Source organism: Mytilus trossulus, chromosome 5 (assembly GCF_036588685.1).
Source record: "Mytilus trossulus isolate FHL-02 chromosome 5, PNRI_Mtr1.1.1.hap1, whole genome shotgun sequence".
Classification (NCBI taxonomy): Eukaryota; Metazoa; Mollusca; class Bivalvia; order Mytilida; family Mytilidae; genus Mytilus; species Mytilus trossulus.
In genome coordinates this window covers 72770349-72842437 of record NC_086377.1, presented here as the reverse complement: position 1 = coordinate 72842437, position 72089 = coordinate 72770349, and the positions used below count along the sequence as shown (strand labels likewise).

At 33.7% G+C, this 72089-nt stretch overlaps 2 protein-coding genes across 2 annotated transcripts in view; both read right to left on the bottom strand.

Moving 5' to 3' along the window:
* LOC134719150 (uncharacterized) overlaps window positions 1–11030 on the bottom strand; it is an 18383-nt gene extending 7353 nt beyond the window's left edge. Inside the window, exons 1-4 of the mRNA XM_063582130.1 lie at window positions 10777–11030; window positions 9382–9828; window positions 7692–7831; window positions 1–1155 (exon numbers count right to left, since the gene is read on the bottom strand). The exon at window positions 1–1155 is cut by the window's left edge and continues 39 nt beyond it. Coding sequence (XP_063438200.1) covers window positions 1–1155; window positions 7692–7831; window positions 9382–9828; window positions 10777–11005 — 1971 coding nt within the window. The 5' untranslated portion in view covers window positions 11006–11030. The remainder of the gene's footprint in view (window positions 1156–7691; window positions 7832–9381; window positions 9829–10776) is intronic.
* Window positions 11031–33443: 22413 nt separating this feature from the next.
* On the bottom strand, window positions 33444–56082 carry LOC134718281 (poly [ADP-ribose] polymerase tankyrase-like). The gene is made up of 7 exons (XM_063580774.1): window positions 56074–56082; window positions 55648–55671; window positions 54855–54941; window positions 50077–50175; window positions 49183–49284; window positions 48328–48429; window positions 33444–33545 (listed from the first exon to the last, which is right to left on the bottom strand). Exons 1-7 carry the CDS (start codon window positions 56080–56082, stop codon window positions 33444–33446), a joined length of 525 nt encoding a protein of 174 aa, XP_063436844.1.
* Between the last annotated feature and the right edge of the window lie 16007 nt (window positions 56083–72089).

The following is a 72089-nucleotide window of genomic DNA, read 5'->3' as shown; positions in this document are numbered from 1 at the left end:
AACAATCCTATGTTCTTCGCAATAATAATTTTCCCCATCATTTACTTGATCAAATTCAAGGAATCCTGTGTCAGAGGAGAAACTGGTGGTCTCACACTTCCATTTTTTCTCGAAAGATACCGTTTTCAACTTGTATCGCGTGTTGACAATTCTATTGATTTGTCTTTCCACAACTTTTAAAACAGCTTGGTTAACCTCTGTATCTACTTCATTCCATTGCCATACTTGCAGCTGAATCATATGGCTACTCTTTGCTAATACAAATTTTGCACAGCCAGTTCTGTCAATATTGAATACACAACAATCCTTGAAGAGACCTATCTCGCCCTTTACCACAGCTAGAGGATATTCTCGTAGACAAGAGACAATCAGATTGCTGATTAGATACGGCGGTAAAAAACTAAAGACAAAACACAAACATGTAGATTTGCTAGCATTTGGAACGTTAAAGAATACATCAATATCATTAATTTTTAATGTTTGAAGCATGCATGGAACATAAAAAAAACTATGCTCCCTTTGTACATTTCCACTTTCCGTCAGTAGCAATGGATAGATGATAATGTCAAACTTTTCAATTACTTCCAGTATATGCTCTTTATGAATTCTCATGTCTGCTGATTGTTTCTTGAATATTTCTTCCAATAGCTTAGGATCCATCTTTCCTGTTTTCTTGAAGTTGTCCCATTGTAAGTGTGGTAATTTAGATTGAAACTGCTGGGCTGTAACAATGCATTTAAAGGCATTTGCTAACCATTGGGGATCAAGTATGATGTATGACGGAATGTCTTCAAAAAATATCACGTTACCAATTTCATGTTGATACCTGAGAAAGAGATGAAGCTCCTTGTTATCAGTTATCGGAAGTGGTATTTTCTCACCTAGTTCTTTTAATCTTTCAAAGGAAATTATTTGTTTTCCGATCGTAAGTTCAGAGTTGATGGCTTTTTCCATCTGAATAAATTTAACAGGATATTCTCGATTCCAATTTGCAGTACTCTTTGCTGTGGCAAATATATCATTCCTCAATTTTTCAAAAGCATCTTCTACATCCTCTGTGTTGGAGATCAGGTGAATTGATCTCAGGTGAAGCTTGGAATCTTTAAATATTTTATCAGTGTAGGATTCGAGACGTTTTCTGCATTGTTCTTCGTCCTTTCGCAAAAACAAAAACAGTGATATTGTATTATTTCATTATCATTTAACTTAAACAGTCTTAGATACATGATTTCTTATAAGATGTTTTTGGCTGTCAGAAACTATTACTATTCTCATATCTGTACTTGTCTGTTTTTTATACTCTGGCTTTCGTGCATTGTTATGATATAAGTTAGGCTGTTAGTTTTTGCACTGTATTGTTTCATATGTTTCCAATCAGGATTTTTTTCCCTTTTTATTTTAATTTCTATATCCAAAAAGAATCGAACACCGGGGCAAAATGTTTGTTACTCTTTTTAAGAACGGAAGTTGACAAAATTAAGAATAAGTAATAAAACACTTCTTATTGAAATTAGCAGACACAAACACATGCTAAGAGAAAAAAGTGTATATAGTAAAATTCAAATTGATGGTGAACATAAATCTGTCTAGTGACTTGAATAATCATAATTTTGACAAATAAGGAAATGTTCATAAACCTGTCAATACCAAAGGAAACTAAAATCGTGACATCCGTAAAAAATGTCTTTAAAATTAGGCAATGTTAGAGTAGAGACTAAAACTACTAATACAGAGTTGATACATTTTTTTTTCATATTAAATGTCAAATTATTTGCCTTATTATTGACGTGTTAATCACTAGTGTTCTTTACTATGTGTCAATTTATAGGCAACAGAAACTTTCGAGTTAAAATGAAATATTGGGATCACAGTTCTCTGCTGTAAAGATTTTTAAAGATAATATCGATTGATTGAAACGTTTCAGGACGCTACTACATAACAGAAGACATAAATATGCATAGACTATGACTCATCGAAGTTTAGATATGACCCCAACATCGTTCTGACAAAAGGACCAAAATATCATCCACGGTCGAAAATAAATGGTGAACAGTGTCCTCAGGCTATTACATATGCTCTTTAATAAAATTGAGAAAGGGAATGGTGAATATGTCAAAGCGACAACCACCCGACCATAGAGCAAACAACAGCCGAAGGCAACCAATGGGTCTTCAATGTAGCGAGAATTCCCGCACCCGTAGGTGTCCTTCAGCTGGCCCCTAAAATATGCATAATAGTACAGTGATAATGGACGTCATACTAAACTCCGAATTATACACAAGAAACTAAAATTTAAAATCATACAAGACTAACAAACGCCAGAGGCTCCTGACTTGGGACAGGCGCAAAATTGCGGCGAGGTTAAACATGTTTATGAGATCTCAACCCTCCCCCTATACCTCTAGCCAATGTAGAAAAGTAAAACAATAACAATACGCACATTAAAATTCAGTTCAAGAGAAGTCCGAGTCTGATGTCAAAAGATGTAACAAAAGAAAATAAATAAAATGACAATAATACATAAATAACAACAGACTACTAGCAGTTAACTGACATGCCAGCTCCAGACCTCAATTAAACTGATTGAAAGATTATGTCTTCATCATATGAATATCAGGTACAATCCCTCCCGTTAGGGGTTTAGTATCATACTATCATAAAATATATGAGAAGAACATAACCGGTGTCATGCCAACAACTGTTTTTTTAGAAATAAATGTGTTTAGTTCCGATGCAAAGACCCTATCAGTGAATCAATGTTAAAGCCAAAATATGCAATCTTTAATGACCTGACAACAGTATCGTAACTATATCCCCTTTTAATAAGTCTATTTAAAGGTTTTGTTAGTTTCTGAGGAGAATACTGACATTTTTGTGCTTTATAAAGAATATTTCCATAAAATTTTGGATGTGAAATACCTGAACGTATAAGATGTCTGCATGTTGAGTTATATTTACGAATTATTTCCTTATACCGGTGATAAAATTTAGTAAATGTTTTGACCAGTTTGTGATATCGAAAACCCTGGTGTAATAATTTTTCAGTAATACATAAATTTCTCTCGCTAAAATCTAATACATTGTTACATACACGAGCGAATCGTACAAGTTGAGATATATAAACACCATAAGATGGTGACAAGGGAACGTCACCATCTAAAAATGGATAATTAACAATAGGAAATGAAAAATCATCTCTTTTATCATAAATTTTTGTATTAAGCTTCCCGTTTATGATATAGATATCAAGATCGAGGAAAGGGCAGTGGTCATTGTTATCATTAGCTTTATTTAAAGTAAGTTCTACAGGATAAATTTCTTTAGTATACATACTGAAGTCGTCATTATTTAGAGCCAATATATCATCCAAATATCTAAAAGTATTGTTAAATTTTTGTATCAAATGTTGTTTTGATGGGTCTTTGCTAATTTTAGTCATAAATTGTAACTCATAACAATACAAAAACAGGTCCGCAATAAGTGGTGCACAGTTAGTCCCCATTGGAATTCCAATAACTTGACGATATACGGAATCTCCAAAGCGAACAAAAATGTTATCAAGTAAAAATTCAAGTGCATAAATAGTATCAAAGCATGTCCAATTGACATAGTTCTTTTGTTTATTGCTACTAAAAAATGATCTAAAAGAGTTTGAACATATGTACTCGCATTCCGACTTTTTAAATGCCCAGTTAATTAGGGATGTGAATTTTTTCTTAATAAGAATATGAGGCAAAGTGGTATATAGGGTAGAAAAATCAAAACTTTGAACAGATTCAAAATCACCAATATATGCATGCAATTTATCAAGTACTTCCAACGAGTTTTTGACACTCCAAAAGTAATTAATTCCACTATTTTCAAAGGCCTTATTTGAACAATTTATTATCAGGTTTTTTATTGTACCAAGTGTACTAGTAAGTAAAACAGACAATTTAGTAGTTGAACAATGGCTGGAAGATGAAATAAATCTATATTTGTAAGGTTTTTTGTGCAGCTTCGGAAGCCAGTACATAGTTGGGACTTTCATTGTGTTTGGTTCTGCTTGTAAAGAAGTAGCTAAAAGTTTATGTTTGTTACAGATGTCGTTTTCTGAAAATGAAGTCAGTTGGAATGTTGGTGAATTCGTGATTTCCTTTTGCAGAACCTCTATATAAAATTTACGTCAAACAATAATGATATTATTAGCAGCTTTATCAGCCGGGACAAAAACAAATTCCTTGGCTAGTTCTGTTAGTTTATTTTTGATACGCGAAATAGGGTTTTTATAGTTTATGTTGAGGGTAAAATGTTCTTTAAAATGTTGTATTCGAATATCAACTATCTTCATTACTGAATTAAAAAAAGAGTCCAAAGATTTTTTGTCAGCTTTTTCCCGTTTTACCCATTTCAAACAGTAGGCGCGGAGTGAGTCGTTGATGATATTACGACACTCATTCCAGTTAACAGTTGACGGGGGACGATATTTAGGTCCTTTACTGAGGAATGATTTTAACTCTCGGTCGCGAACGATGTTAAGGTCTCCTGTTATAACATGGGAAATTGGTCCATAGGTGTATTCTGAATTACTGCAATTACACGACATAGGTGTATTTTCAGTGATATTTACATCTTTACACAATTGGCTATAATTAAACACATATTTTCGGGTAGATTTCTTGTAAATATAACAAATGAGAGGGAGTTCAGTATTATCAAAATATCCAGGAATTTTGTCTTTAACGGAATGGTCGTTAAAAATACCGGCAATATTTACAAAATCAAAACCTTTATTGACATACTTTATTTTAATAAAATGTTTTTTATGATCTTCAGGGCGATCAATTTTTGGAAACAGTTTAGAATAACAATATTTAATCCTATTTTAAAAATTGTTGTAAACGGAAGAAATCTGACAAAAAGTCACTTGATTTAAATAAACATGATAAATGTATGAATATTGGTTATATTCGCAAATCACCTGTCGAATTTTTTTTTGAAAATAAATAAAAGAGTAATACGTCCCTTTTCTTGGACTAAAAACAAAATTTAAGTTCTATCAAAGCGTTTTGTATTCGTATTAGTCGACAAAGCAGCAAGCAATGTGGTGGTGGTATGAGGTAAATACTACACAGAAGTCGTTAAGAATAAAAGTTTGCCTTCAATTTCATTCAGGGCCGTACACTCCAAATAGAGTCATATACTTAATAACTATGTCACTACCACAGCACAGCTTAAGGTCTCCTCGAGACATTTGAAGGTTCCCACTATGTATTGGTTCCCTAAACTACAAAAAAAAACCGGTAAAATATCGTTTCATTTCGGCCTCTACTATGTTCTGTGCTTTTAACGAGTTCCTTAACTATTATCAAAGAATATTTCGTTAATTTTTGTAATATCATATGAAATCAGTGGAATTGACCATTTTAGAGTGTAAAAGATTCTTCAGATGTTTTAGATAAATTACGTGCTTTTGGTGGTCCTATTGATTTAGTTGCCAGTTTTGACTTTTTCACTCATTATACTACACTTCCACACAATCTTATCAAACAAAAGTTTTCCTATCTATTGAACTGGTCCTTTGATAAATATTGTTGCAAATGTATTTGCTGCAACTCACATAAAACCCTTTTCTCTAATGAGAAAGGTTAACATGCTAGATATACTTACTCTAGTTGTGATGAGATTATAAAAGCACTAAATTTTCTCCTTTTACACATTTATGTACTCTAAACAAAAATTTACTACAAAAGGGATGATTTTTCTTTCCCTATTATTACTTTTTTCCTTTTTGGACTGTAATGTTCAATGTGCACCGTCTTATGTTCGTGCGTGTAGTGATGTTTAAAAGAGGGACGAAAGATACGAAACGGGACAGTTAAACTCATAAATCTAAAACAAACTGACAACACAATGGCTAAAAATGAAAAAAAGACAAACAAACAACAGCACACATGACACAACATAGAAAACTAAAGAATAAACAACACGAGCCCCACCAAAAAACTAGGGGTGATCTCAGGAGCTCCAGAAGGGTTAACAGATCCTTCTCCACATGTGGCACCCGTCGTGTTGCTTATGTGATAACAGATGCGGTAAATAGTCTAATCCGGTAGGTCACATTCATGAAAGGGAAGGGGATTGTTGTTACGACATGAGGAACATATTCGATATCATTTGTGAAACGGTTATTCCGTAATGGTCAACCAACTCGTGATGGCGTCCGTAAAAATTATGAAGGGATGATTTTAAATAAGCGTAATCTAGTAAATTATCATTCAGTAATGTGTAATCACTAGTTACTTGAATCATTTCATGAATAGAAAGATTTGGTATCCAAGTTTGGCAGTGCATGTAGAAAAAAAGTTACTTCAAACGGAATAGCACATCCTAAATTTTACTGTGATGTTGTGCACTGAGCCCGGAAACTTAGATACGATATGGTAAACTTATGGTTCTCGTTGGTTCATGGGTTGTCATATTTGGTTTTAGTATATTGTTTGTTAGTTTTCTCAATAGAATCGCTTTTAATTTTTGATGTGGGGGCCTATTTTAGCCGATTATACGATATGGGTTTTTCACATTGTTGAAGGCTGTATGGTTTCCTATAATTGCTTACATCCAATTCATTTGAACTTTGGTTAATAGTTGTCTCAGTGGCAATCATACCACATCTCCTTAATTTTTTCAGATCAAATGATGTCATGACCAATTGTTTAGAAGCTTGTATAAGGATAACATAATCATAGATTTGCGGCGGTTTACATTATCAAAATAAACCGATTAACACATGATTAATTAGAACTTATTATTTTCACAAAACATGTAATAAATTGTGCATTTCATGTAGATATCAGAGTGTGTGAGAGTATTTTTAATCTATGCTCATTTTACTTATATGTTGAAACCACAACGTCTGTCGTTGATTCAAGCATGTCTGTCAATTAGTATTTAATAAATTGTATCGCTATAAATAAGGCAATAAGTTTTTCCGTTGTTTCAAATTTTTCATTTCGCGGACTATACGGTGTGTATTATTCTCGTTGTTGTACCTACATTGTATGAGTGCTTATCATTTTTATCTGGTCGGTAGTTGTCTCATTGTCATACCACATCTTCTTATTTGCATACACTGTTATAGTAATAACATCTTCGAGTTTTATCAAAGAAAACCCCAGTACTTCTAGCATCATCTCATTCAAACTTCATTCAAAAAATGTCCTTGAGATGTAAAATCATCAATCATTTTGTGTCAATTAGAAAGATCAAGCACAACTGTGAAAACAAAAACGACAATCAGCATTGACGAGCATGACAGTCAGGATAGAAAAAGATATACATTGTTATCAATATGACAAAGGTACATATTCGTACAGTAAAATGAAACAGATATTAAACAATCTAGACTGAAACAATTTCCATAGTTTCTATTTAAACTGCGCTTTAATGTAACATTGAATCAGCGATTCATAAACAACCCGTTAGATGTGTAAGACGTCGTGGTAAATTTGATCTAATTATATCTTATAGATCCGATACATTGGTGAAGTATTTCCAATGTCCATAGTCTAAACTTAACTATAATACCGTTTTTATAAGAACACAAGTTAACATTACCTAAATATTTTCAAAGGCGTAAATTCAGTCGTCAAGTTTTTATAAACAGAGACTAAATTAACATGTCTACTACATTGTTACTTTGATATAAATACCTGAAATTTGTCTTTGTGTGTACCAATTGCAATAACTGGTGGATCTAGAAGGTTGTGAGCTCCTTCGAGCAATACATCTTCAGTTTTGTCGTTTATGCTTCCATAACAATGTATTGTATCCATCCAGAAATTGAATGTGCCTGTGATTAAAGACAAATTAATATCTAAATATTTCGGTGGATGACTGCACTTGAAATGTGTCTTAAGAATATAATTATTCCGTTCAATAAAAAAATATATAATGATTTATCCTGCAGACCGTTATAATATTGCAATTAAAAAAGATAACTATTTAAATCAGTGTTTAAAAAGTGGCGAAAGTTACACACAGGCGAATCAACATTCATCAGTCAAAAAGAAAGCGATAATGATCGGGCATATAAAAAAAAACCAAAGAATAGACAAACAAAAGTATGCACAACATTATATAGAACACAATCAACAGAACAAAATGAACCTTGCATAAATCAGGGTTGAATCGAGGTGCTCAAGAAGGGTACGCAGATCCTATATCACATTCAGCCCCCGTCTTATTGTTTGTGGAAAGTACAAATTCGGCGATAAGTCTCACTTGTAGGTCAGAGTCGACGTAAATAGAACGATATTGTGGTAACAACAAATGGAACATGCCTACGGAAATCTGTGGTAATAAAGCCAATTTAATGATGGAGTCTGTAAATTTTCCATGTACTGAAAGCAAAATGCTATACATTAATAAAACGCATTGCGGGGCGCAGCTTGATACGAGCGAAGAGGTCGAACCCTAAACAGTTTGGGCGAAAATCGACACTTCATTCATGCAAGCTTGATACAGATCTGAATTTGGATTCTGATTAAATATTTGACACATATATATAAAGCTTTCTAAAAATTAATTTTTACAAAATTATAAACAAACCTACCATGAAGTTCTGCATAGTTAGATTCAGCATATAAAAAAAACACCATTGAATTCAAATTTTGTTAAAATCAAACTAAATTTAATTTTGACCCATAGGACCTCAATGTGGATCAATTTAAACACGGGGCAAAAAATCCGAAATTTAAAAATACGGTTACATTTAGCATAATAAAGAACCCACAGTGTTCTAAACTTTGAATTAAATCCCAAAAATGGACAGGATTGCAGTTGAACATATCCGTCGGCATCTTTAAAACATATATTCAATGACGTTAAACCAACTATTGATGGCGTCTGTAAATTTTTAAAAGGGATAATTTCAACTGCACCTCTTTGACACTTGGCTTTATAGCTTTTTTGTGAGCAGCAACCTTCTTACAAGGATATCATGATAGGAAATACAAGTCCTAGAATATCGTATCAATGTGGAGATATATACTTCATGGGAAGACACTGCTAGAATGTTGCTACATAGAAAATGAAAGAACAATTGGGAAGCTGAAGTCATCTCTTTTGTCACGAACTTTTGTTTTCATCCGATCCTCCTTGTCAATTTCTAGATACAAGTCAAGATAGTAAATGGCTATATTAAATGAAACACGCAAAGTAGTGTTGTTTAGAGCAAATAATAATAATCATTTAACACAAAAGCCAGTATTAAAATTTGCTGTCTTAAATGTTTAGTTTCATTGTTTTTATATGAGCTGAACATCAAGAATAGTTTGTATCTATGTTTAATATAATTATATCTTTTAATTTGATAAGGAAACACAAATTGACTTTACAAACCGTAAGATACTTTGTCATCTATGTCATGTAAATTTGCTACGACAAGAAAAATTGCTTCTGAATTCAAAAACGTTTGATGTGTGTTGTAATACTCAATATCACCAGCAAAATCCCACACTGTTAAATTTGCATAGCCGTCTTCGTCTTGTAAGTCTACAGCAGATCCGATTATACTTAACAGCTCATCCTTTGCCAGTTTAGACAACGGCGATTCTGTAATCTCCGGATAAGCAAACTGATAATTCATTTTGGTACGTTTGGGTTGAGGTTCATCATCATGTTCAATATTTTTGGTGATTGTGCCCTTATTATCATCTGTTGATATCTGATCTGATGAAGATATCTCCAATATGTCATGCTTTGGTTTTTCTTTATCTTGATGCAACTCTTTGACAATTGACTGCAATATTCTATTGTTGATACTTGTTTCTTTCACTAACCTTGTATCTACAAAAAAAATAGTAAAAAGTGTTCATAGTACAGAAGAAATCTATGGAAGTTAGGATTAAACTTCACCGATTTCATATGTTATACAATTAAAAAAAACAATAAAGAAAATCACGTCCACCCCTTTCTCAGAAACTGAACACAAAACAATAATCTGTTAAGGCAACAGGTCATTATCAAGAAAAAAGTAAATTAACAAAAATACTGAACTATTATCAATAACATTTTATTTTCATATAAAACCTTTACAGTAACAACTATCGCAGTAATTGAAATAATGAAATTACAGTAGAAGTAAAGTATTTGTTAAAGGATTAAATTGCCAAAGGGTTTATACAACACTCAATCCAGACATCCATCTGATTAGACATTTTCATTTAGTTTTTTTGCATTGATTGGATTGCATTCTTGAGAACAATGTTTAACAAGACATTGAATATCATATAAACATGAAATGCAGGCACTAAAAATTTATTAAAAACAATTCCTATAAATCACACATATTTTTAAGTCTCAAGAATAAAAGAGTACACTGCAAAACAGTATAATTATATACAAAAATAACATTTTTTACATATAATAAAACAGATGCGAGGATAAGTTTACATAAGCATATAGTCATTTTTGCGAATAAAAATATTTTGTGATAATGCAGTAGAGATCATTAGTCTGTATTTTAGTTTAAATTACATCCAACATGCCTATCTTTAATTCCATTGATTAAATATTAAATATTAAATAGGTCTGTGACATACGGTTCATACTAGGATCTAGCAAAAATGTGTTTCCAAGAATTGAAAAATAAAAAAGAGTAAATACAAAAAAACAGCATACACAGATTTAAAAAAAAAATTAAAATTATGTTTACTATGTTTTAGTTTTTCTATGATAACTTTGCAATAAATAAAACAAGTAAAACGAGAGTGAGAGAAAAAATGGCATATTTACCTAACACTTTATTCCATTCCCAGTTACTTAGATTTATTCGACATCTCCGCCGATGAATTTCTATACCATTTGTGCTTTTTACGCTTTGTAACTCCTCCCCGAACAATCTTCGTACTAAGGAAGTCTTTCCAACAGATTTTTTTCCAACAATTATTAAATTTATATCCCGTCTTCTTTCTGAACCCGATTCAAGGGCGTTCAGATAAATGGCAATAGACTCATGATCCATCTTTTTTATTTGTTCTGGTATTTTGCTGTCTGAAATGTAAATAAATAAATGTTTATCCTAAAAAGTCATTAGTAAGAGGTCATACTCGTCTACCGATTTATACATATTAGGTCCGAGACATACAGTTCATAGTAGTCTCAATCGATTTATGAATTTCGAACAGCGGTATCCTACTGTTGCCTTTATGATTATGTTGACGTCACATGCCTTGTGACAGCAACAAGTCTGATGATTTTGACGTCACATGCCTTGTGAGAGGAACTGGTAAGAATGATTATCAAAAATACATTCAACACGTTGAGGAAAGTATAAATTAGATGAGAATGATTTTAAAGTTAATGTGATCATCCTGATCTGTAATCAATCAATCTTCATCAATAGCCTACTTCACTTTTCCCATCAATTTGTTGGTTTTTTCCATCATTTTTCATTATAACATTATAAGCAGATATCAAGGTTTCTGTATATTAGAAACAGGTAATTATAAATCATTTCAGCCAGTATCTGAATAATTAACATAAGATGATTACCTTCAACTACTGGTGCTGCAGGTTCCCGTAATTGGGTGTCAGGAGTAACTTCTGGGGATGTCTTTGACATGGCAGTCTATAAAAGAAAAATATGCCATAAACTATCCTTCCCCATGTGAAAACTTGTCAAATAGTTTTAATACATATATATGTTAATAGCCTTTCTATCTGCCAGTAGATTTAAAGGACAATTACTCTATATTTTACAGGAGTTGAAATGCGCAATGCAATCACAACTTATTTTAATTAGACACAGACAATTATCTTGAATGATCGTAATTCTTTACTTACTTCCAACTTTGATTCTGTTGTTTGCATCTATTTGTTATAATAGGTACAGTCATTGTATTGAACAAAATTATTCCTCTTCGCCGCATTATTCAAAGATAATGCATAGTGATGCACGTTGACTAAATATGAAAGTGCATATGTAGTTGTCTCCCTTACTAGTATTATCAGTATCAGAATGTTCATTGTTATTTCCCTTGTTTAAAACTATCATTTTCATGTTTCTTTATTTAATGATTTATATGATGCTTATTCAGTACATATTTGTGAAATCGAATAGATATTAGTATTTTGAATTCATTGGTTAAAGGTATTCATTTAAATTCTACATTTTTTTATTTGCATTGTCACAAATCATTTGACAGACTTAAGGCCTATACATTTTATAAGACTGGTTTGCTGTAATTGCATTGAATTGTCTGATGGCTGAAGTATACAGTCCAACCAAAGAAAGCTGTACTGAATGAAAATCTTCCTTTAATTTATTGGTTTTCAATTACTTAGATACGAGAACCCCGCTCCCAATTTTTTTGAAATTTTGATCAATCTTGAAGAAAATAATATGACACCCCCCCCCCCCCCCCCCCCCCACCCCCAAAAAAAAAAAAACGAAAAAACAAATTCCCCTACCTCAATTTGTTTTTAATTTGAAATTAAACCAGGTGCTTCGCAGGGGCAGCTTTATACGGCCGCAGAGGTCGAACCCTGAACAGTTGGGGCAAGTATGGACACAACATTTAAGCTTGATACAGCATCTATATACATGGTTAGATTCAGCATATCATAGAACCCTAAAAATTCAATTTTTGATGAAATCAAATAATGTTCATTTTAGACCCTTTAGACCTCAATGTGGACCAATTTGATAACCGGGTCCAAATACTAAAAATCTAAATACATGGTTAGATTAAGCATATTGATGAACCCATATATTGAATTTTTGTGGTCATAAACCTTGTGTTTAAATTTAATAGATTTCTATTTACTTAAACTAAAGTTATAGTGCGAAAAACAAACGACAACGACGACGACGACGACGACAATGACAACGACGACGACGCTGACGCCAACGTGATAACTTTCAATTTTTGCGGTCGTATAAAAAGGACCAAAAATTAGGAATCTAAATACACGGTAAGATTTGGCATATCAAAGAACCCCCAAATATATATATAACACATAAACAAACGACAACCACTGAATTATAGGCTCCTCACTTTGTACAGACACATACAAACATAATGTCTCAAGGTTAAACATGTTAGCGGGATCCAAACCCTCCCTCTTACCTGGGACAGTACAACTTAAGAAAGAACTATAAAAATCAGTTGAAAAAGGCTTAACTTAAGGCTTTAGATCAGTTTTCTGCGTACATCAAAAGTCGCCTTATTTTAGTAAAGATTTCTAATTAGAAAAAGATACCGTACCAATAAAGAGATATTTGGTTTTTAAGTCATTGGATTTTTTACAAAATAGAAAATCATTTATTTCTTGATTTCGTTTAATTTTGATAATTAAAATCACCGTCAATAAGCAACACAATTAAAACTGTAGTTGTTTGTTGTCTGTACGACATAGTAAGAGCACATTATTATTCAAGAACGTGTACCAGAGTCCATAGGGAGTGCAGAAGGGGTACGTCTTGTTTAATACGCAACTTTTATATAAAATATAGTGAGTTATGCCACTTCCAAATAACCCGGCTCCAACCATTCAGTTTCACTAATTTATGGGTTTTTTTTGTTATCTTTTGAGTTATGGTAATACATAGAAATAAAAAAAATATATAAAGTTTACCAATCATTCACTTTTACGTTTTGTGTATATTTCATAATAATATATTTACATGTAATATTTCTCACAAACTTTAATTGTTTTCGGAAAAATAATCTGAAGCACGACTGTAACTTGCATCCTCTTGATGCATCAAGTGCACCCATTATAAAAATGTTCCGGATCCACCAATAAACCCGTAGAGAGTATTATTTAAGTAATTTAAAATTAGCGAAAATTTATTTGAAGACTTTTGTTTTCAATTAAAAGGTGGCCCCCCAATGTTGAAACTAAAATGTACTGGTATTCGGTAAAATATTGATAGTTGTTCTTTAAGTATATAACAGTTTTGCTCTTTGTTTTTCTTTCTCTAAAAACATAATGAATGGGTAACTAATCTGTTTAACGTTGGCATCAGACTTGGGGTCAATTACATTGGAATGTAATTAATTAAATTACACATTACATTGCAAAAATGGTCAATTACACTAATTACACATTACACAGTTTTTGAAATGTAATTAATTAAATTACAATTACTTTACTAAAGTAATTAATTAAATTACACATTACATTTCATCATAATATTTGTTAACATAGTTTAAGCGTTGCATTTGATAATCATGAGTAATTTTAATGTTTTGTCATTTAGTCTGCATCTCTCTGGTCTGTACACTTAGACAGCCATTCTCAAAAATAATTCTATAGGAGGTATTGAGGCATATATTGCTTGATTAGAACATGGAGGTATTATACCTCCATAACCAGTAGTTGTGTTGATAGAAGAGGAAATTAGTTCCTATTAACTTGCCAATACATTAAGGGGTATTTTAACATCTCAGAAATGAAGTTATTTAAATAAAACATAGCATGAATAAAGAAATTATAAATAAATTAAAAAAAAAATCACTTAATAATTATTTAAAGGTATGCTTGTCACAACATTGAAAATATTTTTTATTACAAACAATGAATATAATGTCTATATCTTAGCAAATATTTTGCTCATTAGATAAAATACATGTAATAGTGGCATTGCCCCTGGACATTTTAATCTGATTAATTGCTGTTTGTTTTTACAGCTGTTAATTTTTATTTCTATAATCGTTTTGTGTATAATAATTTGAAAAAATGATTGTGTGCAGTAAATTTAAATTCTAAATGAACTTTCATCAAGATTTTTCACACATTTTTTTGTTTTTGTTTAACATGGTGATTTATTACTTTTCAATCTATTTAGTTAAAGATCTTTCTGAAAAACATATGTATTTTTTTCAAATCATAAGACTATTCAGAAAAAAATTCTGTTGGTCAAATAAGTAATATAAAAACGTTAGAATAAAAATGAAACATATCTCAAGTGCCGTGTGCGGGAAACCTCATGTTGAAAGAATTATGCAAAGTGTGTCTTCGAGCTTCTCATCAAAAAGTTTTATGTCAATAAAAATACATTTTTTTCTCCAGTGCCTTTTACTATCCATATCCGTTTTTGTCTTTAAACAGACGATGAAATCAAGCATTCACCAATCTTAAAAGAAATCAATGTATTGACTAAACATCGGATGACTACAATGCTCATGAATATTAATAAGTAAGTTGCGTCTCCATAGTGATGACGCTGTTCGCTTCATTTCTTTGGTCGTCAATCGCTCTTGTATTTTAATCTTTTTATTGATAAACTATGCAGAATTAGATAAAAAATGATAATTTATTGAAAATAAAAATAAAATGTCACATTATTTTACAAGCCATAACTTGTATTGTATGAAAATCCTACTTGTCGATCTCGCAACGGAGGCGTGGCTTGTTTTCCTTATTTGGAAAACCGATTCAACAGGAAGCTTGAAACCCACATGTTTTGAACGGACGGAATGTTTTTGTTGCAAGAGGCGAATAATGGCCCATGTACCCAAGGATTTCAGCTTACAAGCCGAATAGTACGCCATAACTTGACTATGAGTAAGTATTCTGTCGTCTTTTTGCTGTTTTCTGTAGCCGATTATCTTCATTTTGACAAAAATCTACTCTTGAGGTTGAAATTCTTCCCCTTTTTTTCATCTGTTTTAGAAATTATCCCTGAACCATGTGAACCAAGGAATTGCATAGTGTACTATGCCTGAACTGTCTTAATTGCAAGTCCTTTCATGGTCCACAGTGTTTATGTGCCATCTATGTGAAGTTTTAGAATACCCATGAGCTGTCCAGGAAGTTTGTTATGCTATATATATATAGTTTCACTTGTTGATGTACAAAAACTTAAGGTCTAGTCTATTCCATGGTTGGCCAGCTGACAGTCAATCTGTTTGAATTCATGAATCATGGATATAATTTGTTTTGAGAGCGAGTGATATAAGACAGGAGATTGGCAATTATAATAACAAGCTGCTGGTCTAAAAAAAATTAATCTGTAGAAGAAGACACTAGACTAAATTTTCAACAAAGACCCCACCTCAATATTATTAATAGGAACTGTAGTGAGCACCTTTAATATCACAGAGTTAGCTATGTCATGTATGTGCATGATCATACATGCACAAACTACACTATCCTCAATTACAAAGCTGCATCATGAATGCAAGGTCAGTTTTTTTACGTTCTAAAACAACAAAAATTCTAGATTTTTATTCACATGAAGACTTGAAAGACTTAATTGTAACTGTATAGTATACTGATTGATGTTTTATTCTTAGGCTGCCGCAGGCAAGATTCTTATTTTCTAAAGAAAATTTTGCATAGTACGTATACTAATTTGTCTGTAGTGTACAAGCAAATGTAGTACTTACTGAATAGAAATTCTGACAGACCTAAATGAAGTTTTAAAAAACCTGGGCTATTTGTCCTGTACCTAAGTGTAAATTTTATATATACAATATATACCCTTATTTTATTCTGTATGCTTCACGTTTAAGTTCTTTAATATGTATATGAATAAAAGGAGATGTAGGGCATACTCGTAGCCAGGGGGTTCGGATGACCCCCCCCCCCCCCCCCCCCCCTTTGAAAACAAATAAGCACTGTTAAAGTCAATGTTCTATTCGAATTGCGACTGTTGAAGTCGAGTTTGTGAGTCCAACGAGTCCAACGAACACCCCCCCCCCCCCCCCCCCTTTGGAAAACAAGAAATATCCAACTTAAAACTAAAATGAGAAATATTCGATTTAAAACGAGAGTTCATATATATATATTCAATTTAAAACGAGAGTTCATCTAAAAGTGACTTCAGGAACTTTTGCAATAATTCGCAAAGTGCTTTAGATGAACTCTCGTTTTAAATTGAATATATATATATGAACTCTCGTTTTAAATCGAATATTTCTCATTTTAGTTTTAAGTTGAATATTTCTTGTTTTAAATGTTTCTTTATTCTTAAATATAATGTTTCTTTATTTCAAATACCCAAAGAGATTAATTATAGATTTACTATTTTACAACTTAATCCGATGGCTGTCAAAAGTGCGAAACTTACACTCAACTTCAAAAGAAGCAATTATCGCTATTTTGCTAAGTTGAGCCGGAGGACAATAATCCTATTATTATTAAATAACATTGGACAATTATATTTACAAAATGTATATTTTATGAGAACCTTTTATAATGTTTTAATACCCTTTTCTTTGACTTAATTTATGTTTTGTATATATATTTTTATAAATTTATGTTTTGTATATATATTTTTATAAATTTTCTGTTTACAAAACTTTGAATTATTCGAAAAACTAAGGATTTTCTTACCCCAGGAGTAGATTACCTTAGCCGTATTTGGCACAACGTTTTGGAATTTTGGGTCCTCAATGCTCTTCAACTTTGTATTTGTTTGGCTTTTTAACTATTTTGATCTGAGCGTCACTGATGAGTCTTATGTAGACGAAACGCGCGTCTGGCGTATAAAATTATAATCCTGGTACTTTTGATAACTATTTACACCACTGGGTCGATGCCACTGCTGGTGGACGTTTCGTCCCCGAGGGTATCACCAGCCCAGTAGTCAGCACTTCGGTGTTGACATGAATATTAATTATATGGTCATTTTTATAAATTTTCTGTTTACAAAACTTTGAATTATTCGAAAAACTAAGGATTTTCTTACCCCAGGAGTAGATTACCTTAGCCGTATTTGGCACAACGTTTTGGAATTTTGGGTCCTCAATGCTCTTCAACTTTGTATTTGTTTGGCTTTTTAACTATTTTGATCTGAGCGTCACTGATGAGTCTTATGTAGACGAAACGCGCGTCTGGCGTATAAAATTATAATCCTGGTACTTTTGATAACTATTTACACCACTGGGTCGATGCCACTGCTGGTGGACGTTTCGTCCCCGAGGGTATCACCAGCCCAGTAGTCAGCACTTCGGTGTTGACATGAATATCAATTATATGGTCATTTTTATAAATTTTCTGTTTACAAAACTTTGAATTATTCGAAAAACTAAGGATTTTCTTACCCCAGGAGTAGATTACCTTAGCCGTATTTGGCACAACGTTTTGGAATTTTGGGTCCTCAATGCTCTTCAACTTTGTATTTGTTTGGCTTTTTAACTATTTTGATCTGAGCGTCACTGATGAGTCTTATGTAGACGAAACGCGCGTCTGGCGTATAAAATTATAATCCTGGTACTTTTGATAACTATTGTAAACTGTTGCTGGGGCAGTCTTCCCCTAGCTTTCGAACTGTAAACTTGTGTTAATAAATTTGTATATATTTTTATACGGTCTTGCGTTTAAAGCAGCCATAGTAGTGTCGATTATAGACCTACAGACTTTAATGTAACCCGACCCGAAGTTCACGGACTGATGCCGGAATTCACGGGGTTATATTTATACCTTTAAAATTCAATGAAAATCGTGAATTGCTACACCCGAAAAAATAACCCGCTATACGGTATATTAATATAACCAATGCAATTTCAAGAGTATATTTGTTTTAATAAAATTGAGAATGGAAATGGGGAATATGTCAAAGAGACAACCACCCAACCAAAGAGCATACAACATTCAATCATAAAAATCATGCATATCAGTCATGATAATATTACGCATAATAGCGTTTGCAGGTACCTAGATACATGGGTCGTCTTATTGGCTATAATGCACGCAAATGCATTACAAGAATTGTATGCATGCTCCTTATTAACATAATATTACGGACGTACTTATACAGGCATTTTCTTTTTGAAAACTATCACCAGTTGTGTTTATACCTTTTAGTTTATAACATACATAGACAATTTATACTGTCATCTCATGACTGTACATAATTCAACTAGAGTCTCTCAAGGTTAAAATCATTATTAATAGTATTAAATACTAGTATTAGATATTATGATAACAAAAAGCCCATACCGCATAGGCCCCGAAATGACAATGTAAAACAATTCAAACGAGAAAACTAACGGCCTTAACTATAAAAAAAAAAATGAACGAAAAACAAATAGGTAACATATAAACAAACGACAACCACGGCATTCCAGGCTCCTGACAGGCACATACATACATACTGTGTGTGGCGGGATTAAACATGTTAGCGAAATTCCAAACCTCCCTCTAACCCGGGACAGTGGTACAAATGCATAACAGTACAATATAAGAACGAACTATACAAATCAGTTGAAAATGGCTTAACTCATAAAATGGACAAAAATACAAGTGGATGTGGTCGGGTACTTGTGTAAATTTTATATATCTTTTAATGTACGAACGCAGTTTGCAATTATGTTTTTCCGTATTTCAAGCATTTGCATAGTTATATATAATGTCATAATCTATGTTATAGTGTCGGACTAACGGGGTGTCGGACTAATGGGGTGTCAGACTATTGGGGTGTCGGACCAATGGGGTGTCGGACTAACGGGGTGTCGGAATATCGGGGCGACCCTGAATAAACCAAGGATTTGTATAGTGCTACTATACAACTCCTTGGAAAGCTTAGAATTTTTTACTTAAAACGAGGAAAACTACATCATATTTGAAACAACTTTTCTAAAAGAGGGGTCCGCACTTTCTGAATAATAACAGAATAATATAAAAGTAAATGATATGTGTGGTTGATTAAAGTCCAGAAATATTACAAAATTTGTAGACATGTTTTGACCATTTAATACCAGATAGCTATATAGTTCTTTCAGAAAATATGAGGCGTTTTGTACTAAAAAGTGTTTTTTTTTACAAAAAATATATAATAACTTAAATGACCCCTCATAAAAGGGATATTCTATAACATTGTGGGGTGGTTCCCAACCTGATTATGACTTGGATGGAGATTTGTCTCTTTGGCACACATACATATACCACATCTAATTATTCAATTATTTCTTGGTGTACAGGGGAAAAACACTTCATAAATTAAAGAAATGTCAGGGTACAAACTTGTGATAAATCAAGCTTTAATATCATGAATATTGTCAAAATCTAATATTTTTGTTTACAAAAAAAAATTATAATCGTTCGCCTTTATTTTTATACGACCCCAAAAAATTTTTGGGATCGTATAATGGTATGATGTCGTTGTCCGAAGACACATTGGTTTCCGGATAATAACTTTAGTTTAAGTGAATAGATCGTCATGAAATTTTTTCAGAAGGTTTATTACCACAAAAGGAAGGTTGGGATTGATTTTGGGGATGATGGTCCCAAACGATTAGGACTTAGGGGCCCAAAAGAAGCATTTTTCTAGTTTCAGGATAATAACTTGTGTAGAAGTATTTCAATTGCACTGAAATCATACTGCAATGTTTAAAACCACAAGTAGAAGGTTTGGATTCATTTTAGGGGTTATGGGGCCAAAGTTTAGGAATAAAGGGCCAAAAAGGGGTAAAAACAAGCATTTTTCTAGTTTCAAGACAATAACTTATGTGTAATTGTATGGATCTCTCTGAAATTGTACCACAATGTACCATATAACAAAGGGGAGGCTGGGATTAAGTTTTAGGTTAATTGTCCAAAATATGTAGGAGTTAGGGGCCAAAAAGAAGCATGTTTCTAGTTTCCAAACAATCATGACAATAACTTGTGTTTAAGTGTATGGTTCTCTCTGAAATTGTACTACAAGGTTCAATACTGCAATGGAAAGCATAGGATTGAGTTTACGGGTTATTGCTCCAGGGGGGTTTCAAAAAGATGAGGGGGGGGGGGGGGGGGGTTTGTTTACAATTTTTTGAAGGGCTTCCTTTTTTTCAAAATTTTTCAAAATTTTTGAAAAGTTTCAAGAAGAAATCTTTGACCACATTAATTTTGTGACAAAAACCTATATTATGTCAAAAATTCGATCACAATCCAATTTCAGACAGAATCAACTTCAAGCTTGAATATTGTGACCAAAATTGCCCTATCTGTTCAGGGTTCAACCACTGGGGTCGTATAAAGCTGCGCCCTGCGGAGCACCTGGTTCATGCTTCATCTAAATCAAAGAGCTGAATAGCTCTGAGGGGAAAGACGGCCCTTGTTTCTATTTCATTTGGGGGGGTATCTTTTGATAGTCTTCATATAAAGAATGGAATGGAAAAAAAGAACAGCTAGAACATGTGGAAGGTTGACACTATTGGAATCAATTGTTGTTTATTCTGTCATTTAACAACAACTACAATTATTTTTGAAATCTTAATAGTGTACAACTGAACTGCAGGCTAGGGCCATTTTCCACTTTTTGTGACAGTACTCTTAAGATTTTTAATTTTTTTCTTAAGAAAGTTAGGACTGAAAAATCTATTCAGTTTTAAATTTCCATTGATAAAGTTCCCAGTTACATCTCTCATCACAAGGATACAGGTACTAATAAAAATAACAATATGATTGATGTAAACTGTGTGAAGCTTGTTTCCAAATCCTACATTTTGAAATATTTGTAAAATTTCATGAATACATAGGTTTAAACTACAAAATGCAACATTTGTAATTTGTTTTGTTACTATTACAATGATTATGTTGGTACACAAAATTTAGTTTAATGGAAGACTACTTATATATACTAAAGGTCACATTTTAAGTGTTTATTTTAGTGGATAATTAGCTCTTAAATTGAGGTGCTCCTGAATTGGAGGAAGATTCTCAAAACAGAGTTTTACAGAAAAAAATGGAAAAGATCGTTTCTCTCCCCAATCTCATGTAGGCCCTCGGACTTTTGGTTACTTTGAAAGTTGTTGACCTACAAATTAAAGTATTGCATGCACGTGATTGCATGTTGATGTTTGAATCATCTACAGCAACCATGATTATGTTTAAATTTAACAAATACTATTTTTAATAAGTGCACAATCTTTGAGAATGATTTAAATAACCAGTGAAGAATATCCCTGCTCATGTGTAGTGTGGCATTCCAACAATGACGTCACTTTAAAATATAATGTAGGTTGGATATATTTAGAATATCTCGTCACACTGATTTTTCCGGATTGTAAAAGAAACGTAAATAGTGTAAAGGAGAGCTCAATATACGATTATTTCGAGAGAAACAGAAGGGAAATGTGTAAAAAAGTGTTTAAAGTCAATTTATTCATTTGAGTCTTCCCATCTCATCATTCTCAGTAAGATTTGTTGGGGGGTTTTCCACACTATAAAAACAAAATGAATGATGTGAGGGAATGTCACTCTGGTCAACCCCATTGGGGATTGACGGCTTCAAGCCGTCTTCCCCAAAAAATTGAAAATTGAATATTTTTTAATAGCTCGCCCCAATTTTTGGAGTCCAAAAATCCGTAAAACAAGAAACTAAATCATGAATTGGTGTGGCCTAAAAAGGAAAATTAATATTATAATTATTCTGGGCCCACCTTTTCTGGAGGAAATTTATTTGTTGACCCTTCTTAGGTAGTCAGTGCAGTGGGCCCCAACTTATGAAAATTTGATGATCCACCACTGAAATAGCATCACATTCAAGAAATACATGTATAGCATCACATGAAAACACTGAAAGACCCTGCGGAATGTAAACACTGGGTTAGTGTTACTGTTTAATGCTAATTTGGTATAGGCTTGGTATTAGAACATTCACTGTTCTGAAATGTACCTGTATAATCATTTTAAAAAATAAGACATAAAATAGAGTTGTCGTTTCGGAATCTTATGCATTCTGGCTTATATTTTCAAAAGCGTTCACCAAAAAGTTGTGATTGGCTTAACACGTACTAAATATTTGAATTCCATCCAATGATGTGGCGTCATTTTGGTGTACGAACAATGAGATTACCATTTACCCATGGTCCTATATATAGATTATGGAAAAGGCGAATTACCTACCTGAACCTTTTTGTTTCAAATTGGAGGCTGGAAACAAGCATATAATTTAAATTCGTTTTGGTTTGAATTAAATGAAATTAACTAATATAAAAAAGAAGATATGGTATAAATGCAAATGAGACAACTCTCCACAAGAGAATAAAATGACACACAAATTAACAACTATAGGTCACGGTACGGGACTTCAACAATTAGCAAAGACCATGCCGCATAGTCAGCTATAAAAGACACCGAAATTACAATGTAAAACAATTCAACATGTTCAAACGAAACAGGCACAAATATTTACATACATACATAATGTAGCAGAGTTATTTTAATTTTGCAAAAACTTGTTATTTTGATAGTTAGTGACTATTTTACAAAAATGTTAGGTGTTAAGTTTTTAACACATCTCTTTTCACAGAATTTTTGCATGTAAGTTTGGATTACAATATAATACCTTCATGTTTATATATGAAAAATATTTTTATCAGGAATACCGTTATACTGCTTACTAGATGTTTTTTTTTGTGTACACAATTGTCAAACTTTTTTTATTACAGGTTCAAGATGACAATGATGAGAACAAAAGTGTAAAAGATAAGCCTCACATGAAAATTGCAATACGTGACTGCAGGATGTATGAACCGAAAACATGGACAACATGTGTTCAGGGCAACATAACTTTTTGAAATGGAGTAAAGATAACTTTCCAACCAGACGTTCCACAGTGTGATCATGGTGATGTCAAACAGCATGTTAAAAATGATTAAAAACAATATAGTAAGACTCAGCTTAAAGGTGAAAGGAGGATCCAGTTTTTGACACCCACTTTTTCTTGCCTGTTTTTTCTGGACAGAAAGAAAACCCTCCATTTAAATAGAATGCAGAAAGTGACTGTTAAATTGTAAAATTAACGGAACCTACAGATGGAAACATGTGTAAAGAAAAAACCTCATGTAATCTATAAAGTAATTCAACATCTTGTAGCAGCCTCGTAGAGATCGTTCCACAGCAGTTAAGGATGACCAAAGGTGAACAGAACAGTTCTAGTTTTCAACATGAACACAGACATGTCACACAGAGATTAATCTAAACAAGTACAATTTGATTAAAAAGAATTTGTGCTCATATACATGTACGTTGTACAATTTTGTACCTGTATAGTGGAAAATTGCATGTGCAATTTATTACGAACAGAAGACCAAGATAAAAGGGCTAAATGTTATTCTCTTATGGTTGGGGCCTGTTATCTAACTCCCATGTGAAAAGATATTTTTGTATCACACCGTACAGAGTGTGATATGAAAAAGTGATATCAAAATTACGTTAATTTGATTGGCTTATCTCGTAAATTTCCAATATTTTCATTGGCCATTGATCAGGTCATTATTCACTGGAAAAGGTCATGACGGGACTACTTTTTTTCTTGACAACTGATTGTTTACTTCCGGTTTTTGTAATTTTGTCTGCTTTATCTAATATAAATCTTATCATGGACAAATAAATAAAGAAAGGAACCCGTGTACGGTTATGTAACGGACCAAAGGGCATTATAACTGGCTCAACTTTCAATTTCAATTTCCCTCTGTATGCGACAGTAAAACTACCGATGGACGTCCGCAAAGCTTCAAATACAATACAGTTATTTGTATTCTAATGCAAAACAAGTTCATAATTAAATTTCAATCATAATTTCAGTGTAAAATCTTCATTAAAGAAAATTCCGCGAAAAGATGTTATCTTCTTTGGTCCCTACACTACGTGATGTCATAGGTATGCTTCCGGCGTCAAACATAAACACCGGGCATTTTCTGGCTTCTGTGCCGCTTCAGAATGTAATAAAATTTGATAAAAAGAAGATTTTAAGGCGCAACAAGTGAGTTATTTGTTAATTATTGTAGAAATAAGGTGTCAATACACTTGTTACAAATTAGATAACAGGCCCAACCATAAGAGACAGATCAGTACCCGTTGCAAAGAAAAACGGCCGTAGCAAAACAACTCGCAACAAATAGGCCACGCACATACAACTTTTTGCCATAAGAGAAATTGGTTTAACAACTTGTGAGAATTAGATATCGCTTGATATCATCTCTCAATTTCAATAATAATAGGCTCGTTTATTATTATTGAAATTAAATAACTCGAGTTGATATCAATCGATATCTAATTCTCACTCGTTATGAAACCTTTAATAGATATCTGTAAATTTACATAATGTTCATAAGAACAGCAGTATCAACATTTGAACAGTAACATCATCTATTAATTTTTTGTCAAGCGTGTGTATCAAAACATTAATTTGATTAAATATTTCTATTTATGCACTGTACTTACATTACAATTTCATGAGTAATAAGGCCTGGCCAGTGAGTTTGATTTCAGATTTTTATGAAAGTTCTTGGATGTTTCATCATGTTCATCACAACTATTTATAGGTTACTGTACAGCTTTCAACAATGAGTAAAAGTCTTTATCATTTGCATTTATACATACAATTACATTTGTACATGAATTATGCTACCTTTTAAATACACATATTAACAAATAATGACAGACAGCAACCAAAAAAGAACAACATAAGCTTTAGCTTAAGCATGTTGAGAGACTGGCACATAAAATGTGACATAGTAAATATAAAAAAGAAGATGTGGTATGATAGCCAATGAATCAATAGTCATGTGATCGTAAACATGTTTTTGAGAGTTTTTCTGTGACATTAACATATATCAGATTAAGAAAGGGCATTAAATATCATGTACATGTATGGGTACATACAAAATTAAATTGTTTTATCGTCCCATTCAAGAATATATATGGTTTAGGGGTGGGGATCTGGACCGTTTCCAAGATGTATGTACTGCATGTATCTATCACTTACAGTTTTCAAGTTATATTCATTTGAATATTTTAGAAAATAAAATCCCATAGGGTTCTATAGTAAAACCCTCCCTCCTTTCTACCCCCTAAAATACCCCTTAATAGACCCCAATGCACAAACGAAACATTGAAGGCTCACCTAGACATGTTAGTCCAATATATTGTAAAATCCTAAGTAAATCTGACAAGCCGTTTAGGAGAACCGCTGCGGACAAGTTCATTTTTAAAGTGGCGAAAGAAGAAAAAGAGGAAGAAGAGGAAGAGGAAGAATAATAAAAATAATAAGAACTGACCAAAAACAATAAGTCTCCAAACTTTGTTTGGGAGACTTAATAAGACACAGATGAGAATTCTATCAATGTCTTCGCTTATATATTTTTCTTCAATAAAGTTCCATTTTTCCTATTATAAACCACTCAAACTATACATGTACAGTACTGAAAAGACCAGGTAAATATCGCAATAAAAAACTGAAATGAAACATGCACATTTATGAGGAATTATTAGAAATCTCAATAAATAAACATTTTTTTAGTAAAATTGAGAATGGAATTTGGGGAATGTATGACAGAGTTAAAATGACTTTCAGATGTGTTTAGGTTTTTAATGCTAATGTTTGAGACTCAAAGAATTTATCATTAATTATGTTTTATATTATATATTCTACCTGGACAATAAGTTAATATATATCTAATTGATAATGGACATTTTATAATCAAAGTGACAATAATGCCTCAGGGCTTAATCCTTTAAATTTATCCTTCTTAAATTAGAGACATTGCTAAAAGAGTTGTTTTAATTATTTATCTTTCTTTATCTGGATAATAACTAGTTTATATTTGTCAACACATTATGTAATAATTGATCTTAGCTTATTGTTTAATTCTCATATATAGATATTGTACTATTTTGTGAAAGAGATAAGTTTGGAAGTCACAGCATTAGTGACAAGTTCCAGTCTTGGAAATAAATCATATACTAAGTTGAATTAATCTTCTGTGTACTACTGCTAGTTTATGGTGCTTGGTTATTTAGGTTTAACATTTAGTTGTGACCGAATCCTCATATCAGTCTCCTAGTTTTAGACTGTGGATTTCTTGGTTACAAATGTGCATGTCAATGAGGCAACCCAACCAAAGAGCAGATAACAGCTAAGGCATACATTCTTGAATAAATGGTCCGAGACCACCGTTGTCGTCCCTTGATTTTCGTTGTTCACAAATATAGTCCCTAGTGTTGACAGTGGGTTACTTGCCATTAATTTTTATACCCCTTCCAAATTTATTTCTCCATGTTCACTGCCTCAAATTGCAAGAAGGGGGATGAAATTACACTGTAAAAAAATTTGGGTCCAGAATTTTAAAGGAAAGTAGTGATTTGGTCCAGCTGAAAAAGGTTGAAAATGAGCACTTCGGAAGCTGTCAAAAGATTTCAAGACGCCCTAAACATAAAATTGTCCATATTTTGAGTTAGAGACGATGGAAGTTTTCTATAAATTTGATATAATTTGTCCCAAAAGTAGTACAACACACTGTAAAAGTTTCTTTGAGAAAGCGCAGGTGGGATTTTTTTTATTTTCATTTATGTTCTAAAAGAAATGCACTACGAATTAATTGTGTTCTCGGACCTAAGAGGTGAAATCTGTAAATATAGAATTTGTACTCTGGCAACTTCCCTAAATGATTTGATGGTGTCAACTTGTCAAATAGCATGAAACTAAAGGATTTAAACTTTTATTTTATAGAATTTCTGCAAAAATGACCAATTTTGGCATTTTATGGTCAAAATAGGCATTTTATAACTTTTTCAATATTGATGCATAAATGGCATCCTGACTTTCTATCCGACAGGTTTTTATGGGTCAATATTTGTGTTTCTATGCCTTTACCTGCTTCTTTTACTTATTTATGAACTCTGAATCTACAGAAAAGAAGTTTATCTCAGATAAAATGTGCAAAATGTGTTGTATAAATGACCCTTGTCTAACGCCTTGTTTGGATGAAGGCAATAGTGGGGAGCTTGGTATATAAAATTTGATTTCCATATTACAGACCTCACTAAATTTGTATCAAATGCACTTTACAATGTCTATTGTACCTGTTCCATTTCACATAATAAATTTCTTTTCTTCTGTAGGATAGCAAGTGGTTTAAATATAAGCCTGTTGAGAATAAATTGCATGCAAGTTTTTCCCTAAAAAGGCAAAAATCTTTGTTTCAGCCCATACTGCTTGTAAGAAAAGTTAATTGCAAGAGTCTTTTTGTGCTCAGATTTGTTGTATCATGTCACATGAGTATAGAAATGATAAAAAAGACACAAATTTTTATTTCTTATAGCCTCAATATGCATTTTTTAATGTAAATATGTAGCACGGCCTTAATTGACCCTAAATTTTTTCCAGTCTTACTTGGCCTAAGACCCTTTTAATCTAATATGATATGTTATTTGTAACTTTTCTTTCCATTTAAAGTACTTTAAATACATATGTAAGGATTATTTATAACTAAAAAGCTTCACAAATTAAAAATTGCTGGAAAATATTACATCTTCATGTAAGGCTCCCCTTCATTGAAAAACCTGAATTTTTAGGCACAGGCTCATATAAATTTGACTTTTGAATAATTATGCCAAGTCTGATAAATCAAATGAGTACTCTATTGCTTTTAGTACATGATAAGTTATATGTTAAGGCATTTAAAAAGTATTTTTTTGCAATATTTTAATTTTTAAAGCCCCAAATGTTGATAGTTGAAATTTTTCAATTTTAACGTCAAAATTTTACACGTAAAGATGAGTATAGAACTTAACTTAATGTCTATAATGTACATCCTATTGTCATGAAACTTTGTAAGCAGTGTTATAATACATTAAGCTTTGTTCATACCAAGTTTTTTTAAGATTTGTCAACTCTTTCTACCCTATTAGGTCCGAGACCACCATTGTCGTCCCTTGATTTTCGTTGTTCACAAATATAGTCCCTAGTGTTGACAGTGGGTTACTTGCCATTAATTTTTATACCCCTTCCAAATTTATTTCTCCATGTTCACTGCCTCAAATTGCAAGAAGGGGGATGAAATTACACTGTAAAAAAATTTGGGTCCAGAATTTTAAAGGAAAGTAGTGATTTGGTCCAGCTGAAAAAGGTTGAAAATGAGCACTTCGGAAGCTGTCAAAAGATTTCAAGACGCCCTAAACATAAAATTGTCCATATTTTGAGTTAGAGACATGAAGTTTTCTATAAATTTGATATAATTTGTCCCAAAAGTAGTACAACACACTGTAAACGTTTCTTTGAGAAAGCGCAGGTGGGATTTTTTTTATTTTCATTTATGTTCTAAAAGAAATGCACTACGAATTAATTGTGTTCTCGGACCAAATGCAGTAATAAATAATCATATACTGGAAATAGTATAATAGATGCATGCAACACTTTCAGTATTTACAGTTTTTTTTTTAAATTGCTGGGTATCCTGATTTTACATGTTTTATAAACTGATTTTATTTTAAATAATGAATCATTTTTCAAAAATATAAAGTTGAAAATCAACATATATATATATGAGAAATCTAATTTGGTTAGTGTTGGTTATATAATTTCTAAGTTTATCCAGATTTTTTAAAGAGGGGCGTGGGTCAACAGGAAACATGTAAGCAATACATGGTCACACAAAGACTTTAATGCAATTTGTCTGTTTTTATATCAAATAAGGAGATGTAGTATGATTGCCATTGAGACAACTATCCACCAATTGCAAGTTCTAATGAAATAGCTTTATAATTAAGTAATTACACTATAGGCAAATACCTCCTTTGACAATGAGAAAATTCATACTGAATAGTGGGCTAAATATGGCTTGGACATAAAAAAAAATCAATTGAGAAACTTGACAGCCTAATGAATAAAAAACAGACATGTCTACAGACATGAACCAAATTAAAGCAAGCCACTGTCCCTTTAAAACTGTAAAACACCAACACAAAATATTTTGTTTGGTCACAAAATGAAATGTGATGTTTGATATATACACAAAATACATGATAGATGAAATGTAATTGTATGCGAGTACTGACTGGGACATCAATTTTGGAAATGAATATCCTTGCCTAGTAAGAATTGGAAAAACACAAAATGGAGGGGAAAAGTGAAAATAATTTTTCACACAGCAACAGCAACAGTGAGCAACCCCCACCAAAAAAATATGTCTGTGTAGAAACAAATGATAGAAAACTTTGAAGTTGCCTCAACCTGAATAGAAATTATCTTCCATTTAAAATTAAGTTGGTTCTCTATACTTTTCATGACTTCTGATTGAATTTGTATTACTGATTTTCAAACATATTTTATATTTTATATTTCTGAATATGTCAGAACTGCTAGTTTTCTTTTACAAATGTATATAATATTTAATGCATACTATTAGCATAAATTTACCAATCCACATTTAATAGAAAGGATTTAAATATGTTGAGATCAAGGATTTATTTAGCAAAATATCAGTGATTTATATCATGTATATAGCAAGATCTAGCTATACCCAAAATAAACAGTCTGACATAGTCATTAATCACCTGGGGCTGGAGGAAAATAAATGGTTGACTAACAGGACCAAGGACAACTCATAACATACATTGGCGGATCAGGGGAGGGGGGTTGGAACACCCCCCCCCCCCAACACTTTGTTTGGATGATCAACGCATTTGAATGGGAGCATATGGTTGGAATCCCCCCTTTTACTCTGGGTTGGGACCCCCCTTTTTTAAATGGCTGGATCCACCCCTGACATATATATCTAGAACTCAGACAACCAATATATACACTATAAGACTACTTTTCAAAGTTTAAGGGACCACATTTGCATAGAGATTGGTATAACAAAGTATGTATGAAGGTGGAACTGCTCATATTTTGTCAGTCTCTTTTTCCGGGAAAATTCGATTTTCTACATACAGTTGAAACCTGAAGAAGTACGACAAATACGCACAACTTGTTTTACTATCGTCGGTTATTACAAAGGTCAAATGATTTCAACCGATATTGTCAATAAGATCAATTTATGTTGAGGTTTAATATGGGGACGAAGTCCCCAATAACAGTAGAAAATTCAATAAAAAAACAAAATCGGGAAAATTTCCCGAATGTTTCATTGTACATGTACTAATGAACTCAAAATCGTTCATTTTTTTTTATGTCGTGTTTTGAAATCCCGGACCTGCGCAGAAATGTACAATGTACTTCCTTTTTCAGGTCTTGTTTGTATGAAACTTTGAGTAAAATATATATTTATCAGTCTAGTATAAAATAGGAAGGAACGCGCAATACCAATTTCATTTTTAATAATTCCTTGATATGAAAAAACGTTACCTGATGATAGCGTTTCTTTGTTTACATTGCATATGACGTCATAATTTAAATAACGTCACAACTAAAATCCCTAGCAACAGAACCAAAATCGGAAACCCCCTACAGAAAAACAAGTTGAGGGCCAGTTGATGGCCATGTGGCGGACAGTTGAGGGCTAGCTGTTTTAAGCAAAATAGTTGAGGGCTAGCTGTTTTAAGCAAAATAGTTGAGGGCTAGGTGTTGAGCATCTTAGCTCAACTCAAACCTGGCCAAGCACTGTATGTTGGATAGATGTCGCTCAACTGGCCCTCAACTGAATCTGGCCATTAAGTTGAGGAAAAGTTGAGCAATTGATCTTTGGTTTTCATATAGTTGAGCAAAAGTTGAGCTTTCAGACTTTGAAATTTTTGTAGTTGAGCAAAAGTTGAGCATTCAGACTTTGAAATTTTGTAGTTAAGGAAAAGTTGAGCATTCAGAATTTGAAATTTTTGTAGTTGAGGAAAAGTTGAGCGTTCAGACTTTGAAATTTTTGTAGTTGAGGAAAAGTTGAGCGTTCAGACTTTGATTTTTTTTTTATAGTTGAGCAAAAGTTATATATTAAACTAAAGTCATATGAAACCTCAAAAAAAAATGATGCATATGTTTTTTTATAACTATAACATTAATGTATAAGTATAGTTTTCATTCTAAAACATATGTACTGTCATATACTTTTTTCTGAAGAAATTTCTTTAACTTGTCCACATTTAGAAGAAGATTACTTTTTTTAATTGCTTGATTCCAGGATGCAATTCACCGACATATTTTCCGTATGCAAGTAACCTTAGCGTGACCTTTCTCGTAAAAAAACATCGATCGCAATACGCATCGATATGTCATTTAAATAAACTATATTCTGATTGTATATGTTGTACACGTGCTCAATATTCATGCTTCTTTGCTGATTGCTTACAATAAGGTGACAATCTGTAAACTACGGTTTCATAATACGACAAATATATGTATAACAGTTATATGTAATTTTTATATATTTGTATATCATTCATTCTATTCTACTAGTATTCTAATGATAGTGCAGTGGAAGTGCATAGTGGTCATTCTTTTGAAATAATTAGTTTTTCTAATAGATTGGATTTCAGTAGGTAGATTTGAGTAGGCATTCAAATTTTCCCGCAATTTTTGGAAACCTTCTTGAGATATTCTTCCGCAAGGTTAACACAAATTAATGGTATCCTTGACAAAATCAGAAAATCCACGAGCTACTATGCGAGAATCTGTATCTCTAATGATTAAAAAATAAATAAATGTTGTTAAGCGAAATCTCCTTCGGTAACCTTCCACATTCCGAAAACTTGTCAAAATTATTAACACCTGTAGGCAAAGTTGATTCATTCGGTGAACTGGTAAAGGTTATGACCCTTAAACGTCTCTTACAAAGATGAAAAGTGCATGAAATATTATATTGGAATAAACCCCTTAAAAAGCATCTAACTATCCGAAAATCACGAGTTATATCCACAATTTTGCACACTTCTTTCCACTGTATACCGTGGGCATTGTATGGCAACGGCTGTCCTCAATATAGGGTGGACACCACGTCCACAGCTGTCCTCGGTATAGGGTGGGCACTACGCCCACGGATGTCCACGGCATAGGGTGAGCACTAGCCCACGGTGGACAGAGAGTGGACGGCATTGGTTTGTCCACCGTGGGCGAGTGGAAATGACAAAGTCCACCTGGACTGTAGTGTATATACCTAGGATATACCAAGCTGATGATTCATTCGGTGAACTGGTAAAGGTTATGACCCTTAAAAATCTCTTACAAAGATGAAAAGTGCATGACATATTGCAAACTACTATACAAAAAGATTATATTGGAATAAACCCCTTAAAAAGCATCGAACGTATCCGAAAATCACGAGTTATATCCACAATTTTGCACACTTCTTTCCACTGTATACCCTGGGCATTGTATGGCAACGGCTGTCCTCAATATAGGGTGGACACCACGCCCACAGCTGTCCTTGGTATAGGGTGGGCACTACGCCCACGGATGTCCACGGCATAGGGTGGGCACCACGCCCACGGTGGACAGAGAGTGGACGGCATTGGTTTGTCCACCGTGGGCGAGTGGAAATGACAAAGTCCACCTGGACTGTAGTGTATATACCTAGGATATACCAAGCTGATGACACAAAAAATAAGAGACATCCAACAGATGAGAACACAGATTTTAAACATTTGTCTTTCACATATGCCAACATGTATATTAGGCAACAAGCTTGGAATTGTCAACTTACATTGTTAACTGACAAAAATTACTACAATGACATTGAAAACTACAGGCAACTGTTTCATTGTAATTTCTTTGTACCAAGTCTGTTTTGTCTCTCATAATCTGTAAATATCTTTTAAAGTAAGACAATATTATTTACCTTAAGGAAGTCCATCACTTCTTTCTTCTCTTCAGAACAATGTCTTGATATTGTTACCAGATCATAAGGAGTCTTACCCTGAAATACAATCAAATAATCTTTCATTAATTATACACATATATATCTTTTATTTCAAAAACTGTAAAACATTAAATAATAGGTAACTGTTGAATAAATTTTACCTATACAACATGTACAATGTAAAACGATAAATAATAGGTAATTGTTGCATTAATGTTACCTATATAATTAAAAACAATAAATAATAGGTAAATTATTGCACTAATGTTACCTTTATAACATGTATATAATGCAATAAATAATAGGTAACTGTTGCATCAATTTTATATATACAATGCAGAATAGTCTTATTTATCCTTGACATAAAAACCAGTGAACCTAAACCAACAACAAATATGAAGTAACATTATAAAGAAATCAATGAATAATATTTGAGATTTTACTGTTAAGATGGTTAAAGAAATTATTGCAGTATGTAAAATATTACATTAAAACCAAACAAACTACAAGAAATAAAGCTATCTTTATGATAATTCAACAATCTGTCTGGAAACTACAGTTAATGTTGTCTGTGTCATTAACTTGTAATAAGTAACAACAGAGTGTTATGGATTTTACTAACTCTACATATTTGGAACATATGAAAAATCTCATATTACTGGTACAACTGTTATATTAAAATACATTCTGCAAAATACAGCTGGGATTGTTTCTTTATTCATACATATCTCTGATTATTTCTTGAATAAATAATCATGTTTATGTGCGACTCCTAGTATATTCTTGCTTGCTCTATATTCACAAGTTTAATAGCACATGAGTAAAAGGCTGACATGTAGTACAGTGGAGTTTTATTATTCATATTTTGTGTTCAATTCAGAGTAATATTATTCTAGTACTTGCTTTATTGACAGCTTCTATGACACACGAGTAAAATGCTGACTATGTTACTCTGGAGTGTACTTTTTCGTGATTTTTGTTTGATTCACATGGATGATGACAGTCCATATCATTATTCTAGTACGTGCTTTATTGACAACAACTATGACACATGAGTAAAATGCTGACATATGTTACTGTGGTGTTATTATTCTTGATTTTTGTTTGATTCACATTGACAATGACAGTAATATTATTCTAGTAAGTGCTTTATTGACAACAACTATGACACCTGCATAAAATGCTGACATATGTTACTCTGGAGTGTCATTAGTCATGATTTTTGTTCGATTCACATTGACAATGACAGTAATATTATTCTAGTAAGTGCTTTATTGACAACAACTATGACACCTGCATAAAATGCTGACATATGTTACTCTGGATTGTCATTAGTCATGATTTTTGTTCGATTCACATGGATGATGACAGTCCATATTATTATTCTAGTACGTGCTTTATTGACAACAACTATGACACCTGCATAAAATGCTGACATATGTTTCTCTGGAGTGTCATTAATCATGATTTTTGTTCGATTCACATGGATGATGACAGTCCATATTATTATTCTAGTACGTGCTTTATTGACAACAACTATGACACATGAGTAAAAAGCTTACATATGTTACTGTGGAGTGTCATTATTCGTGGTATGTGTTCAATTCACATGGACAATGAGAGTATTATTATTCTATAAAGTGCTTCATTGACAACCAATATGACACACAAGTAAAAGGCTAACATATGTTACTGCGAAGTGTCACTTTTCTTGTTTGTGCTCTTTTCAATATCATAATATTAATGACACATGAAGAAAACTGTAATATATGTTGCTGTGGAGTATCATTTTTCTTGTTTGTGCTCTATTTACAAGCAAAATGACACCTGCATTATAAAAGGCTGAAATATGTGGGTAACACTGTTCTTGTTTTATACTTTTTATATTGGCTAATTGATTAATTAGTGAATGCTTGGTATCAAGTGTGTTGGTAAAGTATGATAACAGGGATCTCCATGGATGAAAATTGAACGATGGAGGAACTTTCACCATTACAAACCATGTCTACGCTGTACAGTGTAGCACAATCGGAAGTATTTTATCCCTCCATACAAGGAATGGTGAACATGCTAAATCATTGCTTATTTAAATTATATTTATTTGAATTTTCATTATAGAATTAGAAGTATCAATATTTTCATTTATTGCCGTTTTTAACCATTTAAATGCCAAGTCTTCATGGTCCCCCCTTTGTCGAGAATGACCAAAAGCTGTCATGAAGGTCCCCATGTAGATTTCTTGTATTTTTGGTAATTGTTATGGGGGTTAAAAATCATATGATGCGGAGCTTATTTTTCATGGACACTGTCAAATTCAGAACCCATTACCGGTATGGCTGATTTGCAGCAACAACAAAACGATTTGTTATGTAAAAGGTTAAAGAGATTTGTAAAGCAAACATTGTCAAACGAAAAGGTTTTTAATGACTTTATCTGGCAAATTGATGCTGTGCAACATGCATCTTTTGAGTCTGAACAGAAACCAGAAACGCGGATGTATCAATTTGATTGTAATATATGAAATGAATTCGGAATTACGATACGATATTTCTTTACAGGAAATATTTAAGTTTTTACTTTTAAACTTTTAAAGTAATTCTAAATTATCGTTACAGCAGTACTCAGGTTATTTACAATGAAATAATATTTACTGTTTTGCGTCTTATTTTGTACTTCTTAAAAAAGGGGGATGCTGATTGTGTAAGTCAAAATAAAGCACGTGTTCGACTTGTTAAACTGTTTTCTTTGTAACTGGCTTATTAATTAATTTATTTAATATAAATTATCATAATCATTTGCTGAAACTTAGTTGATTAATTCGACAAATGGATCGTCTATCCTCAGATAGTATTCTCCTGTCTAGTTTGTTGATCTACCTGTACAAGCTCAGGTACAAGTGATTAGCGATCTTAATCCGGATATCCCTCAGGCGTTAGAACTGTATTGGATTATAACATAAAAAGCCTAAGGGTTATGCAATTAAATGCATTTGATTATAATTGATAAAAAAAAAATGGCGTCGGGCTGCAAAAAACGATGAAGTTTTGAACGATGGCGGAAGACAATTTAACGATGGCGCAAGTCATTTGACGATGGCGCAAGACATTTGAACGATGGCGGGGCGCCATCTTTAAACAGGCCATGGAGATCCCTGGATAAGATTGTAGTTGTGTTGGTAGTGTATGATGTGTTGCTGGAGTAGGATTAGATCATAGCTTTGTTAGTAGTGTATAATTGGTGTAAGGTATGTTGGTTGAATGTGATTAGATGGTAGTTATGATGGTAAGGTTTGATTGGATGGTTGATGTGCTGGTGGTGTAGGATTAGTTTTAGATTTATAATTGAACTATGATTAGATGGTTTATTTGCTGGTAGTGTATGATTGGTGTTAGATGTGTAATTGGATTGACGTAGGGTGTGTTGGTACAGCATGATGAGATGGTAGTTCTGTCAGTAGTATAGGATTGATACAGGGTGTGTTGGTGGAGTATGATGGGATGGTAGTTGTGTCAGTAGTTTAGGATTGGTGTAGGGTGTGTTGGTGGAGTATGATGAGATGGTAGTTGTGGCAGTAGTATATGATTGATGTAGGGTGTGTTGATGGAGTATGGTGAGATGGTTGTTGTGTCAGGAGTGTAGGATTAGTGTAGGGTGTGTTGGTAGAGTATGATGAGATGGTAGTTGTGTAAGCAGTGTATGATTGGTGTAGGGTGTGTTGTTAGAATATGATGAGATGGAAGTTGTATCAGTAGTGTAGGATTGGTGGTAGGTGTGTTGGTGGATTATGATAAGATGATAGTTGTCAGTAGTGTAGGATTGGTGTAGGGTGTGTTGGTAGAGTATGATGAGATGGTAGTTGTGTCAGTAGTGTATGATTGGTGTTAGGTGTGTTGGTAATGTATGATGAGTTGGTAGTTGTGTCAGTAGTGTATAATTGGTGTAAGGTGTGTTGGTGCATTATGATGATATGGTATTTGTGTCAGTAGTGTAGGATTGGTGTTAGGTGTGTTGGTGATGTATGATGAGATGGTAGTTGTGTCAGTAGTGTATAATTGGTGTTAAGTGTGTTGGCAGAGTATGATGAGATGGTAGTTGTGTTAGTAGTATAGGATTGGTGTTAGGTGTGTTGGTAGAGTATGATGACATGGTAGTTGTGTCAGTAGTGTCGGATTTGTGTTAGATGTGTTGGTGGAGTATGATGAGATGGTAGTTGTGTCAGTAGTTTAGGATTGATGTAGGGTGTTTTGGTAGAGTATGATGAGATGGTAGTTGTGTCAGTAGTTCAGGATTGATGTAGGGTGTTTTGGTAGAGTATGATGAGATGGTAGTTGTGTCAGTAGTTTAGGATTGATGTAGGGTGTTTTGGTAGAGTATGATGAGATGGTAGTTGTGTCAGTAGTTCAGGATTGATGTAGGGTGTGTTGGTGGAGTATGATGAGATGGTTGATGCGCTGGTAGTGTATTATTGGACTTAGATGTGTAATTGGAGTATAATTAGATGGTTGATGAGCTGGTAGTGTATTATTGAAGTTAGTTATCAAAGGTACCAGGATTATAATTTACTACATCATATGCTACTGACACACCTACCACCAATCCTACACTACTGATACAATTAGATGTGTAATTGGAGTATAATTAGATGGTTGATGAGCTGGTAGTGTATTATTGGTGTCAGTAGTGTAGGATTAGAGCTAGGTAAGTTGGTGGAGTATGATGAGATGTTAGTTGTGTCAGTAATGTAGGATTGGTGTTAGGTGTGTTGGTGGAGTTTGATGAGATGGTAGTTGTGTCAGTAATGTAGGATTGGTGTTAGGTGTGTTGGTTGAGTATTATGAGATGGTAGTTGTGTCAGAAATGTAGGATTGGTGTTAGGTGTGTTGGTGGAGTATGATGAGATGGTAGTTGTGTCAGTAGTGTATGATTGGTGTTAGGTGTGTCGGTGGAATATGATGAGATGGTAGTTGTGTCAGTAGTGTATGATTGGTGTTAGGTGTATTGGTGGAGTATGATGAGATGTTAGTTGTGTCAGAAATGTAGGATTGGTGTTAGGTGTGTTGGTGGAGTAAGATGAGATGGTAGTTGTGTCAGTAGTGTAGGATTGGTGTTAGGTGTATTGGTGGAGTATGATGAGATTTGTAGTGGTGTCAGTAGTGTATGATTGGTGTTAAGTGTGTTGGTGGAGAATGATGAGATGGTAGTTGTGTCAGTAGTATATGGTTGATGTAGGGTGTGTTGGTGGAGTATGATGAGATGGTAGTGTCAGTAGTGTATGATTGGTATAAGGTGTGTTGGTGCAGTATGATGAGATGGTAGTTGTGTCAGTAGTGCAGGATTGGTGTTAAGTGTGTTGGCAGAGTATGATGAGATGGTAGTTGTGTTAGTAGTGTAGGATTGGTGTTAGGTGTATTGGTGGAGTATGATGAAATGGTAGTTGTGCCAGTAGTGTAGGATTGGTATAAGGTGTGTTGGTGCAGTATGATGAGATGGTAGTTGTGTCAGTAGTGCAGGATTGGTGTTAGGTGTGTTGGTAGAGTATGATGAGATGGTTGTAGTGTCAGTAATGTAGGATTGGTATAAGTTGTGTTGGCAGAGTATGATGAGATGGTAGTTGTGTCAGTAGTGTAGGATTGGTGTTAGGTGTATTGGTGGAGTATGATGAAATGGTAGTTGTGCCAGTAGTGTAGGATTGGTGTTAGGTGTGTTGGTGGAGTATGATGAGATGATAGTTGTGTCAGTAGTGTAGGATTGATGTAGAGTGTGTGTGTGGAATGTGATTAGATGGTAGTTGTGTCAGTAGTGTATGATTGATGTAGGGTGTGTTGGTAGAGTATGATGAGATGGTAGTAGTGTATGATTGTGTCAGTAGGGTAGGATTTGTGTTAGGTGTGTTGGTGATGTATGATGAGATGGAAGTAGTGTCAGTAGTGTATGATTTGTGTAAGGTGTGTTGGAGTATGATGAGATGGTTGTTGTGTCAGTAGTGTAGGATTGGTGTAAGGTGTATTGGTGGAGTATGATGAAATGGTAGTTGTGCCAGTAGTGTAGGATTGGTGTTAGGTGTGTTGGTGGAGTATGATGAGATGATAGTTGTGTCAGTAGTGTAGGATTGGTGTTAGGTGTGTTAGTAGAGTATGATGAAATGATAGTTGTGCCAGTAGTGTAGGATTGGTGTTAGGTGTATTGGTGGAGTATGATGAGATGGTAGTTGTGTCAGTAGTGTAGGATTGGTGTTAGGTGTATTGGTGGAGTATGATGAGATGGTAGTTGTGTCAGTAGTGTAGGATTGGTGTAAGGTGTATTGGTGGAGTATAATAAGATGGTAGTTGTGCCAGTAGTGTAGGATTGGTGTTTGGTGTGTTGGTGGAGTATGATGAGATGATAGTTGTGCCAGTAATGTAGGATTGGTGTAAGGTGTATTGGTGGAGTATGATGAGATGATAGTTGTGTCAGTAGTGTAGGATTGGTGTTAGGTGTGTTAGTAGAGTATGATGAAATGATAGTTGTGCCAGTAGTGTAGGATTGGTGTTAGGTGTATTGGTGGAGTATGATGAGATGGTAGTTGTGTCAGTAGTGTAGGATTGTGTCAGTAGTGTAGGATTGTGTCAGTAGTGTAGGATTGGTGTTAGGTGTGTTAGCAGTGTATGATTGGTGTAGTGTGTGTTGGTGGTGTATGATTGGTGAGAGGTATGTTGGTAGTGTATAATTGGTTGAAGGTATGTTGGTAAAGTATGATTGGTGGAAGTTATGTTGGCAACATATGATTGGTAGAAGGTATGTTGGTAGAGTATGATTGGTGGAAGGTATGTTGGTGGTGTATGATTGGTGAAAGGTATGTTAGCAGTGTATGATTGGTGGAAGGTATGTTAGCAGTGTATGATTGGTGTAGTGTGTGTTGGTGGTGTATGATTGGTGAGAGGTATGTTGGTAGTGTATAATTGGTTGAAGGTGTGTAAGTAGTATATGATTGGTGGAAGGCATGTTTGTAAATATGGTGGATGGTATGGTAGTTGTACATAATTGGTGGAAGGTATGTTGTTAATGTTTTAGGTTTGAAGGTTTGTTAGCAGTATTTGATTGGCCAAAGGCATGTTGGCAGTGTCTGATTGGTGGTAGGTTTTTAGATAGTGTATGATCTGTTAAAGATATGTTGGTAGTGTAATATTGGTTGAAGGTCTGTTGATAGTCAGTCAGGGGCATTACTTAAACAAGTAACAATTAAAATTACCTATACAAGTTATGTTGAAAACGAGGCTAATTTAAATATAACTTATATAAGTTATTTTTCTGAATATTATTTTTATAGGTGTCCAAGAATACAGATTTTACTAGCTTTAAATAATTTTCACAGTTATCTGGTTATTTTTCCCTTGATAAATAATAATTATTTCATCAGAAACACTAATTAACTTTCCGACGCACTTATCTTTCATACCGACGCTTCTTGGTCAAAGATTGGTCTCTTGGGACTATTAAATTATCATTTTCCTCTAAAATCTTGAAGGTAGACAGATATAAATAGATACATACTTGTGAATTAATTAAGACCTGAAGTTATTTATAATGTGTAACCTAAATCAATTACATATGTGCCTTAGATAAGTGTTATTGCTATTTTTTTCAAAATTGTTTAAAATAACTTATTCAAGTAATATTTTTGTCATTATTTTCAAAGTAACCCTTTATCTCTATACTCCTCTCAAATCTGATAAATTCTTTATTTTATGATATAAAATGTTGTTTAAAATCATGAAAACTACATTAAGTCTGTGTTTCTGTTGAAAATTAAAATAACTCTATTAAGTAATCTTATTAGTTTTAGAATAAAAAATTACTTATATAAGTAATTAAAAAAAATAACTTGTTTAGGTAACGCCCCTGACTGATAGTGTTTAATTGGTGGAAGGTATGTTGGTAGTGTATGATTGGTGGAAAGTCTGTTGGCAAATTATAATTGGAAGAAAGTATTTTGGCAGTGGATGATTGGTGGAAGGTATGTTGGTTGTTTATGATTGGTGGGAGGTAGGTTGGTAGTGTTTAATTGGTGGAAGGTATGTTGGTAGTGTGTGATTAGTGGAAGGTATGTTTGTAGTGTATAATAGGTAAATGGTAGGTTGGTAGTGTATGAATGGTTGATGGTATGTTGGTAAGTTGGTATTGTTGGTGGACAGTATGTTGGAAGTATATAATTGGGGGAAGGTATGTTGGTAGTGCATGATTGGTGGAAGGTACGTTTGTAGAGTATGATTGGTGGATGGTATGTTGGTAGTGTATGATAGGTGGAAGGTATGTTGGTAGTGTATGATTGGTAGAAGGTATGTTGGTAGTGTATGCTTGGTCAAGGTATGTTGGTGGTGTTTGATTGGTGGAAGGTATGTTGGTAGTGTATGATTGGTGGAAGGTATGCTGGTAGTTGATTATTGGTTGATTGTATGTTGGTAGTGAATGATTGGTGAAAGGTGTGTTTGAAGTGTATGATTGGTAGAAGGTATGTTGGTAGTGTATGCTTGGTCGAAGGTATGTTGGTGGTGTATGATTGGTGGAAGGTATGTTGGTGGTGTATGATTGGTGAAAGGTATGGTGATAGTGTATGATTGGTGGAAGGTATGTTGGTAGTGTATGCTTGGTCGAAGGTATGTTGGTGGTGCATGATTGGTGGAAGGTATGTTGGTGGTGTATGATTGGTGAAAGGTATGGTGATAGTGTATGATTGGTGGAAGGTATGTTGGTAGTGTATGCTTTGTTAATGGTGCACTAGCTGGCACATTCATGGTAACCAATTTGATCCAAATTCTCATATTTGATTTATAACAATATAAAACATTTATCCAAACTACCAAAAGTCTAAAATTTAAATTAAACCATTTTGGCTGCTAAAAGCGAATTATTATTTCACTATTTCACTTTCATTATTGATTGAACAAAAAAAATCTTACTTAAGATTTTTTATACATCCCGTAGCTAGTGCCCCTTTAAAGGTAAGTTAGCAGTGTATGATTGGTGGAAGGTATGTTGGTAGTGTATGATTGGTGGAAGGTATGTTGGTAGTGTATGCTTGGTGGAAGGTATGTTAGCAGTATATGATTGGTGGAAGGTCTGGTGAAAGGTATGTTGGCAGTGAACTATTGGTGGAAGGTATGTTGGTAGTGTATGATTGGTGGAAGGTATGTTGGTAGTGTATGATTGGTGGGAGTATGTTAGCAGTGTATGATTGGTGAGAGGTGTGTTGGTAGTGTATGATTTGAGGAAGGTATGTTGGTAGTGTATGATTTGTGGAAAGTATGTTGGCAGATAATGATTTATTGAAGGCATGTTGGCAGTATATAATTGGTGAAAGGTATGTTGGTGGTTTATGCTTGGTGGAAGGTTTGTTGGTAGTGTATGATTGGTGGAATGTATCTTGGTAGTGTACGATTGGTTGAAAGTATGTTGGTAGTGTATGATTGGTGGAAGGTCTGGTGAAATGTATGTTGGCAGTGAATGATTGATAAGAGGTGTGCCGGTAGTGTATGATTGGTGGAAGGTATGTTGGTAGTGTTTGATTTGTTGAAAGTATGTTGGCAGATATGGTTTATTGAAGGCATGTTGGCAGTATATAATTGGTGAAAGGTATGTTTGTGGTTTATGATTGGTGGAAGGTTTGTTGATAGTGTATGATTGGTGGAAGGTATGTTGGTAGTGTTGGATTGGTTGAAGGTATGTTGGTAGAGTATGATTGGTTGAAGGTATGTTGGTAGTGTATGATTGGTGGAAGGTATGTTGGTAGTGTTGGATTGGTTGAAGGTATGTTGGTAGTGTATGTTTGGTGGAAGGTATGTTGGTGGTGTATGATTGGTGGAAGGTATGTTGGTAGTGTATCATTGGTTGAAGGTATGTGTGTAGAGTATGATTTGTGGAAGGTATGTTGGTAGAGTATGATTGGTGGAAGGTATGTTGGTAGAGTAGGATTGGTGGAAGGTATGTTGGTAGTGTATGATTCTTGGAAGGTATCTTGGTGGTGTATGATTGGTGGAAGGCATGTTGGTGGTGGAAAATTGGTGGAAGGTATGTTAGCAGTGTGTGATTGGTGGAAGGAATGTTAGCAGTGTTTGATTGGTGGACGGAATGTTAGCAGTGTATGATTGGTGGAAGGAATGTCAGCAGTGTATGATTGGTGGAAGATCTGGTGAAAGGTATGTTGGCAGTGAAGGATTGGTGAGTGGTGTGTTGGTAGTGTATGATTGGTTGAAGGAATGTTAGCGGTGTATGATTGGTGGAAGGTCTAGTGAAAGGTATGTTGGCAGTGAAGGATTTGTGGAATGTATGTTGGTAGTGTATGCTTGGTGGAAGGTATGTTGGTAGTGTATGATTGGTGGAAGGTATGTTGGTAGTGTATCATTGGGGGAAGGTATGTTTGTAGTGTTGGATTGGTTGAAGGTATGTTGGTAGTGTATCATTGGGGGAAGGTATGTTTGTAGTGTTGGATTGGTTGAAGGTATGTTGGTAGTGTATCATTGGGGGAAGGTATGTTTGTAGTGTTGGATTGGTTGAAGGTATGTTGGTAGTGTATGATTGGTGGAATGTATCTTGGTAGTGTACGATTGGTTGAAAGTATGTTGGTAGTGTATGATTGGTGGAAGGTATGTTGGTAGTGTATGATTGGTGGAAGGTATGTTGGTGAAGTATGATTGGTGGAAGGCATGTTGGTGGTGCATGATTGGTGGAAGGTTTGTTAGCAGTGTATGCTTGGTGGAAGGCATGTTGGTGGTTTATGATTGGTGGAAAGTATGTTAGCAGTGTATGATTAGTGGAAGTAATGTTAGCGGTGTATGATAGGTGGAAGGTATATTGGTAGTTTATGATTGGTGGAACCTATATGTGTAGTGTATCATTGGTTTAAGGTATGTTGGTAGTGTATGATTGGTGGAAGGAATGTTGGTAGTGTATGATTGGTGAAAGGTATGTTGGTAGTGTAGGATTGGTTGAAGGTATGTTGGTAGTGTATGATTGGTGGAAGGTATGTTGGTAGTGTATGATTGGTGGAAGGTATGTTAGCAGTGTATGATTGGTGGAAGGTCTGGTGAAATGTATGTTGGCAGTGATTGATTGGTAAGAGGTGTGCTGGTAGTGTATGATTGGTGGAAGGAATGTTGGTAGTGTATGATTGGTGAAAGGTATGTTGGTAGTGTATCATTGGTTTAAGGTATGTTGGTAGTGTATGATTGGTGGAAGGAATGTTGGTAGTGTATGATTGGTGAAAGGTATGTTGGTAGTGTAGGATTGGTTGAAGGTATGTTGGTAGTGTATGATTGGTGGAAAGTATGTTAGCAGTGTATGATTAGTGGAAGTAATGTTAGCGGTGTATGATAGGTGGAAGGTATATTGGTAGTTTATGATTGGTGGAACCTATATGTGTAGTGTATGATTGGTGGAAGGTATGTTGTTAGTGTTTGATTTGTGGAAAGTATGATGGCAGATTATGATTTATTGAAGGCATGTTGGCAGTATATAATTGGTGAAAGTTATGTTGTTGGTTTATGATTGGTGGAAGGTTTCTTGGTAGTGTATGATTGGTAGAAGGTATGTTGGTAGTGTAGGATTGGTTGAAGGTATGTTGGTATTGTATGATCGGTGGAATGTATGTTGGTAGTGTATGATTGGTGGAAGGTATATTGGTGGTGTATGATTGGTGGAAGGCATGTTGGTGGTGTATAATTGGTGGAAGGTATGTTAGCAGTGTATGATTGGTGGACGGAATGTTAGCAGTGTATGATTGGTGGAAGGTCTAGTGAAAGGTATGTTGGCAGTGAAGGATTGGTGAGTGGTGTGTTGGTAGTGTATGATTGGTGGAAGGTATGTTGGTAGTGTATGCTTGGTGGAAGGAATGTTAGCAGTATATGATTGGTGGAAGGTCTGGTGAAAGGTATGTTGGCAGTGAAGGATTGGTGAGTGGTGTGTTGGTAGTGTATGATTGGTGGAAGGTATGTTGGTAGTGTATGCTTGGTGGAAGGAATGTTAGCAGTGTATGCTTGGTGGAAGGTCTGGTGAAAGGTATGTTGGCAGTGAAGAATTGGTGGAATGTATGTTGATAGTGTATGATTGGTGGAAGGTATATTGGTAGTGTATGATTGGTGGAAGGTATGTTGGTGGTGTATGATTGGTGGAAGGCATGTTGGTTGTGTATAATTGGTGGAAGGTATGTTAGCAGTGTATGATTAATGGAAGGAATGTTAGCAGTGTATGGTTGGTGGAAGGAATGTTAGCAGTGTATGATTGGTGGAAGGTCTGGTGAAAGCTATGTTGGCAGTGAAGGATTGGTGAGTGTTGTGTTGGTAGTGTATGATTGGTGGAAGGTATGTTGGTTGTGTATGCTTGGTGGAAGGTATGTTAGCAGTGTATGATTGGTGGAAGCTCTAATGAAAGGTATGTTTGCAGTGAATGATTGGTGGAAGGTATGTTGGTAGTGCATGCTTGGTGGAAGGTATGTTGGTAGTCTAAGATTGGTTGATTGTATGGTGATAGTGTATGATTGTTGGAAGGTATTTTGGTGGTGTATGATTGGTGGAATTTATGTTGGTGGTGTATGATTAATGGAATTTATGTTGGTGGTGTATGATTAATGGAATTTATGTTGGTGGTGTATGATTAGTAAAAGGTATGTTGGTAGTGTAAGATTGGTTGATTGTATGGTGATAGCGTATGATTGGTGGAAGGTATGTTGGTGGTGTATGATTGGTGGAATTTATGTTGGTTTTGTATGATTGGTGGAAGGTATATTGATAGTGTATGATTGGTGGAAGGTCTTGTGAAAGGTATGTTGGCAGTGAATGATTGGTGAGAGGTGTGCTGGTAGTGTATGATTGGTGGAAGGTATGTTGGTAGTGTTTGATTTGTGGAAAGTATGCTGGCAGATTATGATTGGTGGAAGGTATGTTGGTAGTGTATGATTGGTAGAAGGTATGTTGGCAGTGAATGATTGGTGGAATGTTTGTTGGTAGTGTATGATTGGTTGAAGGTATGTTGGTAGTGTATGATTGGTTGAAGGTATATTGGTAGTGTAAGATTGGGTGAAGGTATATTGGTGGTAGTGTATGTTTGCTTTTTTTTTTTTAAGCTTACTTATAACATTTTTTTATTTCTGTTTCTCTATTAGATGTAATATTCTTTCCAATATTAACAAGCTGTTTTTCTATTTCCTCTTTCTATTTTTATTTACAAATGTTGATTTTCCTTGGTCTTCGTCTTTTAAAATTTTTGGTACTTCATTACCAACATTGTTTTTGTTTTTCATTTCTTTAAGTACTTCAGTTTTAAAGTATTTCACTGAGGACGGGAGGCTATCACTTATTAATGCATAATATACAGCACTGTATCCATTTATTGACATATAAGTATAGTAGACTAGGCTGTCCCCTAATAAAACCAGGTGCTCCGCATGGCGCAGCTTTATACCACCCCAGTGGTTGAACCCTGAACAGTTGGGGCAAATTTGGTCACAATATTCAAGCTTGATTCTGTCTGCATTTGGATTGTGATCAAATTTTTGACATAATATAGTTTTTGTCACAAAATGAATGTGGTCAAAGATCTAACAAATCTATTGCACAATACTGTGCAATTGAAGATTTCTTCTTGAAAATTTTCAAAATTAGAAATTTGAAAAATTTTGATAAAAAAGGAAGCCCTTCAAAAAATCCCCCCTTCCAACTTTTTGAAACCCCCTTGGAGCAATAACCCTTAAACTCAATCCCATGCTTTCCATTGCAATATTGAACCTTGTAGTACAATTTCAGAGAGATCCATACACTGAAACACAAGTTATTCCAGAGCACCTGAGATCACCCCTAGTTTTTGGAGGGGTTCGTGTTGTTTATTCTTTAGTTTTCTATGTTGTGTCATGTGTACTATTATTTTTCTGTTTGTCTTTTTCATTTTTAGCCATGGCGTTGTCAGTTTGTTTAAGATTTATGAGTTTGACTATCCCTTTGGTATCTTCTGTCCCTCTTTTATTGTCATGATTGTTTGGAAACTAGAAACATGCTTCTTTTTGGCCCTTTTTTGGCCCCTAATTCCTACATATTTTGGGCAATTAACCCAAAACTTAATCCAAGCCTCCCCTTTGTTATATGGTACATTGTGGTACAATTTCAGAGAGATCCATACAATTACACATAAGTTATTGTCTTGAAACTAGAAAAATGCTTGTTTGACCCCTTTTTGGCCCTTTATTCCTAAACTTTGGCCCAATAACCACTAAAATCAATCCAAAACTTCTACTTGTGGTTTTAAACATTGGGGTATGATTTCAGAGCAATTGAAATACTTCTACACAAGTTAGTAACCTGAAACTAGAAAAATGCTTGTTTTGGGCCCCTTTTGGGCACCTAATTCCTAATCGATTGGGACCATCATCCTCAAAATCAATCCCAACCTTCCTTTTGTGGTATTGAACTTTCTGAAAAAATTTCATGAAGATCTATTCACTTAAACTAAACTTATTATCCGGAAACCAATGTGTCTTCGGACGACGATGACGCAGACGACGACATCTTATTGTATACGATCCCAAAAACAATCACTTTTAAGAAAACTGTGTTCATTCATTAAGTGTATTAATAAAAAGGTTAGTCCCTCCATGTAAACGTTAAGCACAGACTGATTTCTTCATATTAAGTTTAATCTGTTTATTATACAGGTATTTCATCATAAAGTTGTACTTTATTATATTTTATCTGCAGCTATTTACCCTCAACTATTGTATTTGTATTTATATTGTAATTGTACTTCCTCAGTTGACTTGTATTTAGTTTTTAGAGAATAAAATATCTATCTATCTAATAAGAATAAAACTGAATGTTACCAGTTTTGATTTCACCCAAGGACTGCATCCTTGATCTATTAAACATTTTGTTACATCAATACGTCCAACCTCAGCAGCATAATGTAAAGCTGTTTGTCCACTCTATAACAATAGAAAAATAAAAACATGTTAATGGTGTGTGATAAAAAAATCATGAGAGGAGTCAAACAATTTACCAAATGTAAGAAATATAACATCGGGTAAGAAAATATCCAATTATATTAGTGTATAAACTATAAAATGGTAGATTAAATTATATAAATTCAATGCATATTTTCTAATTCAGTGAAACAAAACAGGTAAAAAAATAGTAAACTTTTAATTATATAAGTGTAACAAGTCAAATAATAGCAACCCTCACTTTATTTAAGTCTCACAAGTATTTGTTGTCCATTTAACATGTATGATAAACAACATGATTTTATGTTGATTCAGTAGAATGATCAAAGTTGAAAAAAAAAACTTTTTTCAAGAAACATTAAAACGAGTAATATTTTCTGATTCGGTGCGAAGAGACAAGAAAAATAAGACCCCACTTTATATAATTCTGTCAAGTATTTGTTATTTTTAAAAGGCATTTTACATTAAATCTGTAGAATTAACATTATCTGACTAAAGTTCTCATCAACTTCTCATTAAAATCAGATGTTTACAAAATAATTTTTCATCAAAAAACAAAATAAAACCTCAACTATCTGATTCAGTTCTGTGTTACGAATAAAATGAGACCCCACTTTATATAATTCTAACAAATATTTGTTGTCCATTAAACCTGTCTGATTAACAACATGATTTTGTGTAGATTCTGTATAAAGTGATGTTTGGTCAGAGTAAGGTCATTATATCTATCATTACGTAGGTGGATGTAGCGTCTAACTGACTGCCGTGAGTGACAAGGTAAGTCACCACCTCCAGGTGTCCGAACCAAGCCGCCAACATTAATGGTGTCAATCCACTCTGTAATATCAACATATAACAGACATCAAAACTTGTGTCATAAACTGGACAATGTTGTGTAATAAATATAAACAAAATATATATCACATGAATCAGTGGTCAAAACTGAATAAAATGAACAGTCACACTTTTATTTCTATTCTACATAAACAACAAATAAACAACATGTTTTATTGTGAGATGTCAGAACTTCCATCAGAACTGTCAGGTTAAAAAAATAACTTTTTTCTAGAAACATAAACAATATTTATATCAATGGACTCAGCTGGATAAGAAAATTAAAATGAGACCCCACTTTATATAATTCTATCAAATATTTGTTGTCCATTAAATCTGTCCAATTAACAATGATTAATAAGTATGACAAAAGTGAAAAAAAAAACTTTTTTTCAAGAAACATTAAAACGAGTAATATTTTCTGATTCAGTACGAAGAGACGAGAAAAATAAGACCCCACTTTATATAATTCTTTCAAGTATTTGTTATTTTTAAAAGATATTTTACATTAGATCTGTAGAATTAATATTATCTGACTAAAGATGTTAACACAACTTTTTCTCATCAACTTCTCATTAAAATCAGATGTTTACAAAATAATTTTTCGTCAAGAAACAAAATAAAACCTTAACTATCTGATTCAGTTCTGTGTTACGAATAAAATGAGACCCCACTTTATATAATTCTAACAAATATTTGATGTCCATTAAATCTGTCTGATTAACAACATGATTTTGTGTAGATTCTGTATAAAGTGATGTTTGGTCAGAGTAAGATGATTATATCTATTATTACCGGGTCTGTAGTGCCTAACTGACTGCCGTGAGTGACCAGGTAAGTCACGACCTCCAGGTGTCCTCTCCAAGCGGCCAACATTAATGGTGTCCTTCCAGCCTGTAATATCAACATGTAACAGACATCAAAACTTGTGTCATAAACTGGACAATGTTGTGTAATAAATATAAACAAAATATATATCACATGAATCAGTGGTCAAAACTGAATAAAATGACCAGTCACACTTTTATTTATATTCTACATAAACAACAAATAAACAACATGTTTTATTGTGAGATGTCAGAACTTCCATCAGAACTGTCAGGTAAAAAAAAAAATAACTTTTTTCTAGAAACATAAACAATATTTATATCAATGGACTCAGCTGGATAAGAAAATTAAAATGAGACCCCACTTTATATAATTCTATCAAGTATTTGTTGTCCATTAAATGTCTGATTAACAATGATTACTTAGAATGATCAAAGTTAAAAAAAAAAAATTCAAGAAACATTAAAACAAGTAATATTTTCTGATTCAGTACGAAGAGACAAGAAAAATGAGACCCCACTTTATATAATTCTGTCAAGTATTTGTTATTTTTACAAGATGTTTTACATTAGATCTGTAGAATTAATATTATCTGACTAAAAAAAACACAACATTTTCTCATCAACTTCTCATTAAAATCAAATGTTTACAAAATAATTTTTTGTCTGGAAACAAAATAAAACCTTAACTATCTGATTCAGTTCTGTGTTACGAAAATAAAATGAGACCCCACTTTATATAATTCTAACAAATAGTTGTTGTCTATTAACCCTGTCTGATTAACAGTATTTTGTGTCGATTCAAAATAATGATCAAAGCTTAGAAAATATTTAGTGGTATTTCCGTGTAAAATGTTGGGTGTCTACCAGCTGCTTCATATCATATGAGTTGTTGTGTATAAGGGTTATATAGCAATGGTGTATGTTTGTGGTGAGTATAAGGGTAATATAGCAATGGTTTATGTTTGTGGTGAGTATAAGGGTAATATAGCAATGGCATTTGTTTGTTGTGAGTATAAGGGTAATATAGCAATGGTGTATGTTTGTTGTGAGTGTAAGGGTAATATAGCAATGGTGTATGTTTGTGGTGAGTATAAGGGTAATATAGCAATGGTGTATGTTTGTGGTGAGTATAAGGGTAATATATCAATGGTGTATGTTTGTGGTGAGTATAAGGGTAATATAGCAATGGTGTATGTTTGTGGTGAGTATAAGGGTAATATAGCAATGGTGTATGTTTGTGGTGAGTATAAGGGTAATATAGCAATGGTGTATGTTTGTGGTGAGTATAAGGGTAATATAGCAATGGTGTATGTTTGTGGTGAGTATAAGGGTAATATAGCAATGGTGTATGTTTGTGGTGAGTATAAGGGTAATATATCAATGGTGTATGTTTGTGGTGAGTATAAGGGTAATATAGCAATGGTGTATGTTTGTGGTGAGTATAAGGGTAATATAGCAATGGTGTATGTTTGTGGTGAGTATAAGGGTAATATAGCAATGGTGTATGTTTGTGGTGAGTATAAGGGTAATATATCAATGGTGTATGTTTGTGGTGAGTATAAGGGTAATATAGCAATGGTGTATGTTTGTGGTGAGTATAAGGGTAATATAGCAATGGTGTATGTTTGTGATGTGTATAAGGGTAATATAGCAATGGTGTATGTTTGTGGTGAGTATAAGGGTAATATAGCAATGGTGTATGTTTGTGGTGAGTATAAGGGTAATATAGCAATGGTGTATGTTTGTGGTGAGTATAAGGGTAATATATCAATGGTGTATGTTTGTGGTGAGTATAAGGGTAATATAGCAATGGTGTATGTTTGTGGTGAGTATAAGTAAAGAACTGCAATAAGCCATGTTTATTTTTTTCAAGTTTGCATTGCCTATAAGTGTGATCTGTAACTTGTTTGTGATGAGTGTAATAATGTCATTGATATGTCACATGCTGGTGTTGAGTATAAGAATGTCATTGCTATGTCACTTGTTGGTGTTGAGTATTAGAGTGGCATTGCTATGTCACATGTTGGTGTTGAGTATAAGAATGTCATTGCTATGTCACATGTTGGTGTTGAGTATTAGAGTGGCATTGCTATGTCACATGTTGGTGTTGAGTATAAGAGTGTCATTGCTATGTCACATGTTGGTGTTGAGGTAAAGAGTTTCATTGTTATGTCACATGTTGGTGTTGAGTATAAGAGTGTCATTGCTATGTCACATGTTGGTGTTGACTATAAGAGTGTCATTGCTATGTCACATGTTGGTGTTGACTATAAGAGTGCCATTGCTATGTCACATGTTGGTGTTGACTATAAGAGTGTCATTGCTATGTCACATGTTGGTGTTGACTATAAGAGTGTCATTTATATGTCACTTGTTGGTGTTGAGTATAAGAGTGTCATTGCTATGTCACATGCTGGTGTTGAGAATAAGAGTGTAATTGCTATGTCACATGTTGGTGTTGACTATAAGAGTGTAATTGCTATGTCACATGTTGGTGTCGACTATCAGAGTGTCATTGCTATGTCACATGTTGGTGTTGACTATAAGAGTGTAATTGCTATGTCACATGTTGGTGTTGACTATAAGAGTGTCAATGCTACGTCACATGTTGGTGTTGAGTATAAGAGTGTCATTGTTAAGTCACATGTTGGTGTTGACTATAAGAGTGTCATTGCTATGTCACATGTTGGTGTTGACTATCAGAGTGTCATTGATATGTCAAAAGTTGGTGTTGACTATAAGAGTGTCTTTGCTATGTCACATGTTGGTGTTGACTATAAGAGTGTCATTGCTGTCACATGTTGGTGTTGACTACATGAGTGTCATTGCGATGTCACATGTTGGTGTTGAGCATAAGAGTGTCATTGCTATGTCACATGTTGTTGTTGTTGAGTATAAGAGTGTCATTGATATGTCACATGTTGGTGTTGACTATAAGAGTGTCAATGCTACGTCACATGTTGGTGTTGACTATAAGAGTGTCATTGATATGTCACATGTTGGTGTTGACTATAAGAGTGTCAATGCTACGTCACATGTTGGTGTTGAGTATAAGAGTGTCAATGCTACGTCACATGTTGGTGTTGACTATAAGGGTGTCATTGCTATGTCACATGTTGGTGTTGACTATCAGAGTGTCATTGCTATGTCAAAAGTTGGTGTTGACTATAAGAGTGTCTTTGCTATGTCACATGTTGGTGTTGCATATAAGAGTGTCATTGCTGTCATATGTTGGTGTTGACTACATGAGTGTCATTGCTATGTCACATGTTGGTGTTGAGCATAAGATTGTCATTGCTATGTCACATGTTGTTGTTGTTGAGTATAAGAGTGTCATTGCTATGTCACATGTTGGTGTTGACTATAAGAGTGTCAATGCTACGTCACATGTTGGTGTTGAGTATAAGAGTGTCATTGCTATGTCACATGTTGGTGTTGACTACATGAGTGTCATTGCTATGTCACATGTTGTATGATCAGGTGTCACATGTCATGTTCAGTACAGGAGTGGTAAATGAATGTTGTATGATGTGGTGTCACATGTCATGTTCAGTACAGGAGTGGTAAATGAATGTTGTATAATCAGGTGTCACATGTCATGTTCAGTACAAGAGTGGTAAATGAAAGTTGTATAGTCAGGTGTCACATGTCAGGTTCAGTACAGGAGTTGTTAATGAATGTTATATGATAAGGTGTCACATGTCATGTTCAGAACAAGATTGGTAAATGAATGTTGTATAATCAGGTGTTACATATCATGTTCAGAACAGGAGTGGTTAATGAATGTTGTATGATCAGGTGTCACATGTCATGTTTAGTACTGGAGTGGTAAATGAATGATGTATTATCAGGTGTCACATGTCATGTTCAGTACAGGAGTGGTAAATGCAGGTTGTATGATCAGGTGTCACATGTCATGTTCAGTACAAGAGTGGTACATGAATGTTGTATAATCATGTGTCACATGTCATTTTTAGTACAGGAGTGGTTAATGAATGTTGTATAATCAGGTGTTACATGTCATGTTTAGTACAAGAGTGGTAAATGAATGTTGTATGATCAGGTGTCACATGTCATGTTCAGTACAGGAGTGGTAAATGAATGTTGTATAATCATGTGTCACATGTCACGTTTAGTACAGGAGTGGTCAATGAATGTTGTATGATCAGGTGTCACATGTCATATTCAGTACAGGAGTGGTAAATGAATGTTGTATAATCATGTGTCACATGTCACGTTTAGTACAGGAGTGGTCAATGAATGTTGTATGATCAGGTGTCACATGTCATATTCAGTACAGGAGTGGTAAATGAATGTTGTATAATCATGTGTCACATGTCACGTTTAGTACAGGAGTGGTTAATGAATGTTGTATGATCAGGTGTCATGTCTCAAGTCATTTTCATGGAAGATTTTTTTTTGATCCAAAGTAATGTTTTTTGTGTAGAATACTATGTTACGTGTAATAAAGTAAATCACAATATTTCAGTTGTATACAGTTACGAAGTATCAGACATCAACTCTTTGACATACAAACTGGAGTGATATTCATCAGTGTAATAAAGTTAATCACAATATATCATAATACTATGTTTCTTAATATTTTGAAGACAAGAGTATTTGCAATTAATAGAATGTACACTGAATCATAGAACACTAACAAGGGCAGTGTTTAACTGATCCACATTATGTGTACTATATAATAAATATCTGTTAATGTGTTAAACAGTTTACTTTACTTACAAGATCTCTACATTCCAAGTTAGCTCTGTTCTTTATACATAATTCTACCTCTTTTATATTCCCCTCCGCTGCAGCTTTAAGAAGTTTCTGTAAGCAAAACAAAGCTTTTACATTTATCTCTAGAACATACAAATGTATTATAAATGTAATAATTGAATTTAACAAGCTACATTTTTACAGTTTCAACAGTTTATACCAAAAACAGTGATTACCAAGAAGGAGTGAAATTGTTGTGTATAATTTCAGAGTTTTTTTTTAGAAAAGTCTGTAGACAATTGTATTATGCATCAGTTTTGAGATCAGCCTAAGTTTTTGTTGAGGTTAGTGTTGCTCGGTCTTTAGTTTTCTATGTAATGTTTTGAATATTAAAAGAAGATGTGGTATGATTGCCAATGAGACAATTCTACAAAATAGACCAAATAACACAGAAAATAACAACTCTATGTCACTGTACAGCCTTCAACAATGATCAAAGCCCATATGGCATAGTCAGCTATAAAAGGCCCTGAAATGACTATGTAGACTGTTGAATTTTGATTGTTTTTCATTTTTTTCCATGGCGTTGTCAGATTCTCTTTGACCTAAAGAGTTGTGAATGTCCTTCAATATCTTACGTTTCTTTTTTTTTGTCTCCTGGAATTTTGTATATTGAAATTTTGTTCACTAGTCATTTTGATTTCTCCTGTTCTCCCCTTAAAATACTGCACGCCTGTATCTTTATGAACAGTTTATAGACAACATAGGTCACATGACATAGGTAACATGACACCGACTTTTAAGAAGAAAAACTTACCTCATCCCAACTTGCCATCATATCCTGTAAAAGAAAATGAAATCATTGTATATTTATAAAAATAAGGAGATATGATTACCAATGCAGGGGTTAAGAAATTTTGTATTAGCTCACTAGCCACGGCTAATTGGTAGCATGATATTACTAGCCCTGTTGGAAGAACTACTAGCCCAGCAAAACTGACCCGCTAGTCTAGTATGCCTCACAAATTCAGAGTTTGCTGCAAAAACAATGAATTATATAAAGTTAACAATTTTTATCCATTTTACAGTAGATTTGTGCAAATTAGATACTCAAAACTATCCAATTACTGGCATTAGGAGATATATATATATATAAGTAATTGAAAATTGAATATTCACTGAATATTCTTTAATAATGAGTTGCCCAAATCCCGAAATGATACAAGTACTTGAGGGTTTTTACCAGATACATTATCGCGTTTGTTTAAAAGAATTATCAGCTGATCAATTACGTAATGCTCATATTTGTTATCAGTTTATACAATTATAACCTGTAATATTTATGTGAATAAATATCACCATCAATAGCTTTTATCTTTTATAATTGTTTTATAAACGAAGTTCAGTAATGTCCATATTTACATTTATTACAGGTAAGCTAATTGTGGCCTTTAATAGATTACAACCTAAGCACGGCCTTTAAACTGAACTGAAATTGTATTTGTAAAAAAAAAATATTTCTTTAAACATCGATTGATTGATTGTTGGTTGCTTAACGTCCAGTGGCAAATATTTCATGCATAATCAGGACGAGTTCACAATAAATACAATAGGTAGGTTGATACAATAGAGGCTATCTGGGATTATGCTCTGGAACACTTGGACTTGCTTTTTGTTATCTATTAATCATGTGTTTCGTTGTCTAATATGTTCTCCTATTTATTTGTATTGTAGTCCTGTATGTTGTCATTTCAATGTTATATTTAACATTGCCATTAAAGGGTAAGGCTTGGCATGCCTCAAAACCAGGTTCAACCCGAAATTTCGAAATTTTTCCCTTGTAAATGTCCTGTACCAAGTCAGGAAGATGGCTATTGTTATATTATTGTTCGTTTAAGTGTGTGTTACATTTTAACGTTGCGTCGTTTGTTTTCTCTTATTTTTAGTGTAAATTCACTCTGCGACAATACGTGTCACGGTACTTGTCTATCCTAAATTCATGTTTTTGGTTTTGTTGCTATATTTGTTATTCTCGTAGGATTGTGTCTGATGCTTAGTCCGTTTCTGTGTGTGTTACATTTTAAGTGTTGTGTACTTGTTCTCCTGTTGTATTTAATGCATTTCCTTCGGTTTTAGTTTTTTAACCCGGTTTTGTTTTTTGTCCATGGATTTATGAGCTTTGAACAGCGGTATACTACTGTTATCTTTATTAAAGTTTTCCGAGACTGTTCATGATTAGATCATGGTTCTGGAGGCTTCTTTTCAGTATGTAAACAATAACAAAATGGCGTTCATAACATGTTTCAAAAGTTATATCTGACAAAAGTCAGGTTTCTGCTGCCAAAAAGGATTCACATTTATATTGCAATAAATTATTCAGAAGGAGATGCAATCAGGTTTCATATTGAGCCTATACTAATACATCGATATTGAAAGTTCGGGATCCATTCAGAGTAATTTGTTCTATTTTAAAACTTGTACAAAATAAGTAAACATTCTGATGACGTAGTCGAATCTGATTGGCTTAGATAGAAAAGTGATGAGGGGAGTTTCCCCGTTCTATTTTAGAAAAGCCAAGAATTTTTTGTCACTAGTCCGTCGGGCATATTTAGTTACAAATTTGGTTGCCCGTGGCCTAAATGCTGTAGTCCCGGGCGTCGGGCTAGTGGATTTTTTAACCCCTGCAATGAGACAACTATCCACTTAAGTTCAAATGAAGTGGATGTAAGCAATTATAGGCAATGGTACGGCCTTCAACAATAAGAACAAGAGGTTGTCAAGTGACAGCAAACTGGATTTTCCTGCATACAGTGTAGGTTGAACCCTGAACAGTTGAATAAGTATGGACACAACATTTAACCTTAAAACAGCTCTGAATTTGGATTCTGATTGAATATTTATAATAGATTATTTTCTAATTAAGAGGGAATGCCACGAACCATCAAGCTTCCTCCCTAAAATTTATTGAAAGTACATTTTTAATTAATAATGAAAATGATATTTGCAAATCTGAAACACAAACAGGATCATGTAAAAAAATAAACATTAACACACACAGCAAAAATGAATTACCACATAACAACTGTGACATCTACCTTCATAACACACATGACTTTAAAAAAAAGTCAAAAAAAAATGTTGATGTTATCATTACTCAGGTCAGTAACACTGCCTTATATGGAAATGCATGAATTAGCATACTTATGTTCTCGCACGTGTAATTGTTTATTTACGTGTGACGCAATTTATTGTTACCTGGGTTTTTGACCAATCCACTAAATGAACAACAATGCATTATGGACTACTACGTGTTTACAATCAACCAAGAACACGTGCTGCTTACTTAAATAAAACACATTTTGTCGTGCAATGCGGGATTAACAATTTCGCTTAGTTTTTAATTTTTTGTATCCACATTTATAGTATGTGATATAAAGTATTGGTTCCATGCTCAGATTAATGAAGAGTTCTTTCTATGCGAAGAAAAAGTGTTTGATTTACCAGATATATAGCTATTCACGTATTTGATGATGACATGCAGAATTCATGTATTTGTCCACCAGACAGCAACGAAACAACAGTGAAAAACACAATTACACATCAGACAAACATATAAGTGTAAAGTTAGCCGTCGATTACAGCCGATGCTAATATTCATGAGTGCAGTAACTTTCGTATAGAGAGTTAAAGAGAAATGTGTGATCCATGAATTTTGTGTTCATACAAAAGACGAAGACTAAGAGTTTGTCAAGTATCTGATGGGGTCACTAAACTTTTTGAGTTTAAAAATATAGGTATATATTGCACCTACTTTTATGTTTAAAAAGTAATTTAAATTTAAAATATGTTAAGCTATTTACCGTCTGAGCTTTAATAACACTTATTTTTAGCATACTGAATATTAGGATGTTCAGATCCTGTTAAAAAGTTTACACATCCAGACTCCAGTACATATAGAAGTGTTTCTGTGCCAGTTTTTGTGTTTTTCGAGGCAGAAATGTTTTTGGAATGACATTATATATGTTCTTAAGAGATTACAAAATTTTCATACTTGACAGTAATCACTTCATACGACATTTTACGGTTTCACATCGTGAAATTATTGCACAGGTACAATGCATAACAATGGAAAAAAACCTGTGTAACTACTTTTACAAGGCGAGAAAGAAAGTCGAACAGTGAAGCTCGTAAGCAATACTTTTTCAATCTGAGCATGCAAACTGAAGATTATGTAATTTTAAAGAAACGTGTTAAAGTAAAGTCCCTTACTTATTACAATACAATTAAATACCCAAAGTGAAATCTGTTGGTACAATTTCTACAACCGTCAATATGGGATTATATGTGGGTCTTCGTCAAACTGTTATTGCAACTTCAGCATGTTATTGTTAAGTCTGTCTGCAAGGCCTTAATGCCACTTTATATTCATACCCCTTCTACCACCAGTCAATCAGAATCTGAAAAAAAGTTTTAATTAAAACATGTAAACAGATTAAACAGAATAGAGAATGGAAACAAGGAATGTGTCAAAGAGACAACAACCCAACCAGAGAGCAGAGACAGCCAAAGGCCAACAATGGGTCATCAACACAGCGAGAAAATTCCGCACCCAGAGGCACACTTGATCTGGCCCCTAAAGGCTAAACAATAATGATTACTAGTTCAGCAAAGTATAATGTAAAGGCAAATATGTTTGTTATTTGTAAAATTAATCATAAATATTTTAATTTTTAGTGGCCTCTAGGGAAGGAACTCTTGAAACTGTGCGCAGAAACTAAATGCATAGCCATGATAACTAATTTTTGAATTAAATTAATAATTTTTCATTAACCATGGTAAATCAATGAGACGAGGCTTTTAAGGGATAAACTTAGCTTAGCTTATATGTAACTTACTATATATGAGAAACTTGGGAATTACTGGGAAGCTTGGGCAGAACCTCATTACATGCTCTAATCATTATTTCTTACAATAAATTAAAATACATTGTAATTAAGCATGTACATAACAGGCTATTATTTGAACTTGGAATTATTTTTACTTTGCATAATTTCTTGTGTTTAAAATTTTCAGTAAATTCTATGTTTATCATGTTTATTTGGTATAATAATCTTTTGAGCGGTAAAATATCTCTTTCCATTAAATGTATTTTGGTTAGATAGTGTTGTGCGCGGCACAGTACATTCTATTGAAAATAAACTATTTTCTTTGTAATGGTAAGTGTTGTGCGCAGCACAGAACATTTCAGTATAGAATAAACATGGAATTTATTAAAAATTTCAATAACAAGAAAACAAGCAAATTCCATAATTAAAAATAATTCCAAGTATAAATAATAGCCTGTTACATGTATATGTCTGACCAAATGCTTTGGAGTGATGAAGAGAAGCTGTAATAACACCCTTTAGTTATATTACAGACATACATGTACTTTTTCTGTTATAACATAGGTGAACTATCTGACTATGCATGATGGGAAAACTATGAACTGTTATATCTTTCTATAGTTGAGTATACACAAAGACAATAGTAATATCAATAGAACTTGTATACATTTAAACAAAACTAATGATGTATATTGTTCCTTTGAAACATGTAACATACATATGTTATCACAGTTCTTTGATTTTTTAGTCCACAATAACAAATGTATGTTATTTTTCTGTAATAACTCTATAAAGTTATATCCTTGACTGACTGAACCATAAAAATGAGGTCAACGTTGGGTGACAGCTGCCAGTTGGACATGTATATCTTATAATAATTCCATATATACAAATAAATTGGGAATGTTTCCATGGGACACAGAAGTTGCCCCCGCTTGCATATCATATAAAGTTATAAAAGGACATAACTGAAGAACGGTAAAGGTCACTATCAAAATTTGGTTGAGGTTAACTTAAGTCGGAGAACGGAAACGAAAAATTCAGCACCTTAAAGGCTTTACCATTTGTAAAAGGGCATAACTCTAGAACGGTTTAAGTGAAGCATCAAAATTCAAACTTGATCTGTGCTTTGTGGAAATAAGCATTGTGTATAAGTTTCATAACATTTGGTTGAGGCAAATTAAAGTTAGAGAACGGATACCACCTTTGGGACAGACGGACGCACAGACAGACAAGGGCATAAATATAGTAGACATATTGCTAACAGTATTTGAGATATATGATATATATTTTATTCTCATAAAACCATGAAGTACATAGGTTACAGAGAAGTTAAAAACATGCATATGGACTTGACCCATACAAATTTAACCTTGCATGTTCACTGATCCATGAATAGAAAACTGTCTTGACGGGCACTAGGACCCTGCAAGGTAAGCACATACCAAATATAGTTATCGATATCACAAACTAGTCAAAACATTTACTAAATTTTATCATCGGTATAAAGACATCATTCGTAAATATAGCTCAACATGCAGACTTTTTATACGTTCAGGTATTTCACATCCAATTTTTTATGGAAATATTCTTTATAAAGCACAAAGGTGTCAGTATTCACCTCATAAACTTACAAAACCTTTGAATAGACTTATTAAGAAGGGATATAATTACGATACTGTTGTCAAGTCATTAAAGATTGCATATTTTGGCGTTAATATTGAGTCACTGATAAGGTCTTTGCGTCGGAACTAAACACATTTATTCTAAAAACAGTTGTTGGCATGACACGGGTTATGTTCTTCTCATATATGTTATGATGGTATGATACTAAACCCCTTACGGGAAGGATTGTGCCTGATGTTCATATGATGAAATCATAATCTTTCAGTCAGTTTAATTGAAGTCTGGAGCTGGCATGTCAGTTAACTGCTAGTAGTCTGTTGTTATTTATGTATTATTGTCATTTTGTTTATTTTCTTTGGTTACATCTTCTGACATCAGACTCGGACTTCTCTTGAACTGAATTTTAATGTGGGTATTGTTATGCTTTTACTTTTCTACACTGGTTAGAGGTATAGGGGGAGGGTTGAGATCTCACAAACATGTTTAACCCCGCCGCATTTTTGCGCCTGTCCCAAGTCAGGAGCCTCTGGCCTTTGTTAGTCTTGTATTATTTAAATTTTAGTTTCTTGTGTACAATTTGGAAATTAGTATGGCGTTCATTATCACTGAACTAGTATATATTTGTTTAGGGGCCAGCTGAAGGACGCCTCCAGGTGCGGGAATTTCTCGCTACATTGAAGACCTGTTGGTGACCTTCTGCTGTTGTGTTTTTTTATTTTGGTCGGGTTGTTGTCTCTTTGACACATTCCCCATTTCCATTCTCAATTTTATCCAATTACTCAAAATAAGAGAGAAATAAAGAATACTAATAATCTTCATTTTTTTTTTCAAGTAGTCACTGAACCATGAAAATGAGGTCAAGGACAATGGACATATGACAGACAGTCACAGAAACTTCATAACATAAGGCATCTATATCCAAAGTACGAAGTATGAAGGATCCAGGTCTTCTACCTTCTGAAATATTGGGCTTTTAAGAAGTCTGTCACGATGCTGCCGCTGCCACCACCGCTGGATCACTATCCCTATGTCGAGCTTTCTGCAACAAAAGTCATAGCCTGGACAAAAACTGATTACATGCATGTATTATTTCAGCCATCTTGGTTCGTGGGCGGGGTCACTGGACACATTTTTTAAACTAGATACCCAAATGATGATTGTGGACAAGTTTGGTTAAATTTGTCTTTGTAGTTTCAGAGGAGAAGACTTTTGTAAAAGGTTACAAAAATTTACCAAAAATTGTAAAAAATTGACTATAACATGTATAAAGGGCAATTACTCTGTAAGGGGTCAACTGACCATTTTGGTCATGTTGACTTTTTTGTAGATCTTACTTTGCTGAACATTATTGCTGTTTACAGTTTATCTCTATCTATAATAAATTTCAAGATAATAACCAAAAACGGCAAAATTTCCTTAAAACTACCAATTCAGGGGCAGTAACCCAACAACGGGTTGTCCGATTCATCTGAAAATTTCAGGGCAAATTCATCTTAACCTAATAAACAATTTTACCCCTATTTTTAGCCATGGCAGCCATCTTGGTTGGTTGGCCGGGTCACCGGACACATTTTTTAAAACTATATACCCCAATTATGATTGTGGCCAATTTTGGTGTAATTTGGCCCAGCTGCGTTTCAGAGGAGAAGATTTTTGTAAAAATTAACGATGACGGACCACAACGGACGCCAGACGCAAAGTGATGAGAAAAGCTCACTTGGTCCTTTGGGCCAGGTGAGCTAAAAAGCACTTTACAATGATCAGTAAACCTTATTCATTTCATATACCATCGTCATTGTCTTCTTTAGAATAGTTAGTGCCTCAAATATATGCCAATAAATTGAGACTAAAACTGCATGCAAGTTTTCCTTGAAAAGTGAAAAAACTGTGCATCAGACCATGCTGTCTTGAAAAAAAGTTGAATGCAAGAGTTTTTTTGCAATAAGACTTCTTGTATTATAACATCTTAGCATAGAAATGAACAAAAAGTAACAAATTTCCACTTCTCAAAAGCTTCTGTATGCATTTTTATATGTAAATATGTCATGTATGTGCTACGGCCTAAATCGACTCTAAATAATTTTCAATCTCAAATGGCCGAAGACCATTTTATACTCATGTGGTATGCTTTTTGTAACTTTTCTTTACATTTAAAGTACATTTAATATATATGGAAGAATAATTTATGGTAAAAAAACTTCAAAAAACTTGAAATTGGGTGAAAAAATTGCATGTTTATGTAAGGCTTCCCTTAATTTGAAAATCTCTAATAGATCTGATGAGTGTTAAGTTGTTTTTAATACTTAATATATTATATATATAGGAGCATTTAAAAAGCAAATTTTTTCACTTTTGCAATATTTTAATTTTTTAAGCCCAAATCTTGACAAATTATTTGATTTAAATGTCAAAATTAAACATCCAAATTTCAATATTAAAATGGCCATAGTTTCTATAATATATCTCCTATGGCCATGAAATTTGGCCAACTATCTTATAATTCTGTAAGCTTAGGTCATGCAACGTTTTATTAAAATTGGTCAAGTCCTTCTATCCTATGAGGTCTGAGGACACAGTTATCGTCCTTCGATTTTCGTTGTCCACAATATATAGTCCCTAGTGCATGTAGTGTGAACAGTGTATAACTTGCCAATTTTTTTCATACCCTTTCCTAATTTATTTCTAGATATTTTATGCATGAAATATTAAGTAAGGGGATGAAATTACATGATAAAAAAATTTGGGTGCTGAATCTTTAGGTTAAGTAGTGATTTGGTCCAGTTAAAAAAGGTCAAAAATTAGTATGTCTGAAGCTGTCAAACTGAATTTTAGACCCCCTTAACACAGAATTGTCAATATTTGGAGTTAGAGCTGGTAGAAGTTTCTATAATTTTCATATTATTTGTCCCAATAGTAGTACACTACACTGTAAAAATCTGAATATGGGCACTCACACCACATCTTCCTATATCTATCTCTGTACTACATCGCATGCAAATTATGCATTGACTTAATTTGTATGATCGAACCCCTTGATGCAAAGCTGTAATTGTATATATCATGTATATAATATGCAAACTTACGCTTTGTCTTTTTTGTAAATATGAACTCAAAATAATATAAGCATGTGATAAGAATGCTACCTTGTTTTATAGCTCCAATCTACATGATCTACGAAGTAGTGGTAAATAGTTATTTATCTCTCTATCCGTCTGTCTGTCCGTCCATTCTTCCGTAAGTATTCTTGGTTTTTGTATACTTAATCAAATACTTTAATCATGTTACATGTACTATTGTATTGCAACCTTCTTTGGATATATGATTACAAATTTATGAAAGGAAGGACTTCTGATCCATTTGTGATCATGTTCATCATGTTCATACATTTATATTTTTTTAATATGGTCTCGTACCTGTGGAAAAGGAACCAAACTTCATGAACTTATCATGCTTATGTCTAGTGCTATATATATATGTATATATCATGTATATGTCTATATGTCATTTTAATTTATTGTGTCTGTCAAATTCATGTCTTTTATCCTGAATAAATAAATATAAATAATCAGTGAATAACTGTTTTTAAATTTTCTAATCCATAAGGCCTTTTTTTTTTAATTAGTTGGTTTACGGATCCGCCGACCCGATTTTGTTTAAAAGTGAAATAAAATTAAAATTTTGATTTCGTGTTGTTTTTTATTCCGCCGACCCGATTTTTCGAGTGCTGTGAATAAAAAAATCCGAGGCGTTCCAAAACGTTTTGTCTGTGTCAATAAAGCGTTTGTAGTGAACGGCGTATTTTGAAAAGCTTCGAAATGAAGCAGACGAATTCAAAAACCCAACGAGGGAGGACCATGGAGTCTGACGGCTTCATCTACTTTCAGTTGAATATTAACTTTGACAGTCAGAGCTCAGACATAAATAAGTCTAAATCTGCTTTTGACTCATAGAGGTCTAAATTTGTAAGTTTAGGATTTATCTCCCTTTAATGCAAGACAAAATACGACTTTAATAAGTAAAATATTGTTAAGCAAGAAATAATTGACCAGAATCAAAATGTTGCAAATATCGACTCCTACAAGTCGATAAGTTATCAAAATTGGTTAACTTCAAGACCCACGCATATTTATAAAAAGTTCATGCGTCTAAATCAAATAATGACAACATTGAAAGACAATGCTTTGTCTTCTAAAGAAAAATATGAATGAGAGTCTAAAAAATCGGAGATAATGTTAGTTAACCTTACAATGCAACCACCTGGAACCACACTTAATGAGGTAAAAAATCTGTGTTTCGTAAGGATGTTCAATTAGATAATTAAATATAGATAGCTCAAGTACTTGTGAACTCTCAGACAGGTTTTTGCTGTCATAGGTGGTGTACTTTGGCCACCAAGTAAAATTAAGTATTTTCATCAACATAAATAGACCTAAACAAGTCTGTCATTTTCTGACTTAGATAAGTCTAAAATTGAAAACAAATTTTTATAATAAATACATGTTTTGACTTCTTCAAGTCAAAAACAAAACTTGACTTGTTTATGTCTGAGCTCTGACTGTTTGATGGTCAACGTACTGAGAGCACTTTTATCAAATGCAAACCTAAGCAAACAATCGGCGATGCCATATTTGACAATATGGCTGATGAAAATGTTGCCATTGTCAAGGTACAAACAGTTTCGCCACCAAATTGTTGAAAATAAAACATTGATCTCAACTTTTTATTTCTTTGCCACCATTTCCACTTTTCAGCGAACGGGATGCATGCATAATTTAGATGCTAACAAATTTCTTGTCTGTACAAAATATGTGTTTTAGTAAAACTTTGGTACATTGCTATTTCTTCATCAGCATGATAGGATCATGAACACAGTTGATTATCAAACATTTCATAAACCAAAGAAATTTGTTTATGTCAAGTATATTGTCCTCAAAAGATTTTTGGGTCAAACATGCACATATATTCATACGTGAAGACCACGTGCACCTTAAATGTGATGGTATTGTGTTCACCTGGAGAGTGAGAGATCTTGGGTTTGAACCTTGACCCGGTCAAATCAAAGACTTAAAAATTGGTATCTGCTGCTTCTTCGCCAAGCACGCTGCAATTGCAATTATTAAAGGAGTCAGAATAATGTGTTTGGGTAAGGTAACATATCTTTGGGGGAACTGTTACCTTGTGAGCTAGCACATTTAAATTCTGGCTCAGTGTGTCAGTTTAGCATTTCATTTCTCATTATCATATTCTCATCCTAATTATGCATCTGATTAGCCACTAGACATTAAACAACAATTGACCATCCATCCATCAAATGCAAAGCATATCAAGATAAGAGCTAAACTATTTCTCCTCCTCAACCCCTGTAATGTCATGAATGAACAGCATTTTTTTTTTTTTTTTCCTCCGACTCAAATTTTTCAGAACAGTTATACGTGAACAAAAAAAAAATCTAAGATTGCTATTTTATTTTTATTTTTTTTACCTCCTCCGACCCTAACCTTTGACACTAGTTGTCCGTAAACCAACTAATTAAAAAAAAAAGGCCTAAGGTCAGAAAAAACATTAATTGATGGATTATACCTCAATTGAGGTATAATCCACCATTTGACATATAGTGCGATAGACCAATTGAGGTATAATCCACCATTTGACATATATAGCATGTATAGTGCGATAGACCAATTGAGGTATAATCCACCATTTGACATATAGTGCGATAGACCAATTGAGGTATAATCCACCATTTGACATATAGTGCGATAGACCAATTGAGGTATAATCCACCATTTGACATATAGTGCGATAGACCAATTGAGGTATAATGCAGTTTTTATCATAAACAAATTTTAAAGAGATATTTGAGCATCTTTTTTCATATATATACCATCTTAAGCTTTGATGAGTTCTTATTAGCAGTCTTCACGCTTAACCACAAGTCCTACGGCATTGGCTGGTAATTGAAATTGCTTTCAGACTTGTAAAATTATTCTCTACAAGCATACAAGCCAACAGAATCCAACTAAAAAAAAAATTAAATTGAGCTTCAGGCTTGTGGACGCCTCTAAAGTTAATCGTGAAGGCTGCATTAGTGACATGCATGAAACATGTAATTGCTTCTGACTTCCTCTGCTGTGTTTTGAAAAATGTGGATTATACCTCAATTGAGGTATAATCCACCAACTGACGGATATCCACAATTGGTTTCCTTAAGTCTGCATCAGTTCTAACTTTAAAATTTGTTAGTTGAAATGGACAGGAATAGACTACAGAACAAAAATAAGATTTAATAGATGAAAACTCAGAATTTATCATTAGGAAAAGGAGGGTTACATTAGTTTTTAGGTTTCTCTAACAATTTGCAGCATGAAGAGTCAGAATCAATTACATGACTGTCATCATATACATTTTTTAAAGTGGTCACTACCATGATTATATGTCAAATGGTAGATTATCTTAACATTAATATATACATTAATAACATAGGTGTGCTATGCATGATAGGTAAACTATGAGTCATTATATCTTGGCAAAGATTAGTATACATAAAGAAAATTATAATATCAATAGAAATAGTGAAAAATTTAACAAAATAAAGGTTGTATATTTTCCCTTTGAAACATGTAACATACATATGATATTACAGTTTTTTGATATTTTAGCCCACAATAACAACATGTCTTTTATTTTTCTCTAATAACTTATTTAAGTTAGACCCTTGACTGTTCAGTTTGGGACCCTTACTTTACTGAGGATATTAACAAAATAGAAAAGGTACAAAGAAGGGCTGCTAGATATGTCACTAACCGACACAGAAACACCTCAAGCGTTAGTGACATGCTAGATCATTTGAAATGGAGAGACTTTGCTAACAGAAAAACAGATGCACGCCTGGTCATGTTCTATAAAATTACATATCATCTCATTGCAATCACAAAAACAGACAGATTAATTCAACCGCTCAGACAGTCCAGGAACATGCACACACTCTCATACCAAATTCCATCCTGCAGAACACAAATAAGACAACAATCATTTTTCCAACGCACAATTAAAATCTGGAACAGCCTTCCCCTGAGTATTGTTATGAGCGACTCTATAGAGTCGTTCAAAGTAGCCGTCTCAAACTACACCTACAGCCCATAAATTCATCATGTGTAAGGCCTAAAAAAAAAAATTTGTATTTCCGGTCACCCGACCGACCGTCCTTCAGACCCCCGACTCAAAAGTTTTTAAAGCTGATGTGGGAAAAAAATAAATTTATACCTACCGACCGTTTTTTCAGAAAGAAAATAAAAAAATCTAAGTCCCTCGATCTTTTTATCGCCCCAAAAGAAAACAATTAACGTCTGTAATCCACATACAACATACTGAATGTTGATTTATTTTAATAAAAATTATTTGTCTAGTGTCATGTGTTATTTTATTTTGTTAATTTTAATAAAGATTATAAACACATTTTGTTTTCTAGTTACTTTCCTTTACCTGGGATACGAAAATAAACTGTTCTAAAAATAGATTTGTTTCTATGACATAATATGTACACTGTACATTGCTATGCTTTGATTAAAATAAGCTTTTAACAATACTTCACAGTTTATAATTATTTTAACAGTAGATATGTAATGAATTGCCTTTGTTATGCAGTTTGACAGTGAAGTAAAACGTCGTTAGTTTCGTATATATATGCAAACCAGTAATGGGGCCCTGTTCAGGTTATTTGCTGGACACAAGTGTTGAAAGTGAGAAAATATAATAATTAAGTGTAAATACTCTTTTCATAAAATATCCAAAAATAAATGATTCATTTATAAAAATCTTTAACCATATATAAATGCCCTTCAATATCTAACATTAATACAGATCACACCAAGTCCAATTTCTAGAGTTCACATTGGTCATGTCATGATCAATAATGAGTAGGAGTTATTGTTTTTTAAAGTTAACCCCAAATGTTACAAATCTGACAATCCAAAATTTTTGGTCCTGAAATAGGGGAATTGGGTTTAAAAAGCTTATTTCAAAGGGGAAGAGCTGTCCAATTTTTTTTAGGTTTGGACTTAGTTTTTATTTCAGGGGTATTTTAAAAGGGGGTAAACTACTATACAAGTTATCATATAATATATAAAATACAAAAGAAAATGAATGAATATTGCTGATAAAAACTCACACAATAATCTAGAAAATTGTCAAATGGTCTTAAGCAATGAACAAAGTGCCCATGCCTTTAAACAAAACCGAGACAGCAATGAAGCATAATATTAAAAAAAATAAAAAAAATCCCTACCTACCGTCCCTTAAAAATTTCAAGGGGGTGATCGGAAACACAACATTATTTTTTTTAGGCCTAAATAGTTTTATCTTAATATTTTAAAAATAATAAATTAAAAATATGCACTACCACTATGTAAAAAATGTTTGTTTTGTTTATTATCACAAATTTGTATATTTCACTGTATATATGTCTTCACAAAGCAATGCACAGTACAAGTGACCTAAAATTCAACGTGTTGAAGGGGGTCATAATTTCCATAGTAGAAGAGAAGTATACCTGAATTGAGTTACAATCCACCAATTAATGGCAAGTACTGACCTGTTTATATTGTATGCACAATTTTGATTCTAAATGCATATATAAAAGTCTAAATGAAAGGTTCACGACAAGCTTTTGTAAAAAAAAAATACTTGTCTTCTTCTTGTCTCCGTATGAGCCTCTTTTAAATAGGAGCACCACCATAGTTATGGCGTATAAAGGAGGACATTTGGAGCCTGTATCGGTACAGATTAATGTGAGCATTTGCCTACCCAATCCCCCAGCCAGGCCGTGACGGGTCTTATTACCAGAAAGTTAACCTTCCCAAAACATAAATACAATGCAATCAAATAAAACATACGAACTCACACACTCACCTGATTCGCTCAGTCCTCAAAGTATATTTTTTTATGTATCAAATATCCTTTTTTAATATCTGTGTGTTTTGAATGGGAGAGGGTCACCCCGGATGCCCCACAAAAGCCTTGGCAAAATACCTCTAAGGTTATAACGAGGAATCGGTTAGGACAAAATCTATCAAAACCGACACTATTAAATGCCCTAAAGTGACAAACATCAGCGCCGCCTGGTGGCTAAAAACTCTTCAACAGTTCAAATGCAACGCACCAAGTTTTACTGTCTTTTAACTTTCAAATTTGGTTTCATAAATACTTTAACCTTGAAGAAAATAAAAATACTCAGTTAAATGTTCAATTGAAAATTTCTTCTCAGTCATCATTTAGAAAGTTTCGTCCAAATGCAAAGAAGAGATATGGAAACCCGGAAATGTGTCCATCGACCTTTTGCTGTGTTCAAAATGTAAATAATATTTTTAAAATGAGATAAAATGAGTAGAGCCTATGTAATTTCTTTACGTTAGTCAAATTTAACAGAAATATTTAAAACTTACCCTTTAAAGTCATTGAAATGACGTCTTCTTGGTTAAAAAGAATTGTTTGTAGAACAGGAAGCTTTGTCAAAACCAAAACGAGACACTGAATGACGGGATTGGGACAAGTCGGACCAGGAAAACTCGGACCAGTTTTAAAGAAACTCGGATTAGATTGAAAGATCTGACCAGTTTGAAAAACTGATTGGGCCCATTTAAGGTCGATTCTAAACAATTTCAAAGACACCTCGGAACAATGTGAAACACTAATTGGGCCCATTTAAGAACGCTTCTCAGTGGTTGATTCTAAGGGAAAAAAGGGGGCGTAGAGGATGCAAGACGCGGCCTCCCGTTTGATCGCCAAATAAATAATAAATAATTTTTCACGGTATATATAGATTTTTAGTATAAAAACGTCCGAACATTTTTTTTATTTAATTGTCTTAAAAACTGGTCCGAGTTGTCTTAAAATGATTTTGACCAACTTTCGTTGTTTAATCATGAATGCCAGTGTCTATAAAAAAAATGGTCAAATGGAGCAAATTGATTCACATAAATTTGCCAATGAATAAATTGACTGAATGCTACTATTACCCCAACAGGAGGATCTTTTCCTTTGTCACCTCAGTGAGGGTCTGGAATTGGGGGGAGGGGTGTCGTATCTACAAACTGATTCACCTCAGTGAGGGTCTGGAATTGGGGAGGGGTGTCGTGCCTACAAACTGATTCACCTCATATCTATCTGTTTGATACTGGTTAATGAAATCATTACAGTGTGCACTGGCTGGTCATTATCGCGTATGATACGATTTTGACACGCCTACCAAGGATTTGTATAGTGACTATAGACTATACAAATCATGGCCTTTCGCCTACATAGCTAATAAATATTCATGACTTAAGCCTGAGATGAGAACAGCACGTGAAGCCATAAACTGAAAGTTGTAGATTTGTAGCGTAAATGTATAGATGTAGTTTATAGAATAGAAAATTAGATCAGATACATGTATATAGTTATTAATTATTATGAAGCCAAGCGAATAAAACACGGATCTATCACACATGCATGTAATTCAGTACAAAGAGTCACATTTTCCTTCGTCAACTTTGTGACACATGTAGTTCAGTTCAGAAAGTCAATTGGCAAGGTTTTTTTGTAGAATAGTATATTTGTTTTTTACAAGTTCAACGTGTATGCGAACACATGAATGCAGTCATGTTCACTCTTCTTGTTGGGAGACGAGTGCCTCAGCCCTGTGTGGTAAATGCAGAAATTTTCACTTCCGCATGATACGTCAAATCCTCTGTTTGCTAAGAAATTATGATCA

Bases quoted from the DNA above. Each gene is read 5' to 3' on its own strand.
- LOC134718281 (XM_063580774.1), bottom strand. The intron at 54,942-55,647 runs GTAAGTTTTTCT...TTTTGCTTACAG, and splicing joins TGATGGCAAGTTGGGATGAG to AAACTTCTTAAAGCTGCAGC. The intron at 48,430-49,182 runs GTAATGATAGAT...CTATTGTTATAG, and splicing joins TAGACGCTACATCCACCTAC to AGTGGACAAACAGCTTTACA.